The following is a 72,089-nucleotide window of genomic DNA, read 5'->3' as shown; positions in this document are numbered from 1 at the left end:
CCGAACGGGCGGAAAAGGGGGGGGGGGGGGGGGTTCTACACGTTTGTTTTGCTTGACTTATCCCTAAAGCGGGGTTTCCTTTTCTCCTTCTTGCTTTCTTTTTTTAAGTTGTATGCATGGTCCCGGTTCCGCGCTCAGCCCCTCCATCGCCCGCAAGGCCCCGATATTTCCGTCTAAGGCGCAGCTTTTTGCCGCAAGAATGAGAGGCGGCCCGGCCCAACGGGCCCGGCCCCGGGTCCTCATTGATAGCATGGGTGAATGCTTGGAATTTATGTATAAAGTAGGCTTCCCTCTGCTCGCTTTCGAGGGAAGAACGGAAGCCGGACTGCAGGAGAGTAATTCTGATATGCTCAATGGAATGGTCCGGCCGGCGCATATGTTTGGAAAATGGTAGATCCGACTGTGAGGTGACGTGGGATTTGTGGTTGTTGAATCTGAGCCAGAATGGATTGATTGATTGATTGATTGATTGATTGATTGATTGATTGATTGATTGATTGATTGATTGATTGATTATGGGGTTTAACGCGCCGAAACTGCACAGGGTATGAGGTGCGCCGTAGTGGAAGGCTCCGGATTAATTTTGATCACCTGGGGATCTATCACGTGCGCCGAAATCTCGTACACACGAGCGTTTTTGCTTTCACCTCCATCACAAAAGCGGCCGCCCTGGCCGAGAATCGAACCCGCGACCTGGTGCACAGCAGCGCAACGCCTTAGTCACTGAGCCACCGCGGCGGGTTAGTCAGATTTTTGTACCCTATTTGACCATGCATATACTCTTCCCAGAACACCGCGAATAGACGCACTTTTTTACAGGTATACTGAAATTATGCCATGCAGATCAGTCCTGATATTATATTAGAGCAATTAACGCTCTTGTTCGGGCTTTGAATGAACATAAAGATTCTGTCTAGCGTACTTAATTATAGTTGGGAGCGCCGATACAACGAATGATTGGGAAGACCGCTTCGGCGGGATTACAAGTCGAAAAAACTAGATGGCTTTGGCACTGGACCGAGCATACCAACGTTTTGATCAGTGTTCCAAGGAACGGCGTTCGTGGAACTAGTTCCTTTTTGGAGGAACGGAGGAACGCCACCGTTCCGTTAAGGGTCGGTGTAACTGTAACCGCAGGAAGGGCGTTCCTCCTGCAAACGTTACATTGCCAGGATTTGGCCGTTTTTGATGCCGAGGCTCGAGTACAAAAAGTCGCTACTGTGTTTTTAACTTCCTACAATCTGTCCAATTTGCCCGCCCCCTTCAGCAGAAAGTGCTTCCTAGAAAGTCAAAGGCATCCACGCAGCAGGCCGCAGCTTGTGCTTGCTTTCATGCCAGTTGAGCTTACGCGGCGTTCGACGGGTGAATAGCGCAGCCGCGCGAACGCTTTGCGCCTTTCATCGTTTGTCTGGAGAGGCCAGGAAAGGTTGTCTAAGACCGAGCGGCGCTGCAGGTCCCTTGTGAAACCACCGTATCTGTATATTGTCAGGGATAACTACCGCATTAGTGCGCGCGAGGTGCGGGTGCGTTGCTTTCGGGGGAGTTGCGCTCGCTGTGAGGTCGTTCGAAGGGTCACCGGCTATCAATAGAGAGTTTTAGCAGTCCGTATGCTCCGGCCGTTCCGTTCGTTACGTTGCTACCGGGTTTACCGGGACCCGACTGCGCATGCGCCATTTGTTGTGGTGTTACCGTATCCGTAACTTGGTGGCCAGCCGTGCATCCTAAGCGGCTGTTGCGGAGGCGTACACAGCCGATCCACAGCCACGCGCAAGTGGGATCCTCAACTACATCCGCTATAGACGTCAGCGCCTCCTAATTTGAAGATTTCATATAAGTGATGATCGGGCCTAGTACCTATTGTGTTTATTTCGAACTGAATCGGGCAAGGCCTAGGCCATTCCTCCACGTGAACGGCGCGCGACCATGTCGTCACCTGCGCTCGCTCTGGTGCCGTCGCCGCCGCCGCAGCCCCTGCCTCACAATGCGTCCGGACGAGCGCGATTTATTTTAGATTTGCAATGCTTTAGGGGAAACTGCGTTGTTTATTTACGTATTTTTAGCGTGTGGATTTTTGCAACAACTCGGCTAATCAGCCGTCACACGGAACGAACGGTACGACGCTACGGAGTGCTAAAACACGTTTTCCGTCTCACTCCACGGAAAGAACCCGGTACGTGCGCGCGCATGCGCAGTCGGGTCCCGGTAAGCCCGGTAGCAACGTAACGAACGGAACGGCCGGAGCATACGGACTGCTAAAACTCTCTAATATGGCTAGGCGCGCCGCAGTGTCTCGGGATGCCGTACTGCTCAAAGTTAGAGTACTCACGCAGTTCCTCACGACGTGGTCTGTCACCGATCTGGCGGGAATGGGTCGACCGGAGTGCCAGGTCCTGTTGACAAGGGACAGGAATTTCGTCATTGTTGGGCATAATTTCATCGCGTGCGGTATGGACAATACCTGAGAGAGGCCGCCTGAACGTGGACGGCCGGCGTCTAGAGTTGCTTTAGTTGGCCGGTTTCAACCTGTGCTTACGCACGTGATTTGGCTCCCCGTTATTTCCTTTGATTTTCCCTTATGTGTATTTCTAACCACAGCAACTGATTTGTGCGTCGCGCCCACATATTTGGCTATCCTTGCTTGTTTCCTTTATCTACTACCCTGATTGTGTTCGGTATACTTTGTAATTCTTGCGCGTAGATTTCATGTGTGAGTGCGCTGTTGACTTTATTTTTTTATTGTTATCGTCTTCTGACTTGTATTGCGAGCCTCGCTGCCATTACTTGTTCTGCTGTATTTTGTTATTCGCAAATTTGTGCTGTATGATCCGCAAATGCTCACTTTTGTAACCCCCTTACTCAATTCCCTGCAAATGGCCTGTAACGTATTTTAAATAGACTGCAACATTGGATAACCATTCATTAAACGCCTATGAATTGTTCCTTTCGACATAGTCTCTTATGAAACAAATTTAATTATGTTCCTACGTGTGAGTAATTTTCTATTTGTACATCTGAAGCGCAGTAACCTTACTGCGCATTTGTAAGGCAGAAGTGGAAAGTGCCATATGTGTTCCACCCACAATAAACGAGCACCAAAACCGCAGTTAGACATGTATGTCTGGAATTTATCCGGTGCTCCCTGAAAAAAATTCGGCTAGGAGCGTTTCTGTGCATTCTTTTGATCTATAGATAATCTGATCCGGCGGTGTTCCTATTCGTATACAATATAGGTAGGTCGGTATTAGTTTTAAATTTCTCACTTTATTTCAACTCAGAATTATCCGACACCATATGTTAATTTAAAAAAAAAATGAAATGTAATGTTAATGTAACGACGCGTTCCACTGTTCGAAATGGAACTGGAACGCGTTCCTTTTGCAATAAAGGAACTTGTAACGGGAACTCGTTTCAAAATTGGGAAGGAACGTGGAACGAGCTTTCGTTCCTGTTTTAGAGGAACGTGTACAACACTGGTTTTGATCAACAACAGCCGGATTCTGTGATACAGAAGAGCCGCCGCGTCAGCAGAACAAGCGGCAGCTGGTCAACATATTTGTTCATGGCAATTTAATGCTATGCCGCTTGGAAACAAGTGCGATCTATCATGACCCATGCGAGTGATGTCGGGCGTCACACCGGGCACACCACGGGCGATTCTGACCTCTTTACCATCGGTAACGTGCGCGCAGTCACGCTGTACGTCGAGTGCGTGCAGTCACTCGAAGGGCAGCTCGCGTACAGCGCAGCTTTGTTCCGCTTGATCTTCAAGCTTCATCTCCCGGAACTCTAATTTAGGGCCTTGACACCTGCGTAGCCGGCGCGGCATCCCGGCGCGTAAAGTGGCGAAGGAGGCATGCCGAGGGCGTTGAAACTAAACACTGAAGACTCATCACATCACAACACTCAATACGGAGAGATAAACAGCAGCAGCGGTCACACACAGTTTTAAAACAAATGACTGAATGCGACTGCGGGACGTACGATGTGTGACCACCCTATTCCGGCGCTTGCAGTTGTCACCGGCACAACCCAATGATGATGATGATCAAAGACACCCCCTTTAAATCGGGGTGACGGCATGCGCCACCTAGCCTATCTTAGTAATTTAAATTTAGTTAACCCTCAACTCGTACTTCTTTTTAATTCTTCCCTGCCGCTACCCCTGGCTGAAATGAAACTTTATCGACTTCTTCCTTGCTTTATTTCCACCAATACTCTAGCCGCTGCTTAGTAATACCTACTGCTGACCAGTTAATGCTTCCATCAACTGCGAAGCCCAGTGCCTAGGACTTTCCCCCCAATTCTAGCTTGCTGAATTTTTTGGCATTCTATTACTACGTGGTCGATTGTTTCTTTATCCCTGCCACATGCCACACATGTCTCATCCTGGGACGAATATTTGCTCATGAGTTCTAGTTTTCAAGAAGCCAGCCCGGGCCTCATAGAGCAACGTACTACCTTTATTGTTCTCATAAAAGATCTCTTTCGATCCGGATCTCTTGTTTACTTGCTTTATAGATTTCCAGTGATACCTTCTTTTCCATCCCCTTCGACCACATGAGTGTCTCTGTTTCCTTCACGTGCTTTTTAACTGCTCCGCATTGTTCATTTGCCGCGGTCGAGTTATATTTACTCGCCAGCTTCCGCGTCCTCTTCCGCCATTGGGTGTCCACACTTTTAAGGTACACGTACCTGTGCACTCTGGCTGCCCAGTTCTTCTCATCTAAATGTCTAAGCCGCTCCTCAAAACGTACTTTACTTTGCGCTTCCCTCGCCTCAAATGAAGCCCAACCCATATCGCCTTGTACCGCCTCAATGAGCTCCCAGTGCTGATCTGCCGACTGCCTTTTGGTTAAACTCCAGTCCTGACAGGATATTTGACTTTAAGCGTAATACGGCATTAGAGAACGCGAGCGCCGGCACCCTTTTCCAGATGCCTCGTACTACCTCGTACTCATTGTATCCCCAAAGTGCTCTATGTTTCATTACTGCTGCGTTTCGTCTCCCTTTCAGTTTGAGGTATTCTTCATGGGCATTCAGGTAGCCTTTTCCTTCATTAAGCCAGATCCCCAAGTATTTGTACTTATTTACTAATGGTATGGCTTCCTGTTGAATTCTTATTGGTGCTGTATGAGCTTCCTCGTTGAACACCATGACTCCAGATTTCTGTGGGTTAGAATGTAGGCCTAGGTACGTTGCCTCATCACCACAAATGTCGGCCAGTTTTTGTAGGTCTTTCGCATTATCTGCCAGCAACACTAAATCGTCCGCGTACATAAATCCCGGGATCCGTTGCTCCACCAACTCTCCATTGCTTGGGTACGACAAGTCAAAGCCTAATCCACTCTCCTCCAATCGTCTTTCCATTCCTCTAATGTAAAGTGTGAACAGCAATGGCGAAAGGGGGCACCCCTGCTTTAAACCTCGTCGAATGTACACGGGCTCTGTGCCCGTGCGTCCTTCCCATGTAATATGCGCCCTGTTATCCTCATATATTGCCCTGAGCAGCCCTACAAATTCTGACCCAGTCCCCTCTTCTAGTATATGCCACAAAAATCCCCTATCTACATTGTCATAGGCCCCCTTTATGTCCAGAAACATTAGCCATGTTGGTCTGCCCTGTGCTGCCTAAATTTCGGTGGTCTAGGTTAATGCGAAAATATTGTCTTCTAAGCGCCAACCCGGCCGAAATCTATTTTGCAGTTCCCCTAAAATACGGTTACTTTCCACCTACTTCAACAACTTAGATTTGATGGCTTGTATAGCTAATCTATAGAGCACTGACGTGACTGTAATCGGCCTGTATGAACTCGCCTTGTCCTTCTCTCCCTTGCCTTTATAAATCAAACTCATTCTGCTTTCGCGCCATTGCGTTGGAATCCTCTCAGATTTTATAGCGCGCTGTATGGCTGTAAACAAGTGCGCCTTTCCCGCTGGTCCCAACTTGTTCATAATCTCTATTGGTATTCCATCCGGTCCTGTTGCCGTATTTTTGGGAACATTGTGTTCTGCCTTCTTCCAGACAAAAAATTTGATATTAAATTTTTCATCTGTCGCACTCCTATTGGCCACCTGTGTCCGGTTAGCAGATGTCTCGCTTGCTTGGCCGATAGTATTTGCAATGACTCCGTGTAGGTACCTTAATGCGCTGTCCCCCAGGAGAACCTTACCATCACCGTCCTGTATCTGAGTCTGCACCTCTTTAGTCGTCTTTCCCAATGCTTTTAAATGATTCCAGAATTTTTGGGGGACGCCCTTATCCTTCTTACGTATACCTGATACCCATCTTTCACTTGCACTTTTAATCTTCGCTTGTACTAGTATTTTCTGCTACCGCAGCGCCGCCACGCCAACTTTCCACAAACTGCGCTTCGCGACGAAGCAGGCGCGGAGCCGGCGGCTCGTCTCTCCCCCAGCCCTCCCCCCGAGGCAGACTGTAAACGACTTCGGAAGTTCTCCTTGTCCAGACAGTTATCGGGCTCCATCTCCCCTTCCCCCCATCCCCAACAATCCTTCTCCTTCTCCTCCTCTCCCCCTAGCTCCTTCCACTCTTGTGCGGGATTATCCAGCCCTTGCACCCCTTGTGTATGTCCCCCAAGAGCCCTGTTTTGTACGCATCAATCTCCTTTTATTTGGTCCGTCAATTCTTCCAGTATTGCAGCATATCTGCAGAATTAAATGCTTTTTTCTAATGTATATTATTGTAACGTAAAGGGGTTTATGATGCTCCGCAGGCTTGTGTATAAAATATTTTTACTTGTCAGGTTGGTTCAATGGAAGAAGCAAGAGCAATAGACAGACGCAGTGCCTTTTATTTGGTCCGTCAATTCTTCCAGTATTGCAGCATATCTGCAGAATTAAATGCTTTTTTGTAACGTATATTATTGTAACGTAAAGGGGTTTATGATGCTCCGCAGGCTTGTCTATAAAATATTTTTACTTGTCAGGTTGGTTCAATGGAAGAAGCAAGAGCAATAGACAGACGCAGTGCCTCACGCAGCGAGACAAAAGACTGACCTTGCTTGCACAATGGATTCGGGTGCTGTAAGGGAAAATCTGAGGTCAACTTCTAGCGCTGATGAGGGGAAATGCGGGAGATCAAGAAGCGAAGGCTGCAGCTGCCGCCAAGTGACTTCGCTGGAAGGCCTTCCAGTGGTCTGCATTCAATTACGCCAAGCTGGCGTTTCGCCGTGGTCGGGTCCACATTAAGCACCGCCGTCGTTTCTCATTGTTTCTCCGTTTGTATTTCTCCTGCCCTCTGTACCATTCGCTCAATCCCTGCCTATACTACAAAACTCCTCTATAGGCACTCGTTCCACTTTTGGCTATTGTTTCTTGATAGTGCGAACAAGATGACTTGGTCTGCAGGTAAGAGTTTTTCCTTTGTATGCGCTCACTGATGCTGAGAGGGAGGCGCACCTTTTACTTTCGGTGTGTGGACTTGAGCTCCCCTCTGATTGCTTGGCAACTACACTGCTTGTTCCTTCGGCTATGTCAGAAAAACGGACAAGGAAACACGGTTGGCTTAGGAGAGTTTGCTGGAGGATAATTCTGCCACCCGGAGTCTGCTAGAGAACCGCATTTCAGGCTGATGTGTGAGATTTGACCTTAGGCGCATTTGATGAATGTAATGTTTGCCATTCTTGTTTTTCTGGGAAACGGAAACAGACTTGGCCTTCGAGAAACTTTGTGTTGCTCGGTTCGGCAGACAATCTAATTTTAGCCTACGCGTGCGTCACGGCACGGAACCTGGATTGCCTGCGGTAGTTGAGTGTGCTGAGCTGTTCGTTTTTAAAAAGGGGAGTTAATTCATTTCGCGAAAGAATCGGTAGAAGTATGGATTTGACACGCACTGGGTTGACACGCTGTCGACGAGGGGAAGCCGCCATCTCGGGGGTGGAGCCGATTCCGCTGCAGAGAGGGCGTGCTCAGAAGTCCGCCCTCGGCTCTCTCGCGAGGCACGGGGGCGTACAGCAGGCACATCACGAACAGTGCGCTTTGCGGGGCGAGCTTGGACGCGAGAGCTGCCTCGTCCAGCCGCCCGGCATGTGGCCGAGGCGCAACGAAGGTGAGCGACAGCAGAAGCGGAGAGCCCGGGTGGATCGAGTGCGGCGAGACGCAACGCCACCGGCTCCAACTCAGGCGAGAAGCTCTCCAGCTGAGGCTCACGAGGATGCGTGAAATTAAGACCTCGACGTGGCCCCACGGCGCTCGCTTGGCTAAACACCGCGTGCAAGATGAATTTCCGAGTACCGTGCAGTGTCATGGGTTGTGCTGTTTCTCACGTAGGATCAAGGCCGACACCTCGAGACAATGGCAAGTGCAGAAGACGTTAAGAACTTTCCAACTAAGTGTAACGCATAGTTCGAGCACAACAAAAGTTGTCCAACCCCCTCGTAGTAACGGCTTCATGTACCCCGTAATGCTAGCACATTTCCCACAACGACGTCACCGAGCGTCTGCTAATATCCCTTCCGTGCGCATCAGCTGACACCTTTCGTACGAGGTGCAGCAACGCTCGAGCGAAACCACTTCCACCCGGTGCAGGTCAGTGCAATATAAAAGTGGCAGAGTGCTGCGTGCCGGTCCGCCATTTACGGCTACCCGCTTGTCTACATTTCTCTCACCAGGACTGTGCTCGCCTCGAGGGCCCCTCATCCATGCAGGCGACGACTTCAGCTGTGCACGTATACGTGCAATTTTATCAGTGGCTCCCTTGGTTGATAAAGTTCAGATGGAACCACTCAGCACGCTGGAAAAGTGCGAACTGTTTACAATTAGGCATACCATTCATCATTCAATCGTGTATTTATACTGTCATCCAGGAGTGGAGAACGAAAATAAGAATAAGAGAAAAAAATTTACCATATGTCCATAGAAAAAGTTTAGAGAAGCGCGATAGATAAAAGTGCGCCCAACCTTCGCTGAAATTTCGTCCGATCGATCGCCAAACCTTCAAAGACCAAAATCGCAAACCAAGAACGAACCCATGCGACGATTTTCGCGCACAAAGTAAACGGATCTACGAATGGTCTAAATGTGTACCGATACGCGCTCTACGGTGGCTCAATGGCAGTGGCGGTCACAAGGCCCCTCCCCATAAGAGGTCCTCAGCTTCTAATTTCTTGTTTTTAAGTGCGAATGCACTTTATAAGCGACCCCAAACCTTCCACCGCCGGCGGCGGCGGTGGCGGCGTCCGCAGTCCCCCTCTCCCTAGCAACGGCGTGGAGCGGAGAGGAGCGTCGGTAGCAACGGCGCGGTGACGTCACTTCACCACGTGACCGCGCTCGCTCCGCCTCCTCGCCGTGGCTGCGCGGGTGCGCGCCGCTCCCCGCACCGCTCCTCGCGCCGTGACGTCATGGTATGACGTCACAGCGCGCCTCCTCTCCCTAGCAGCTGCCGCGCGCCTCTCTCTCCACCGTGACGTCACACTCTCTCCTCTCCCCCTCGCTCGGCTGCAGCTGCCGTGCGCCGCTGTCCCTCTCCCCTTGCGCTCGCTTCCTCTCTCAGCAACCTGGCTCGGCGCGATCGGCGCGGCGTACCCCCCTATATATGCAGCGATAAACTGCCAGACCTCCGTGGGTCGGCTCGCGCGCGCTCACGGGCGAATGCCAACGGATTTTAACTTTACTCCCCCTCATAGCATCACCCCGTGCATTCGCACTTAACCATGTTCACCATCGGGGAAATGCTTGGGAGTTTTTTTAAGCATCCCACTTGTGCGATGTCGCAAACGTGTTGCGAGCGTCAGAAATGTGCAGAAGAGTTGCAAGCTGGGCGAGTTGGAAATGCATCTTGAATGAAACCAGGCGCAAACGTAACAGGACGCAGAAAGGAGTACACAGGACAAGCGCTGGTCTAACAACTGAAAAATTTATTAGGCAGAAAAGAAATATATAGGCAGAAGATACCACGCCCCCAAACACCAAAAAACAAACAAAAAAACAAACAAAAAAAACCGCAGAACACTGCGCAAACAAGATGAAACATTGCATGCCAAAATGGAAAAACAAACATGCGCCAAAATAAACTCACGAGCCCCTGAGATACATGATCTCTTTTGCATGAAGCATTACACTTGCTTGGCTAACGCACTTATCTTTCCTATCATCAATGTGGTACGCCTCAACGATTTCCCGTGTTATCTGGCGATTATGCTTGAACAAAATGACAGTCTCAGAAAAATTCGGAGTGCAGCCACATTTCTTGCAGTGAGAAGACAAATGCGACGAGGCTGCCCCTTTCAATGATAACTGATGCTCACGTAAACGCACATTCAGGCACCGTCCAGTTTGTCCCACGTACGTGCGCCGACACGGGGATAGGGGAATACTGTAAACGACACCCATAGCGCATGACACATAGCGGTTTTCATGTTTAACCTTACATCCTACACTTTGTCTGCCAGGACCGCCGCTTGCCCTACGAGCAACTCTGGCACAAATAGAGCGTAGTTTGTTGCGGGCGGTTATAGCAACCTGAACACCGTATCTCGAACCAACTCTCTTCAGCCTGTGCGTAATGCCATGAACATACGGAATGACAGCAATGTTTCTTTTTGTTTCAGCCACATCTTCACAACCTCTTTCTTTGTTCCAGACTTAACCAGTTTCACAAGTTTTTCGCAAGCCCATGACAACACTGCTTCAGGAAATCCAGCCTGCCGCAACTTTCGCACTTGCTCTTTAAAACTGTTTTCCATCAAATGCACACAAGACTTAGTGACGGCAGACCGCAAGCATGATAAGGCAATTCCGTTCTTTACTAGCTTGGTGTGACCAGACGAAAACGGCAACAATGGCTTCACAGATCGTGGGGCGTACATCCAACAAATTTTCCCGCTCCCAAACCGCACAGACAAATCTAAATACTGAATACACCCTTCTTTCAATGCTTCAAAGGTGAATGATAGACCAAGCCCCCTTTGTTTGAAAACCTTTAAGATGTCAACCGTTGACCGGAGGCAGGAGGCTTTGTCAAAAATGACCAAGTAGTCATCCACATAGCGGAAAACTTTGTGCACCATACCTTTTAAATCCTTATCAAGAAGTCGGTCAATTTTTGCAAGGAAAATGTCGCTCAAAATGGGGGCTACCCGAGAACCTATACACACCCCCGACTTCTGCGCCAGCACCTTATCATCGCGACATATTACCAAAGAGTTTAAATAAAATGTGAGTAGCTCCATAAATGCCGAGACTGTAATGCCACTAGCATTCCTGAAAGCCATTCCGTCGTTTTCTATGTTAATGCACTCTTTAACAGCAGGTAAGAGGTGTACATGTGGGAGTGAATAAAACAAATCCTCTACGTCGATGCTAATGGCAGAGAAATCTGAAAGGACCTGCGTATTAAGGTACTCCGCCACTGCAAATGAGTTGGGAACCAGAAAAGGATCATCAACACGCAAAACAGATAGACACTTTTGAAGATACCTAGAAACACAGTACTGCCACGTGTCTCTCTCCGTGACAATGACACGAAAAGGAATGCCAGGCTTGTGTGTCTTGACAGTAAAGAACACATCAAGATGAAGCTTACTCGCCCTCTTAACCTCTTGAGCTAACCCAGTTAAATTAATATCTGTCAACAAAGAGCAAGCTTCCTTTCTTCTTGCTAGCAGGGCAACACTAGTCTTGCGAAAGTTTTTCTCAACTGCGGCTAATGCCTTCTCTCCAAAAAGATCTTCCGGCATCACTACGAAAGAGCCCTCCTTATCCGACTCAAGCACACGGAGCTCATTAGATACAAGGTAATTTACCAATGAAGACAGGTGCAGGTGGCAAGGGTTTGGTGCCCGGCCTACAAACAGCATCCATGCAATCATTATTACATCTGTACCTTTCAAGCTCCGGAACTCGCGAACTGACCTCCCTGCCCAGCGCCACCCTCTCCGCAGGAAGTAGATGCGGCTGGAAGCAAAACTTAGGTCCGAGCTGCAGAACTTTTTGGTGAACCTCCGGTAGTTGAACACCACCAAGTGTCACCACACCGGCCTGGGGAGGAGGAGCCTTCTTCCGTTTCGGAAGACATGGCACCATGTAAGACCAAAGGGCTTCCGTCTGCTGGTTCGCGCACCGAATCCAATCCAGGTAAGCGCGGTGACGGGACTGGGAGGGATGACCGAGGCCACATTGAGTCCAGAGGCAGTCACGAAAAAACCTTCCTTGTCTCCCCCACTGAGCCTGTAGAATCTTGCAGAACCTCTTTGAATGACCAGGGGAGGGGCGAAGCCATCCGCAGAGTACTTGGATATCCTCAGGACACGTTCCACGCTTGATGTGCCACGACGCCATTCTCGCCCTTACCGCGGAAATGGCAATGAGTGAATGAGAGTGAGTGAATGAGTGAATGAGTGAATGGCAATGAGATAACACGGGAAATCGTTGAGGCGTACCACATTGATGATAGGAAAGATAAGTGCGTTAGCCAAGCAAGTGTAATGCTTCATGCAAAAGAGATCATGTATCTCAGGGGCTCGTGAGTTGATTTTGGCGCATGTTTGTTTTTCCATTTTTGCATGCAATGTTTCATCTTGTTTGCGCAGTGTTCTGCGGTTTTTTTGTTTTTTTTTTGTTTATTTTTTGGTGTTTGGGGGTGTGGTATCTTCTGCCTATATATTTCTTTTCTGCCTAATAAATTTTTCAGTTGTTAGACCAGCGCTTGTCCTGTGTACTCCTTTCTGCGTCCTGTTACGTTTGCGCCTGGTTTCATTCAGAAATGTGGGCTCGAGCCAACCGTCGTACCGCCTAAACGGGGCCAAAAACCACTGTGTGACTAAGTGATTTGTGTGCAAGGGGGTCACACCGCATACGTGCACACGCCGGCATGGTTATAACCTTCTCCGCAGAACTGGTGCAAGGAGGGGAGTGGTTTTTTATTCGCATTCCCCCAAACCCCTACCCCCCCCCCCCCCAGACCAATCTCTGGGACCGCTACTGTTTCAGTGGATTCTGCTTCCGGCTGCGCTTGCGTGCGGACGCGGAATGTAGACCTCCGTCCAAGGAGGAGCGGTTTCGGCGGGCCTTTCGGCTCGCTGCAACAGGATCACTGCTCAGGATTCCGAAGATTATCAAGTTGTTCTGCCCCAGTTGCCAACAGGCCAATCGGTGTTCAGCATGATTTTCTTTCATGCGGACATGCGTGCACGCCTGTACCGGGTAGAAGATTTCCAAGATACCCTGACTCGTCTGGCACTGCTCCCCGATGCTTTGGCCTTGTGGGCGTATCCGATGAATCACGTCTGGGCCGTGTCTTTCAAGTCGGCGGACGGCATCAAGAAAATCTTGGCCATAAACGATGGAAAGGTGAAGGACCGGCGCTGTATCGTCATCGAACCTACTATATACCAGGAAGTGCGGTTAAGGGCCCTATTCTCGAGTGCACAAATTCACAGTGAACTGTGAATTTGCCGGAAGTCTTTCCTGATTGGCTTTCAATTTTGGTCACGTGCTTCCAGTTGACAAAGCGGTTGTGGGTGCTTTCGTCATTTTGACGTTTCATGACGTTTACGGGCACCAGTTTTAAAATTTGCCTTATTTCTCTTTACTGCAAGCGCATAATTATTAGCCCGCAATGAAAAACTAGACTAAATGCAGCGGACATGACTACGTAGGTATGTCTTTGCTATTCCACAACAATACGGTTTGTATGTCACGCCCTTCCTATGGTTGGCTGAGAAGGCGTGGCGTAATTTAAACAGTTGGCGGGAACGTTTACGTCACACATAGGAAACTTCGGCCTGCGTAAAAAAGACGTAATGTTACGTAACAGCTTGAAAATGGCGGCTGCTGTCGCCATAGAGATAACATACTGACTGCTGTGTGAAATAAGGCAAAAAATTTCACTCGACCTTCGGCGCCGTGAAAACACAGTGAATTTGCAGCAGAAGCAGTTTCCCATGACGCGTGGGTTAAAGCATGTTTTCTATCAAAAGAAATAATACTTTTGTCTGTTTCCAAGTCGGCGATCCCGGAGCATACAAATAACGAGCCGTAGTTTGCTTTTATGTTTGGTAATAAAATAAAAATTATTAGTTTCGCGTAACAGCAACTTTATACAACCTCTCCATGGCAAAGAGAACCCAATGCATGACATTTGTCAACACTCCTCCTAGCAAGCTGCTGGGACACATATCGAATTCAAAATAAAAATAACAAAGAAAAGTGACTGTTTCAATCATTACTGCGCTGATTGAAGTCCAGCTTGACGAGTGATTGAATCGGCGACATCGGTACGCTCTGCGGTCATCAGGCAGCGCTTCGCTGCCTTTATGCGTCATACAAGCGATGGTCGCGGCCGTCTTTTTCTCTGATCACGCCATAACTTGTAGTGCAGCGGCAGGCGATAGCGTCGCGGCGGTGGCGGCAGGGAAGGTGATAACGCAACAAAGCTTGCATTGAAGCAGAGAGCCCAGCTATGTTACTAAAAGCGATTGAAAGAAATAAATAGATACGGTAAAAAAAATTGTGTGATGTTCTTTAGCTCGACATCCGCCTTTCGCTCGCATTTGTAATCAACTTTACTCGATCGCCTTGTGGTGTTGCAAATCAACAGCCGCAGGGAAACGGACCACTCTTACACCCTTCCTCCCTTCATGTCGCTTAATGAAAGGCTTTACACTCAAAGGCAAGCGAGAAAGACCATGCCCTCACCGCATCACATGTTAGATGCCGAAGACGCACAAAACATAACAAAACTACAAACCAACGTTTTCCCCACAAATCCAGACTGTCTCTCATGTTCCCAGAGAGATATAACGAAGAATGCCACAAATGCAAATTACGAGCAGACTTATTCCACACATTCTGGAACTGCCCTATAATTTGGCAACAGAACACCTACCAAACCTCTAGAGAGACCTGGGATTTAGCACTGTCCAGCTCGGACCTTTCGACACAGCGTGAGCTGCTAGAGAGAGCCAAGCTGGGAGCCTTTGCTACTGGAGTCCTGGAAATAGGACTTCACCCATAACTCTTTCCACATTCCCGTCTTCCTATTTTCAAATAAAGTTTACTCTCTCTCTCTCTCTCTCAAGTGTTGACGCCAAATTTGACCTCCAGAATTGTGTTTTTCTTGTCAGCCTCAGCTACCGTCTTAATTTTTATAGTACATGCCAAGTGTTTTTATATCTTCCTTGTACAATATTTGATACCTTGGTAGCGATGTTTATGAGTGACTCGTCAAATTACACTGCATGTCGGCATAGCTATAGGTGCAGCACGTCACTGATTGCTTACGTCGTGCTTACGCAATAAAACATGGGCGAGTTGCCGGCAATTTGTGCAGTCGAGAATAGGGCCCCGGGGGTTACTGTGTGTCAGGAGCGCCACTCTTTGCCACAAAATGTCTTTTGACGTGGGGAAAGGGGTTTAGTTTAAAGGAGATCTAGCGTTGCCGTTTAGGTTTAAAGGCATGATGGGTGTGTTGGAGCCCCTCCGAACCCGACCGAAGCCGGGCTGGAAGAGCCCCGTGTGTCACAGGTATAATACGCATTTCATATTTTGTCAGCAACATTATATATTATCCTAAAAATAGTTTTGTGCAGTTCTGTTTACGATATGTATAATGAATGTTTTTGCTTATGTTGAATGCTTTTGTTGTATATGGTTACTTCAATTGTGTTTTACCCATGACGAGTGTCGCACCGCCGACACTGACGCCATTGCATACGGGGCTGGAGCCTCTGTCAAGCTGGATTCACAGCTTTTAGCTCCAGCCCCCTCCTCCCAAAGGAAAGAAAGAATTGATTACCAGAGCTGCACCAAATAAAGTCTTTTTGAACCAAGGCAAATACATTTCTTCGGCCGCGTATGGCAGCAGATTCCTAAGAAGTGGCATAATAAATTTCGGCACCGTTGTAAAGTCTCACTACAAGGTGGCTTCCAGCACACAGACATAAAAACAAAACGGCAAGCGAACATCGAAGGAGGGCAAGAGACGAGGGAAGTTGGCGCCCTGCGGTAAATGATAGAGCGATGTAAGCTACACAAACAACGCGGGCCCTCCGGAGCGGACTACCGCAATCACTGGTCGCTGAAGCATGCGCAGCCACGCTGCCCGCGAAACCGAAAGGCGGGCAATTTCTGTTTGCGCCGCTGTCACACATAAGAAGCGGAGATAGCCCTTCTTCGCTCGCCGGTTCTTCCCTGCTGTCCTGCGTGCCATCCTGCTCGCCACCTCCTCACCTTCACCCCTCGGCCTGCCTTGAATTCGCGCCTTGGCGGTGGCTTGATCCTTCTTTCTCAGCTCTTCGACCAGAGTCCACGCCGATTCCCTCTTTACCCGCTGCGGCCGTCCGCCATCTCCATACAAAGTGAATCCCCTGCCCGGGAGATGCCGGACTCGTCCGAACAAGCGTTCCTGGCCAACGAGCATCGAAACCAGTGGGGGACTCGAACATCGATCGGCTTGAAGGCACCTTCTCCTCAATATGTTCGAATGCGGCACGACTACACTTTAAACTGCTGCGTCCTACTCCTTCAGGAATAACTCAGAATCGGCTGGGCAACACTATCTGCGTGCCCCGATATACTCGGGTACAAAGTTGCCGCTGCGCCTCATCACTGCACCCGGCTGTTCCTCCGCGCGGCGCAAAACGCCCCTTACTGCGAGTAGTTTTGGGGATTTTTCAGACTAAATTTGCTGCTAAATTACTTCAGATACGACAAACTCGTGAGAAAATATCCCGGGCCATCTGCTCTAACGCGAAGCATGGGGAGGGGCGAAGCATGCAGTGTATAAGTGTATTCTTGGCGCCTTGGCGCTTTTGCTTACGGAGATGAAACCGCTGGGGGGTAGAGCTATACAGCTTTGCTGTAAAAGTCTCTTGTCTTTGAAGAACGAAGCGTTTTCGCGCGAGGCGTTGGAAAACGAGTGTCCCCCGTGTTCGCGTGTTCAGCAGATGACGCGACGGACAGCGAAGCCGAAAAGAGCGTAAGTTAGTGGCGTCGCTAGGGGGGGTGCCTGGGCTCCGGGTAGCGTATTCCCAAACGGGAAACCATATCCCGTAGGGGCCCAGGCCGACCACACCCCCTAAGCAGGGGCGCAGCCAAAGAGATTAAAAAAAATTGCAATTTTTTAACCTCCTTGGACGCAGCACCGTGACGTCTCTACCTATATGTGCGCGACTTCATGCGAGGTGGATTTTTTCTTTTTTTCCCCTCCCTCGTTTCGACTGCTTGGCAGGCGGCCGATGGTTTCGCTCCGTGGGCGGGGCTGGCCTGTGGCGATGGGGAAGCTGACGCACATGTGGTAGAAGCTAACCTTTTGTACCTGAGCCCCTGATCTCTCCGCGCTCTTCTTGCGCACCTGCAAGTTGACGCTGACCTCCAATCGTGTTCCTAAATAAGCGCTCGACTCGGTGCTCGAAGTGCGCGCGCGCGGATGGACGCTTTCACGCGCATGAGGCAATTATACATGGTCCGGAAAGCAAACACCCTCATTGAAAGCTCATTCTACAGCACACAGAAGGGTATACAATTGAGTTGGGTGCTCTTTCACTATATACACAGCTCAAAACATGATTCGGTGCTGCAGGTAAGGATTACAAGAAAGGCAGCCAATTACCCATGACTACATTTACAAACTGTCCTACTCTTGCGAGATATTACAGCTGCATGAGCTGCTACATTTTGGCACTTTCATAAGCACTATTACATTGAATTTCGTTAACATTAACTTCATTGCATTATTCTTTATCAGGAACAGTGCCACTAAGGAAAACATTGACATTTTGTTAACACCAATGGAAGGTGTGAATCGTTCTTGCAAGGGTGATACATTGATAAGAAAGACACCAGCTCAAACGTACACGTTTTACACTCGGTCATGAATTCTGCATAATTTACACTGCTGGTCATAACAATTTAGGGAAACAATATCGAAAATATATACCAACCAAGGGCTAAGTAATAGTTGGATCGTACAGAAACTGAAGTACTCGAGGAGTTTGATATATGTCTTCTGTCTCTTCACTAATGCCACCAGGCCGAGTTTGATATCAGTAATCATGCGTGCTACCACTCACGCTGTTGCCAATGTCGATTAGTTATTTTTAACAATTTGTGCTTCATGCACACAGAGATTTTGCTGCATAAGATACGTTATTTATAAATAGGCAGCTCCAGCAGGATCCGAATGGCGCTGATGCCCCCCCTGTAATCGGGAAGGCACACCAAATCGTTACCACTTAATTTGGCTCTGTCCATTATTCGACCGTAATCGCCACCAGCTTTTAACTCTAGGTCCCGCCCCTGCGACTGAACAGGAACATTTTAGTCGGGTCCGTGACGATCCCACCGCACTAGAAGCAATTACCGAGTACGCCCTTGAAAACAGACTCTACAAATTGGTGTAGCAGCCTGGCCGACTTTCCCGTTCGGTATACAATGTGATCTGTCTGCAGCGTGCACTGTTTTCAGTATGAACCGCATTGTCCACAGTGTGAACTGTACATTTAAGTGTGAACGGTGCGTTTTGCTGCCACTGACTGACTTTAATGTGTTCATTTTGCGATTAGGACCCCAAGACTGCAACTGTGTTCATTGTGCGAGTTGTGACCTTCCCCTTTTCTCCTCATCCTTGCTCCCCCAGGGCCCCATGGCCTCTCATTTAATGCAGTGTTACACTCACTCAGATACGTATATTCTTTTCGCTGGGACTAATGAGTAGTTGCCCGTGAGCTTGAAGTCACGGTAGTCGCAGCAGAGATAAAACTAAGTTAAAAAGTTATCTCCTTGGCGCACTATTTTTACGATAGTGATCTCGGAGTCCAAATAGCGGCAAAAAATTGTCACTTTTAGAGATCCACTGATGGGTATAGATGAGCAGTTTGTGTCTGTTTCCTGCGACGCATTTTTAGCTACCACATACATAGATTTCTGTAGTCTCTGGCCTTTTAATTCGCCAGCATTGTGTCACAGCTCGTGCCTCAACTGTAAGCCACACACAAGCAAAAAAGTATACAAATGTATAAACAAGAAATAGCAGGAATAAAAATATAAATAGTACAACACAAGTTGCCCGCGGAGCGAAACCATCGGCCACCCGCAAAGCAGCCGAAACGAGGGGAGGGGGAAAAAAGAAAAAAATCCACCTCGCATGAAGTCGCGCACATATAGGTAGAGATGTCACGGTGCTGCGTCCAAGGAGGTTAAAAAATTGCAATTTTTAACCTCATTGGCTGCACCCCTGCATAGGGGGTGTGTTCGGTCTGGGCCCCTACGGGATATGGTTTGGGAATACGCCTCCGGGTACCAGCCGCCTCGGTAGGGGGGGGTGTTGCCACTCGTGCCTCTCCAGTGTCTTTAGTGGACGTCGAAAACTGGAAGACGACTGCCACTAAACTACCGCTGCTATACGCTCCGTGCGCTGGTGTTTCGAGAGCGACCACAGCGCCGCCGCACAGCGGCGCCATCAGAAATCGGATGTTGGTCAGCCCGAAGGAGCAGCTGTACGCGGCAGAGATGCCGCAGTCGTTGCGAAGAAGATGAATTAGCACTGCGTATTTTTGTGTACTACTGGGCCTACGGCTCCCGCAACATTTTTAAAAAGGTCGCAAGCAGGCTGCCGAAACAATAGTTTATCTCGGTTCTCTTGAAATGATGCGGAAAGGCGACAGCTATGAATCCGCGCAGTGCGACGTTCAATGAAAACAACGCCGATCGACCTCGGTTCATGAACGTTATTTTTTGCTGTTTTATGTGAATGTGGTTTATACTCGGGGATCTTCTTTCTGTACACCCCCGCTATCAGCTTCGGAAAAGGGAGGGGGGGACCTGTGACAGGCGGTGCCTGGCGAAACTTGTATAGGCAAAACGAACTTCGTCGGGAACAAAAACAGTGCGCTAACATACACCCCAGCAACCTTCCCTGAATGCTACGGAATATGACGCAGAGTAACGGTTTACCCGAAACTGCAGTGATCCCACAGGCAACCACCGCAGCTAAACGAATGGGCCATTAATATGCGGGTCAGTCATCTTGAACCCGTGACGGTATCTGTCGTTCTTTTTTTTTTTTTTTGTCGCTGAGCTTGTGCCTACCCCGGAATTTTAGTATTGTGTGTTGCCTATGCATTAACAATCTGTATGGTTTATTCCTCTTCTGTATTGCGGTGCTGATCGCTGCTTACCCCTTACTACGTGTACGCGTTGAGCTTTCCGTGTGGCCTCGGCAGCTGCTTTGACGCCGATAGGGCGGCTAACTCCATGCGTCTAACATTTCGTTGACTCAAACAGAGGGTGCTGAATTGGGCAGAAGCTTCCCGGTGTTCACAGTTATGAGTTGACGAACATAGCAACTGCATCAGCATGTTCACACGAGCCGCGGCCCCGACCTTGCGCCTGCAGCTTGCCCTGCCTACCTCGCTTAGATTCACTGAACTCTTGATAAAGTGCAGTGATGCGTGAGCCGCGTGTTCTCAACAGAACTCACAACCTTTCACTGTACCCACATTTAACTAAAAGTTGTAGCCCGGGGCCACGCCCATCGAACGGCTCCGTTGCGCTCGCTAGCTCCTCCCATCGCTTGCGGCGTGTTGCTGGCGACCAGGTTTTGCGGTCCTCTTATAAAAGAACGTGCCAATATTTCCTATCTCTCTGAAATCGTTAAAACGAGCGCACTGGTTTGAGCAATCACTCATCACAGCGTAGCACGGCCAGTGCGGCGCAGCGCGCAAGCGATGTCAACAACATCCGATAAATGCCTCCACTGGCCGTAGGTGGCGCTGGTTGTTCAGGCGCCGTAGAGTTCCTGTATATGCTCCCTACGGGAGCAACAGTTGCGCCTTTGATTTCCATTCGCCGCTCACGACCCTATTCGCTGATCGCCGTCACGTGCCCAAAAAGCATCCACGCACCGCAGAGAAGCCGGCGATGCGGCTGCAACGCCGCTGCTGCCCTCTGCTGTCGGCGTCTTTCGTACATTTTGCGCCGCTGCCATGTCGCATTCGTAGTTGGTAGCGCGAGAGCGACAAGCCGCAACACGCTAGTACATGAAGAGTATCTTTTTTGCACAACTTCAGTACGCGGTCAAGCCGACAGCCCTGAAGGCCTAGAATTTGTTTTGGTCTTCCATTTTCGCTGTTGTCGGTTATTAGCAGCTGACTGTTCCTTTTGTTCGAATGCTTACATGAGAAGCTGACGCCTAGCTCTATTTTGCACAGCCATATCTTCCCGATTCGGATATGCGTTATAGGAAAGCTGCACTCAAGAGGAGGAGGAGGAGTAAGGGGAGGAGGGGAAAACTTCGTTTAACAATTAAATCGATCTGGTTAGTGGGCCGGGTCCTCAGTCCAGGACAAGAGAGTAAAAGTAATTTTCTTCAAATCATAGAACGCCATCGCGAGTAGAATAGGATTTGTTCTTCGCGCCTGGAAGAGAGAAGAGAATCAAGAGCGCGCACTCTCGACAAACGACACGGGGACCGAGACCGCACGGTTTACACCGACGCCGCCGACTGCGCCAGAAGGGGAGCCATGACCGCCGGGGTTACTTCCACAGAGAACCACCTCACCAGCATCACCTTGCCCTTCACAACCACTGCCCAGGCAGAGGAAGCGGCCATTGCTCTGGCCATCTCCCAGACAAATGCGGATACCGTTATTACGGACTCGCAACAGTCTTGCCGAAACTTCCTTCGTGGTAGAATTTCCAAGACGGCTCTGGACATCCTGCTGCAAAAGCCACCCGAAAGAAAAGTGAAGATTGTTTGGACGCCAGCCCACTCAACCCTCAAGGGCAACACGACCGCCCATGACATCGCCCGAGATCTATCCCGCCAGGCGACACGAGGGTGTAGGTTAGAGACTGCGTGTCCTTTGGTTACGTACCAGACATAACGGGGTACTATAAGTGCCAAAGAATGATCTATCCCCCCGGTCATGAATCCCCAACCAAAGAGCAGGAGCACTGCCTCCGGCTTCTCCAAACAAATACGTTTCCTCATCCGTCAAAACTTCACTTGCTCCATCCCACTCAGTACTTCCAGCTGTGCAAATTTTGCGCTTCCCCGGGCACCCTGAACCATATGGTATGGGAGTGTTCGGCAAACCCCAAAATTCCAAGAATCGCGCACCCTTCCCGTGAGCAGTGGGAGAAGGAGCTGTCCAGCTCCGGTCTCGATTCCCATCTTAGGCTGGTGGAAAGGGCCGTAGCGGCAGGGGTCTCCAATGGAGTCCTGGAATGAGGGCCCCACACCACATTACGATGCTCCCAATAAAGTTTATCCTCCTCCTCGCGCCTGGAAGGGTTGAAACACGCCGTGTGGCAAGAGAGAGACCTGCAATTTTTGAATGCCCTTATACACTGCATGCTTCGCCCCTCCCCAGGCTAACCAGATCGATTTAATTATTAAACAAAGTTTTCCCCTCCTCCCCTTACTCCTCCTCCTCCTCTTGAGTGCAGTTTTCCTATAACACATATCCGAATATCGGGAAGATATGGCTGTGCAAAATGTTCTGAAATATCCCTCCAGGTCTTAACAAACATATATGTGTTACTATAAATTTAACGAAGACGTGACTCGTTTTGCTCAATAAACCTCCATACTGGTTAGATGCCTGGTTACATCACTTTATGTTGTCAAGGCATGAAAGTTTGCCGACATGCACTATAGACTGCAAAAACTGTAGGTTGAGTTCCAAATAACCCAGTGTGTATATACGCGCGTGCTGATTCTATACCAGGCATCTAACCAGTATGGAGGTTTATTGAGAAAAACGAGTCACGTCTTCGTTAAATTTATAGTAACACATATATGTTTGTTAAGACCTGGAGGGATATTTCGGAACATTTTGCACAGCCATATCTTCCCGATATTCGGATATGCGTTATAGGAAAACACCTCTAATAATAAAGGAAAGCGCGCGTTACAAAAAAAAAAAAAATCACGCCATATCCACGGAATGAATGATGATAAGTGGGGCGAAACTCGAGAGGGGGAGATCATCGGTAACCGTAACTCTCCCGTGAAAGTTCGCCCATTACATCATTAAGAAAGACGTAAGACTGTGTGCGTACATTGTACAAATCAACTTTTATTTTCGGAGTCAATGCTCCCAGGCCCAGACCTGGTGAAAGACCCCGCGCCATCGAGGACTACCCCGCACCTCCACCACAATTTGTCACGTAGGATGGGACACAACGGTAAAGAAAGAACTTTTATTTAGGGCGAACTTGTGCCCGAACAAGACGAGAGGAAACGAGCAAAGGTCCTTGCGTCTCGTTCGATCTCCGAGAACGACTGCTTGCGTTCGTGGCGTGATCTCTTGCGTGATCTCCCCCTCGCAGTGCACGTGCGCTCGCGCCTCCGTTGGCGAACACAGACAAGAGAGAGAGAGAGAGAGAAAAGGACTTTATTTACAGTAGCCCTGCTCCAGGGGGATCACCGCACAGGGTTCCGCCCTGGTCGTGAAGGCAAGAGCTGGAGCTCTATCTAGCCCCCGGAGCGTGACCGGGCGGGGCACGAGGGACGACCCGGCCATCACTAGGACGTTCGGCGCCCGTCTCGGCCCGCCGCTGTCTGCTCAGGGCTGTCACCAGCAGCTGGACCACCGTTCGTTGTTCGAGAAGGTTCGTGGACACCAACCCAGAGTTTATCCTGTCGGGTAGAGTCTGTGGGTACCCTCGACGTTCGTGTTCATTACACCCCCACAACACATGTGGCAGATCTGCCAGCACTGCACAACACACACTGCACGTTGCCGACGCGTAATGTCCGGGCCGCACATGTCTCGCCAGCGCGGGAGTAAGCACTGTGCCTGTCTGAAGCCTACGAAGATGGACTTCTTCTTCTCTGGAGAGACGGTGATGCGGCCGAGCCATGCTTCGACGCTGCTCTCTGTACCATACGAGCAAGTCACTATAATTAGTGATTGGGCAGGGATCTGTCGCCGGAAGTTGTCGAGACGGCGGAGTGCCGGCTGCACGGTGCGTGAGCTCGCGTGCAGTCGAGTCTGCCTCTTCGTTCCGGTTAGGCCTGCCGCCTACTGTGGCGCCCATGTGTGCTGGAAACCATCTGATGTAGATTTTCGGGCCAGCGACAGCGGTGGCTGATGACCTACTTCCTCCAGGTAGTAGGGCTCGCGACAAGCTCGCGCTCCCGGTGCCGAGTTTGCGCTGCCGGTTGCAGCCGGTTCTTGCGCGTGCAACGCGGCCCACTTTGCGACATCTCCGAAAGCATGCGGCGGTCACGTACCACGAGACACAAGGGATGGACAGACCCATGACTTAAGGAGCTTCGCCCCTAAAAAACGCAGCGACGTCGGGGCAGGTCGGGGCGCGCTCACGCTCCCCTCGCGCGGTGCGCACGACTCCTTCAAGCCCGACGGTTGGCTTTCCCACGCTGCTTTGGATGCTCGGCGGTCAAGATGGCGGACCTATGCGCAACTCTTGCTCCCGTAGGGAGTGTCGCCACCATACCAGCGCACAGAGCCTCTCCCCCCTTTTTCAGTTTAATGGGGGAAGGCAAGGAGAATTATGATGATGATGATGATAGTTGGGTTTTATTGGCGCAAGGCCGACTATGGGCAAAGAGCGCCAAAGAAGAAGTTACTGAATTATGATGAGACCGTACATACTAAAACATGTGACTAAAAGTAAAGGTGATGCAAAACAAAAGACAATGGAGATGGCTGGTGTATAGGGCCAGGGTGATTACACATGATATGACAAGAGCTGCAGAAAGTTTACCTCAGCTAAAAACTTAAAAACACGTTGACTAGAAAACATTGGTTCGTCGGCTAAAAAGTATGATGGGTGCAAAGGAATGTGTCGTCTGTATAATTCAGGGAAATGTTTGTGTCGTGTTGTGTCAAGTGCCTTGCATGTGATTAGTATGTGGACTACGGATAGGCCCATTCCACACCTGCTACACGTGGGTCCCGAAGTTCCAGTGAGCAGGTGGGAGTGCGTAACATGTGTGTGGCCTATCCGCAGCCTAGCCAGGGCGACTTCAGTGTATCTGTTGTGTGAGTCAGTTATGTAGCGTCCCAGTTGTGGTTTTATTACGTGTAGTTTGTTGTCTGTCTGTTGACTCCAATGTAGTTGCCATGTGTTACGAAGCTGTCGTCTGATGTGTGTCTTTAGGTCGGTGTAAGGTACTGTTGTTATGTCAACTGTGGTCATGAGAGCAGCAGCACTAGCCATTTGATCAGCGGTCTCATTGCCAGGGATCCCACAGTGACCTGGTACCCAGCATATGGTTATTTCTAAATCTGAAGCATATGCAGTCATTATGACCTTTAAAAGAACATTGATTACATAGTTTTTTGACGACCTTCCTGATGACAATGCCTGCACAACGCTTAGAGAATCTGTGTAGACGATGGACTTTGGAATCTTATGTTCGAGGATGTGATTTGACACGAGTAAAATGCCATACGCTTCTGCCGTGTAAATACTGCTGTGAAAATTCATTGTTTTGATAACTCTAAAATTTGGTCCATGCGCTGCACAAGAGACTGTAGAATTAGTTTTGGACGCGTCGCTATAGAATTCTGCGCACCTGTACTTGTCCTGTAGGAACAGGAAGTGCTGCAGAATTGCATTCCTGGGTACCCTATTTTTTTCTACACGAATGAATGAGAGGTCGCATGTTACAGGACGAAGATGCCATGGTGCGATGAAATTATGAATGGGTGTCTTGTGCGTGTCTGAAAGGGGGACATGGAGTGCAGAAGCCTCTTCCCTAACTCTGAGAGAGAACGGTAAGGGAATAGATGGCCTGTTTAAAAAGAGTTGTAAATTTGATGTATCGTTCATGACGGGATTAAAAGGATGGTTGGTCAGAGACACGATCTTGGATGCATACAACAGGTCAACGTACTCCCGCTGATGCCCTAGGCACCATTTGTCGCACTCGACATAAAGACTTTCAACAGGGCTAGTGCGGAATGCGCCACATGAGAGGCGAAGGCCAAGATGCAGCACTGGGTCGAGCATTTTCAGTGCTGTTTTTGTAGCCGACCCATACACGACACTGCCGTAGTCGAGCCGAGACCCCACCAACGCTGTGTACAGGCGCAGCAGGAGTTGTTTGTCGGCCCCATAAGATTGATGTGAGAGGACCTTAAGAATATTCATTGTTTTTAAGCATTTGCATTTGAGCTGTCTGATATGTGGGATGAATGTAAGTTTTTCGTCGAATAAAATACCTAAAAACTTGTGTTCCTTGTTCACAGGAATTGGCACATTCGCAAGAGTGATGTCTGGGTCCGGGTGGACGCCACGCCTCCTGGAGAATAGAACACAAGAGCTCTTAGCGGGATTAAGATTAAAGCCATTCTTGTCAGCCCAGCCGGCAAGTTTCTTGACGCCGAGCTGGACTTGACGTTCGCAGATGGACAGGTTACACGATTTAAAGGATATCTGCACGTCATCTACATACATGGAATAAGAGATTGTAGGTGGCAGTGCCTTTCCAAGAGAGTTCATTTTTGCTATGAAGAGAGTGCAGCTCAACACTCCACCTTGCGGCACGCCATTTTCTTGCACATGTACCTTTGACAGTGCAGAACCAACTCTGACGCGAAAGGTTCTCTCCGACATATAACTACAAAGGATGTTCAACATGTTGCCCGCAACACCGATTGACTTTAGGTCACTGAGGATACCGTACCGCCAAGCGGTGTCATAGGCTTTCTCTATGTCGAAAAACACCGTCAGACAAAATTGTTTATGCACAAAGGCATCCTTTATATATGTTTCAAGAGCTACGAGTTGATCGTTCGTTGATCGCCCCGCCCTGAAGCCTGCCTGGCAGCTCTCGAGAAGACCGTTGTACTCAAGGAAGTACACGAGCCTGCGATTTATCATCTTCTCGAGAAGCTTGCACAGGCAGCTGGTCAGGGCAATGGGTCGATAGCTAGCAGGAGAGGAAGGGTCCTTCCCTTCTTTCAAGAATGCTACAACTATGGCCTCCCTCCAAGACTTTGGAATGTGCCCCGAAAGAAATATCTTGTTGTAAAGGTGAAGGAGTGTTACAAGAGTGTCTGCGTGTAAGTGCTGTATCATTGTATATGTAATGTTGTCTGGGCCTGGAGCTGAGGGTTTACACGTGCTTAGAGCAGCCCTCAGCTCATGTAGTGAAAACAGGGAGTTGTAAGAAGTCTGTGATTTGTTGTTGTCGCGTAGGGACTTCTTTTCACAACAGGCTTTATGTTTCAGGAAAGTGTTTGTGTAGTGTGCTGAACTGGACACGTGTTGGAAGTGTTGTGCGAGTGTGTCAGCCTGGTCTTCCAGAGTGTCCCCTGTTGTACTGACCAGGGGCAGGCTGTGTGTCTGTTGTCCTTTGAGTTTGCGTATACGTGTCCATACTTTCCGTGTGTCTGTGTAGGAGTTTATTGATGTTATGAATGTACGCCAACTCTCTCGTTTCGCCTCACGGCGCACACGTTTTCCTAACGCCTTGGCCCGTTTGAACAAGAGGAGGTTTCCCGACGTGGGGTACCGACGAAGGATACCCCACGCCTTGTTCTGGGCCTCTCGCGCCCGCCTACAGTCCTCATTCCACCACGGCCTCCGCTGGTTGCGCGGGGCACCAGAGGCGTGGGGAATGGACCTTTCGGCGGCGTCGAGGATGTGCGCCGTGAGGAGTTGGGTAGATTCTTCAACGTGTAGGTGTCCTATGGATGTGTGGTGTAGTTTGGATGTCTCTGTAAATGTATTCCAGTTAGCTCGTGTTTCATTGAACCGATTATGGGAAGATGGACTGCATGGGCCTTTACCTATGTATGTAAGTGAGGTGGGGAAGTGGTCACTGCCATATGGGTCAGTTCCCACACCCCACTCAAGAAGAGGAAAGAGAACTGCGGAGCCAATAGCCAAGTCAAGACATGAGTATGTGTTGTGTCCTATGTTATGATATGTAGGCTGTTTATTGTTGAAAAGGCATGCTCCAGAGGATGTAAGAAACCTCTCTATCAGGCGACCCCGGGCATCCATACGAGAAGAGCCCCAAAGAGAATTGTGAGCATTAAGGTCGCCTGTTAGAATGTACGGTTCGGGCAGCTGGTCAACCAGCGCCTCGATGTCAGAGCTCGAAACTGTAACATCAGGAGGAATGTATATGGAGCATACCGTTATCAACCTATTAAATATTATTAAGCGTATTGCTACAGCCTCAAGGATAGTGTTTAAAGTGACAGGGTGGCATGCTAAGGATTTCCGGACGATTATGGCCACACCGCCAGAAGAGTGTGTGCAGCCATCCCTGTCCTTTCTGAAGACCATGTAACTATTCAAGAAATTTGTGTGCTTGGAATTCAAATGTGTTTCCTGAACACACATTACACTTGGCTGATTAGCATGCAGTATTTCGTATACATCGTCAAGATTTTTAAGAAGGCCTCTACAGTTCCATTGAATTATGTTTTCTCTTCCCATTATTTAGTGTGAGAGCTACTGGAGTATGTGTGTTTGTTTATGTGTCGTCTTTCGGGGCTGTGACTCTCGCCTTTTTTGGCTTGTCGGGAGGCTTTGGCGTCGGGACGCGGTCCTTGCGCTGCGTTGCAGGCAGGAACGGCCCGACATCCATGTCGTCGTCGGATGTCCGAGGGGTGCCCGACGGACCGGGCCCCCCGGACTTGGCCCCCCCTCGGGAGCCCTTCGTTTGAGACGCCACCGCCGAGGGCGTCCGGGGCGCCAGAGGTGGCACGGGCGGTGCGGTCGGAGCCGGTGCGGGGCCCGTGGTGTCCATGGCAGTCTCCAACGGACTGGAGGACGGGGCGGCAGGGACGGGAGCGGCACCGGTCCCGATGGAAGAGGTTGCCACCACAACCGCTGCTGCCTCAGCAAGCGGCGTGGTGGCGGGTTGGGCTGCCAGAGGCAACCCAGGGGGGGGGCGGAGGGACCAGGTCAGACTCGCTGAACTGGGTCCCTGTGGAAACCAAACGCCGCTCCGCCCCCCGGCGAGCTGCGTCGGCGTACCTCCCCAGAGGGAAAGAGGCGAACCTCTTCCGCGCCTCTGGGAAGGTGATGTTTTCTGTGACCTTGAGATTGATTATTTTCTTTTCTATTTGGAACTTTTCGCATTTCCTGGAGTAGGCCGCATGTGGGCCCCTGCAGTTTGCACAAGTGAGGATGTCAGAATTACAGTTGTCGGTGGGGTGGTCCTGCGCGGCGCATTTCGCACACGTTGTTTTGCCGCGGCAAGAGGTTGTACTGTGCCCGAACCGCTGGCACTTGAAGCAACGGCGCGGGTTCGGAATGTAAGGACGAATGGAGCATCGAATGAAGCCTGCATTTATATATTGTGGAAGTGCCGAGCGGTCAAAGGTCAGGATAATGTGTTTGGTGGGGATTATCTTGTCATCCCTGCGCATCGTGATGCGCCGCACAGCTGTGACGCCCTGATCCTTTAGACCTTCGAGAAGGTCGGCATCTGTTTCCGTCAGGAGATCTGTCTCAGAAATCACACCCTGGGAGCTGTTTAGGCTCCTGTGGGGCGTGACCCTGATGTCCAGATCATGGATGCGGGTTTGTGCAAGAAGAGTGCGGGCTTGTTGTTCAGCATTGAGTTCTACAAGGATTTCTCCGGTCCTGAGCTTTTTAGCTTGGTATTTGCCACCTATGGTGCCTTGCAGAAATTTAGAAATCAAGAATACGGACATGGAAGCGACCGGTCTTGCTGAGTCAGCTGACTCAATCACAAGAAAACGAGCATAGTTATTCACGGTTGTTGACAAGACAGTTGTTGAAAGAGGTGGGCACGAAACTTCGGTGCGGCCCCTTTTCGGGGGCCGATCACGTTTGGGGGGGGGGTTTGGAAAATGCCATATGATACATTGGAAAGCAGGGAGACTGGGGTACTTTCTTCTTTGACCTTACCCTGGTAGCCAAAGAGGTCCCGGAGCTCCCTGCCTGGTAGACAGACAGGGAGCCCATCCGCCGGAGCTTGACCTGGGCTCCGACGGCCACCGTTCATGGTTTCTAACCCTTCACCTATAAACACATTGCCACGGTTGGATCCAGCGTATGTTTGGGGGCTCGGGGTCCGCGGTATCGCCAGTACCGTCACCAAGATTGCTCAAGGTGCCCCGTGCGGGGAAGGAGAATTATGGCATTCAAAAATTAGTGGGGGATTATCCGATAATGTGCGCGGCGTGGAGAGTTACCGCGATGCCACTGGAGGGCGTGGTGAGCAAGCTTGTTCCTTCCGGAGGGGGAGGGGGGGGGGGTGACAATACAGATGCGTGACTGACGTTTAGCTTATGGCCTTCATCTGAAAAGCACCCACCCCAGCAGGGCTTTCATTGTCACCAGAATTCACTTGCAGCACAGAGCTTCACGGCAGGCACGGTCGCACGACGAAGGAGTGCGCCTCCTCTCGAATCAAAGAAAGGGAGGCACACACGTTTCCAATAATTTCTGGGTTGCTGTCCTCTGCCCTCCTTGAGACCTGACAAAGATGTATACTGGGAAACTTGTGGACTGTAGCGTCGGTGTTTTACCTGCACGCGGAGACACCCCTCTCCCCGTTTTCTCAGGAAAGCGTTCTCGAGGAGAGAGAGGGAGAGTAAACCCTATTTCGACCTCCGGTTGAGGGGAAGTGGAAAATTTCGTTTCTCAATTGCAATGGACCTTTTTCCAGTACCGGTCCTTATAGTAGCCGCCACGACGAACCTAAACTGGCAGTAAGGCAGGCCCCAAGAAATGTTTGGATTTCGGGGAACACGCGTGCACAAAATATGCTGGTCCTGCAATCCCTCCCGCACCCAACGTCACCCGTGCCTTTCACATGAATGTCACAGTATCAGGCGCAGGATCGCGTGCGCCTGCTACTGTGACACTGATGAAGAACCTGCTACTGATGAAGAATCTGCAGTTCACTTTTTTTTTTTCATTTTCGTTTCAACCTCACTGGTAGCAAAGTGCTCACAGCGCGGTCAGCCTAAAACATTTTTGCCCCTTTCCTTTGAAAGCCTTTTTGTGTGCACGTACTAACTCTGCGAACTGTACGAAAAGAGGAAATAAAAACGTGCAGCCCTAGGAAGCATAACCGCGCTCCCTAAGCAGCAAGCTGAGGGGGCGCCCTTTTGTTTATTTCGCCCGAGGCTACTGCCAAGAATGGCGGACCGGGGGCCCGTGCGTGTGAAGATCGCTACTGGAAAGAGGTCTGGCATCTGGAACCAGAAACAAAAAAAAACAACAAACATACGTCCCGAGTTCCACAGTCATAAGAATTTCAACACTGTATTAGTTAGATGTGTAGAAGTACAGATGGCCGAGCGGTAGGAAGTGACTACCGCGAACAGAGTCATCAGGCCCGCGAAAAACATGAGAACATGCCGAGCCGTTTGCCCAGAACGAACTGTCAGGGTTGCCACTGAGTTTGGAGTCAATTTCGCCCGACGATGAGCAAGAAGTCGCCGAACTAGCCATTTTTTCTTAAGATTTCGCCAAAAATGTCGCCAACTTCATATCTGCGGTAGCACCTAAAAATAAAAGCTTGTAATTTTTTATAATCCCTTAAAAATCGGCACTGTTCAATACACTTACATTATATTGACGTTTTTCAATGCCAGTCCCATCGTGGGCTTCAAAATTCCTGGTTTTTTCAACTAGCCGTTAGATGGCGGCGCAAGGCTAGCCAAGTTATCATCATCAACTAAAGTTCCTTCATCGCTTTTAGCCAAAGGCCAAAGCCTCTCCTAACTTTTTTTTCCTTTGTGACTGGGAAGGCTCGTACCGCGGGGTGTGGGGTGACGTAGCAATTAACAGTTGCAGGAAAGGCTTAATTAATAATAATAATAAATATTAAATTAACCACGCCGAGGGGCCACCTTTGCCTTCAGCCATAGCTATAGCTTAGCCGATGGAGGGACTTTTCCAATGACGTAGCATGTGGTCGTTATCTTGCAAACACAGAAAGTAGTAATAATAGAGTCTTTTATTGGGAAGGGACGGCCGGTTGGCCAGAGGGGAGAAATGGGAATAGCAGGGAGGGAGGATTAACACTTCTTTAATCTTCAAGGGCCGTACAGGATCTAATTGTCCATTGAGGATCTAAATGTCCTGTTGGAGGAACCGAGTGGGTTGTAGGCCCCGGCTCACACTACTCGAACCAGACCGCTCTCAAGGGAAAAAGTTCCTAGCGCGACAGGGAATTGGGGGTCATGGTATGGGGGATTAGCTGGTAAAGAACCATTTGGGAGTGCATTTTCGAGAATATATCGATGGTCTGAGAATGCAGCGCAGTGCCAATTAAATGGTTCAGGTCCGCGATAGAAGTCGCTGAACAGTGCGGACAACGGGGGGGGGGGGGGGGGGGGGGGGGGTTAGTGACTTCCCAGGATGAATCCATTTGTATATTATGTCAGAAGTGAGAGCAGCGTTCGCAAGAGTCTTATTAATGAAAATTTTGGCTGGGCGTGGTAGAGAAGGGACGTCGTGTAGGTAGCCAAGCGGAGTGCTTGATGCTAGGCGGCATCGGCGCTCGCGGCGAGCGTGGTCCAGTTGCAGGCGACAGGAGGCGGCGAGACAGCAGCAGGGGATTAGTCATCCATCGGACGGGTTACGAGGAGGCTCTCCCTAGCCGCAGAGTGCGCGGTCTGGCTGCCATGTCCCTGCATCATATGTCCCGATATCCATGCCAGGCGAGTTTTAGTGTGCTCTTGGCGAGTATGTTGACCATAGCCTGAATCTGGTGGAGAGTAGAATGGTCAGATAAAGCCTTGTTGAACTCGTCAATAGCATTTTTGGAGTCAGTGATAATACCAAAGGGGGAAGGAGATAACAAGTTACACGTTATAAAACCACGCTTGGGACCATACACCACTGACACACGCAACAGACACACGGAAGTCGCCTTGGCTAGGATACGGATAGGGCACACCCATGCAACGCACTCGTATTTGCTCACAGGATCTTCAACACCTCAGTGCAGCAGATGCGGAGAGGCCCTATCCGTACTTTACATACTCATTCAATGCACAGCACTTCACACAACGCGCCGCAAACACTTCACACAACTATACAGACTACACGTCCCACTACACCCAGCGTTTTTCTTGTCTGACGATCCCATGTTTTCTATAAAGTGTGTTTTTAAATATTTAGAAGTTAAATTTTTAGACCTCATTTCATACCACGCATGATCACTCCCTGGCCCTATACAAAAGCCATGCTCATTGTCGTTTTCTGATTTTACTTGTGTTTTTTTCTGACTTATCTTAGTGTTTACGGTTTCACCTCTCATATATAACCATTGTTTTGGCGCTCTTTGCCCCAGTTGGCCTCGCGCCATTAACACTCAACCATCATCGAAGTGCAAAGGAGGCGCGTCAGCAGCAAACATTGTCTTAACCGGCATAGAGTACGACGGAGAACGACTTCGGAAAAGTGCTACGGACACGCAAAATGGGAGGCAACGTGGACAGGCATGAGTCATGTAAAACGACAGGGGAAAGCTACAATACGAAATACCTTTCTAGTGAAACATTTTTGAAGAAATCTCGCACGGGAACCTACAACATGCTTATACGTTTTGCTTTGTCGTATATAACTTTCAGCTCGTCGAGTGGGGCCACAAAGCAAGCAAAGTGTGCTTTCGTAGCGATATACATATGGAGGGTGTCACCCATGTGCTTGTTTAATGTGATACATCTGTAATCACGAGGCTCTCCGTTCCGCTGCATTGTTGACCATCCCACGGCAACGATCGTACGCGCATGAGACCCGGACGAGTGATACTGATCCGAAGCACATTCATCGCACTGCACGGCAGCGGGAGCCCAGCGATGGCTCGCCGCGCTGCTGCCGAGTGCAAGCTACAATACGAAATACCTTTCTAGTGAAACATTTTTGAAGAAATCTCGCACGGGAACCTACAACATGCTTATACGTTTTGCTTTGTCGTATATAACTTTCAGCTCGTCGAGTGGGGCCACAAAGCAAGCAAAGTGTGCTTTCGTAGCGATATACATATGGAGGGTGTCACCCATGTGCTTGTTTAATGTGATACATCTGTAATCACGAGGCTCTCCGTTCCGCTGCATTGTTGACCATCCCACGGCAACGATCGTACGCGCATGAGACCCGGACGAGTGATACTGATCCGAAGCACATTCATCGCACTGCACGGCAGCGGGAGCCCAGCGATGGCTCGCCGCGCTGCTGCCGAGTGCTTCAAGTGTCGAACGCACCTGGTCATCTGTCGACCGCGTCTGGTGCACGCACGGACCCAGAGACAGAAGCGGCGACGGCTAAGCCGCCCCTTCGGCCACTGCATGGTGGCACGCTTTCGCTAGTAGAAGAGATCGACAGGCTGTGTATGTCGATCAGTCTGGGTCCTCTCCAGAGACGGGGATATTAGTGGCGGTGACAGCGGCGAAGGAGAAGCTTGCGGCGCGGCTGTGCGACCCCGATCGGCGTGGGACGTGGCCTCGCTCGATGGGAGGCGGCCTGCCGTCCACAGCGCGCGCCGACTCCCAAGGGGAACGGTTCTTTTGTTTTGCAGAAGGCAGACCCACGGGAAAAAAAGAGAAGCACGCTGTTGCGCACACTTGGTGGGCTCTTTTTCTTGCCGGTTGGGGAATTTCGTTTTTCCTGCGCGCAACTTGGGGCCCTCGAGAAGCACTGAGACCCCGAAGGCAACCTGGCATCCTTTACTCGTGCGGCTTACAATATTTCCAGTCGTTGATGCTTCACTGGACTTGCCAGAGGATGGCACCAAAGAAGATAAGACCGTCTGGCGAGAGTATTTGCCGCTGTGGTGCGATTATTCGCTTGCACGCCGTTGTTCCACGGGCGAGAGCGGCGGCCTTGCCCAATGGGGTCCTGGAATAGGGACTGCCCCTGTGCGGAGGGCCCGCGGCCCTCACTCTCTGTTATTATGATTAAAAATAAAGTGGTCCGAGTGCCCTAGACCGGGTGTCCGGGCTGTCGGGGCGCCCTAGAGGCGGTAATTTGCTTGTTGTAGACCCGGAGGCACCCGGAATTCAGAGATATATTTGAAGTAGGCGAAAGCATCACGAGCGTGGTGAGTTGAAAAATCCGGCGTCGTTGTCGACCGTCCACAGCGGATGGTAGCACAAGTGAACAACGGCGCACATTGGCGTCAGATCAGATTCCCCAGGGAAGCTTCTGCAAACAGTGCAAATATCATCGGCTGCTTAACGAACAGTTTCTGTATGTGTGTGACCTGAACTGCATCTTACGGGGTGCGGGGCGCGCGCGCTACCCCGACGCCATGGCCAACGTTACCAGAATGAGCTAGTAGTAACGTTGGCCATAACGGCCTGGCGGTTCCGGCTCACTGAAGCTGTGTCCGGCCGTGTGGAGAACAGGCGAAGCCAGCCCATGGAGACGCTGCTTCTGCAAGGACGTGCACGTGTGAAAGGCCGCCAATTTGCTCGTAGGTGCAAGAGATTCGCGCCGCGTCTCGTGATAGAAAGTGGCCCTGTGTCGGATGTACCGCTAATTTATGCTCCGGCTAAGCACAGTATAGATTGCGCGAATACTCCAAAAAGAGGCGAAGAATGCCCGGAGGACATACAAACAAAAAAATCCAAGAAAGATACACAAACACCATGAAGCAGTTAAATAGTCTTTGATGTATCGAGAGGGGAAGCAATACTGCTTTCGCATTCAAAGCACTTGAACAGGCTTAAGTTCACGTGTAATTTTACTCGTAAGAAGAAAAAAAAAACGAACTTCTTGCAATTTGAAAACCTCCCAGGTTGCTTGCATCATTTCAGAGTGACAGCCAACAGCATAGGCGTGTTAATCCACCCTTAACCCTTGCTCCATGGTCGCGAACAACGAGCTCGTCCGTTCTTAGGAAGTACTTACGTCTTCTTCCTTTTCAATAAACCATCATTCGGTCCGGAGCTGTTAGGCTTGTGGTAAAAAAAAGCATTCGCGGCTCTTTCACGTCAGAAGCCCGTTGTCAAGGATATAGTTCTGTATACACGATACTGAACAATTCTTACTTACGTCGTAGCGTCGACGTCATGTGTCTTGGCGTTCGCAGGAACAAGTTTTCTGGCTTCTACTATAAATACCGAAGTCGCATGGGCTTAGCTCCCTTATAGAAAGCCTGCGAAGTCTGTCTGTCTGTCTGTCTGTCTGTCTGTCTGTCTGTCTGTCTGTCTGTCTGTCTGTCTGTCTGCCTGTCTGCCTGTCTGTCCGTTCGTCCGTGCATCTGCGTGTTTGTAGCGACCGAGTTTCGCTGGTATCTTTTTTTCTTTTTGCGATACGGCCCCACTATACTGCTCGCGCAGTAAGACATCAGTCAGCCTGATGATGCCGACGAAGGCACGGAAGCCCAGAATGCGTTGATTAAGGTTACCTGAAACGACGGGCAGACGTACTCACACGTTTAGTCGACGCGCGGGGAGCTCAAGTACCTCCAACACCGGTTCAACACGTGTCGCTGACGGCAGCAGACAGCAGTCGAGGTCCAGCTCAAGGTCCAGGAACAAGACACCAGCGAGGAGCAACCTAAAACAGGTGGGCTGGTCAGACAGATCCTCCATCATAGATGACAACCAATTTCCTCCATTATTGCAAGAGCCTCAGAAGCAATGTAAAGAGTGCGAACAATTGAAGTCATTAGTAGCCAAATAAAATGAGAAGATTGCTAAACTAACTGCACAAATAGAAAATCTAAGTGAAATGTATCGATCGATATTAAATAAAAGCGAGACTGAGAGCTGTAGCCAAAGGACGGACACCAACGCAAGGAGAAAGGTACCCAATCGGGACATCCAGCCAGAGCAGCCGGAACACCAAAAGTCACCAATGTCAGCCACAAAGGACGAACCAGAGTGGGTGCATCCCATGCAAGAAATGAACAGCACCATTGCGCAGCTCGCAAAAAAGGTATCACAGCTGGTGACGCAAATGATCTCAAAGATATCTAGGATAGACAGGCTTGAAGCCAACGTTAATCAGCTTCTACTGACGCAAAAGACAAGGAAGGGGGTACCGTATGCCAAGACGGGATCTGAGGGGGGGTCACACAACCAGTAGCCTCACCCCAAATCAAGATGCGGCGTCCTACTAAAAAGCCAACTGAGACCACGACAGTGGAATTGCCGTGGCTTTAGAGACAAGGCAGGTGAGCTACAACACAATGTGAACTCACTCGACAGCAAGCCATACATCTTGGTCATGCAGGAAACAAACAAGAAACCCAAACTCCCGGGCTTCGTAACGTACGTCGATCCGACGGAAAGAGCGACAGAAGTGCTGGTGCGAAACACAATAGCGGCAACACAACATCTAACAACACAAAGAGGGTGCGAGCACACCTTGATTGAAATCCACAGCCGAGGTATAGGAATTGTACACAGCGTTTTTGTACTCAATATGTACTGCAGACCTTCCAAGAAGGACCTTGACCTAGCGGGGACAATTCAGGATGCCATGGACAAAGCCGGCTATAGATCTTTGCTCGTACTTGGTGATTTCAATGCGGCGCGTACGACGTGGGGGTACAAATTCTGCTCTAAAAGAGGGAGGCAACTAGCTTGCCTCATGGATCAGCACAATTTGGCCTTGCTCAATGAACCAGGCACTCCAACACGAATGGGTACTAGCGCTGCCAAAGATACCACGCCTGACCTGTCGCTCTTGGCAGGTATCCTGGACGCTACGTGGCAAAACACAGGAGTGAACTTGGGGTCCGACCACGACGTCCTGAAGATCACAGTAAAGGGCCCCGCCTTCAGGGCGAAGTTCGGAATAGCACGAATAACGAACTGGGACAACCTTAGGAAGGAACAGGAGGAGGGGGTAGAAGAGACAACGATGGAGAGCAAGCCCTACAAGCACTGGGAAGAGGAGCAAATCGCCTTGGTGGAAAAACACACCGACAGAATTGCAACCACAAACCAAACCCCACTGGCAAAACTGGCACAGCTCTGGCAAGCTCGGCGCAGTCTCACCAAACGCTAGAAGCGGCAGCGACACAATAGAAAGCTCCGCAAGAAAACCCAAGAAGTCAACAAACAGGCTGCGGAATACGCTGCGGAGCTATCCAGGGAGAGCTGGCTCAGCCTGTGCGACGAACTTCAGGGAACTCTATCGGCTCGCAAGACGTGGCAGCTCCTTAGACACCTTATTGATCCAGTGACAAGCAAGGGTGAGATAAGCAGAAATATGACGAGAACGTTGACCAATTATGATGGTGATGTGAAGAGGCTCTTTGGGGATCTCAGAGACAAATACCTCAAGACGGACAGGAGTGCACAGCGGCCAGGATCTTATCGGGGAGCGCCCAACGAGGCGCTGGACAAACCGTTCACCGACTTTGAGCTTAAGGTGTCAATTGCCGAGAGCCGTCAGAGTAGTGCCCCGGGTCCAGATACCATCACGTATAGGCTGCTTAAAAACTTGAGCGACCGAGCCAGGAAGGATCTCTTGCGGCACATGAACGATGCCTGGGTGAGCGGCAACCTACCGAGGCGATGGAAGGAGGCGGAGATCAGGTTCATACTGAAGCCCGGAAAGTCCCCGCATATTGACAATCTAAGGACCATTTCCCTCGCGTCTTGTGTGGGTAAAGTGATTTAGCGGATGGTGCTAAATAGGCTGCAAAAGCATCTAGAAAACACCAATCAGATGCCGGATACCATGTTTGGATTCAGAAAGCGCCTCGGAACGCAGGACGTGTTGCTACAAATAAAAGAGGAGGTCATGAAGCAGGCCACGATACATTCGCCCAGAGCCATTTTGACGCTTGACCTCAAGGGCGCATTTGATAACGTATCTCACGCCAGCGTCCTATCGAACCTCCAGGGCACCGGATGCGGAGAACGGTTATACAATTATGTACGGGACTTCTTGACTGACCGCCAGGAGAGAATCAAAGTGGGGGAAGAGGTATCCCCTCCTGTGAAACTGGGTAGCCAGGGGACCCCCCAGGGATCCGTCTTGTTACCTCTCTTGTTCAACATGGCGCTCCTGGGCCTGCCAAAGGCGCTCGGAGCGATTGAAGGATTGGGGCATGCGCTATATGCCGACGATATCTCGCTCTCGCCGACGAAAGCAGGCTCTTTAGGATGGATCCAAGACACGCTGCAGGCAGCCACAGATGTTGTGGACGAATTCGCCAAAGGGTGTGGCCTTAGATGCTCCCCAGCTAAATCAGCACTGGTGATCATCCGGCCAAGGGCGCCTAAGAAACAAAAAAAGGACATAAAAGTCAGCCTAGAGGGCGAAGACATCCTGTCGCGCCCCAACACAAAAATTCTCGGATTAGTCATCCAGGCCGACAACAGGGCATCTATACCCGTTGCAAAACTAAAGCGCACGTCGGAACAAATCCTTCATATGCTCCGACGGGTGGCGTCAAGAACCCGAGGCCTCAAGGAGAGGGACACACTTAGGCTCGTTTAAGCCTTTGTGGTAACCAGAATAACATATGTAGCACCTTACCTCCTCCTGAACAAAGCGGACACACAGGTGCTCGACGTCATCATCGACGTCATCCGCAAAGCCGTCAAGCAAGCTATTGGAGTTCCTATGAGCGCGTCTACATGCAAACTCTTGGAAATGGGCTTGCATAACTCGGTCGACGAGCTCATTGAGGCCCATCTCGCCAATCAGAAACAAAGGCTGAGCCAAACAAAGGCGGGCAGACGCATCTTGCAGAAAATCGGCTGGAAGGCGACGCTATGAGATCAGCTGCCAGATGAATGGCTGGAAGCCATCAAAGCCAAGCCCATCCCCAAGAACATGAACCCAGCGTACCATGGCGGCAGGCGGCAGGCAAGAGCTCGTGCTCTCAACAGGCTTCTGGCAAAAGAAGAAGGGGCTATCTTCACGGACGCCTCCATGAATGACGGTACGAACCGGTCAACAGAAACGGTGACAACCACGAAAGAGCTGCTGACGTGTGCATCCGCTGTAGTTCAGAGCATTGAAGAGGCAGAGGAGCTGGCGATTGCTCTGGCCCTTACGCTACCGGACAAGACCAAGGTGGTCACGGATTCCCAGCAAGCCTACAGAAGCTTCCAGTGCGGCTGGGTGTCCCGGTTGGCCCTCCGAGTGCTCAAGGAGAAAAAACCTCCGAAGGAAACCGTAGAATTAGTGTGGGTACCGGCCCATTCTGCGGTGGAAGGTAACGAGTTTGCCCACCAGCAGGCCCGAGCACTGATTTACCGGGCCACGTCCGCAGTAGAGGCAAAAAACCAACCATTGCTTACCTACATGGAACTAACCACTTATTACAGGCACGACAAGAGGACGCTACCAGCACTCACGAAGGAACAGCAAACTACTATATACCGGCAAATCCAGACAGAGTCCTTTCCGCAGCCCCGTCTACTCAACCGCATGTTCCCAAACCAATTCGAAGAAGCTTGCCCAATCTGTAAAAAACTAGGCACTCTCCAGCACATATGATAGGAGAGTGTAGGTTTAGCCCGAAGCACCCGCCCCCCTTACCCGAGTCTCGCCCCACCAACCCTACCCTACCCTTTAACGAGAGATGGAGGATCTTGCTGACCAGCCCCGCCCTGGAGGGTCAGCTACTACTGGTCACCAGGGGCCAGGCGGCGAGAGCAGCATATGGATTCCCGTGAACAGGGAACCACCTCCGTCCAGTGTGGAGTTCGCAACATACGTCTCTTAAATAAAGTTTCTTCTCTTTCTCTCAACTCGAACATTGAGCTTGTGAAATTTTATGCTGCCCCAGCCTTTGTGAGCACGAAGAAACCCGCTTAAATTAACTATGGGAGCGGCGGGAGGCTTGCGGCGCATATACTAACATGAGTGCATTCATATACAATTTTCGTTACCGCGGGAAATTCACTGATTTTTAGGTGTCTGAGAAAACATCTTTTTTGTGTTAAACATTTTGGCTAGGCACATACCGCAGTGACCTAACATGCAAATGATTGAACGTCCTTTCCAAGAACACCAGTTTTAATATTGTTTTCATAAATAATGGTTGCGAAAAAATTGTCAACTTCAAAACGTTTGTCCAGACGTCGAAGAAAATGGAAAAAAGAAGTGTTTAACCAACCAGCAGTAATATGAACCAACAGTTATGAAATATCTTCCACATACAAACAAATATCCATACGAAGGAGGCAAAACTTTAAGATGAAAAACAGAGAGACAGTGATGGTTTTTCATTGCTTTTATAGCATCACTCACAGTGTCAAACCACCCTAGATTTAACGGGAATCTTTTGAATATTTTGAAATTGCGATAGTTGCATCCAATAGTAGAAAAAAATTAGAATATCATTTTGTATGTAAACATGTCAAAAACAGCGTGGTGCCCGTGCCTTATGGTGAAGCTCAACCTCCATTTCAATTCGCGCAATTTTGGGTGGCTCTCTGGAAGAAATCGGGTGGTTTTGCATTATTAGAGGCACCAATTAGTCCCCACGTGATGTAAACATCTTGTCAATGACTGTAAATAGCACAATATTCAGGGCAAGCAAGCGATGCAAAGAAATATGCTTGGAGTTGAAAACCAAACTGGTGGTGGATGGTTGTTGATTTTATGATCATCACTTATGTGTCGGAGCTTCCACTTGAGGTTTAGTACCATCGTCTGGCTCGCTGTATGGTGGCTCCATGTGGTGGGAATAAGCTGCCATGCGCTAGAATCAAGCTTTCACCGAGCAGCTGTTCCACGACAAAAGGAGTTCAGCACTGCAAGACTCCCACCCTGCAGCGCCGCGTAATATTTTCGAAAAGAAAAAATAACAAGCATGTTGGAGACTTAGTCAGAATAGACAGTTCTACTAAGAAGGGACACTAAATGTTATGAGCGCCTCAGGGGAAACCCCGGAAGTAAGGACGTTACGAAGGTGCCCAGACAGGGCGGCAGCGCTGAGCACCGCGAAGAAGGAGCAGACGCAATGCTGGCGTAGAGACGACTGGCTTCCCCCGCTAGAAATCGGGGGAGCGTTTATTGTTTAGGACAAACATTTTGTTGAGCCTTTAAAGGCCCCTTAGGGGGGCGTGGTGACCGGCGTACCGGTGACCGCAGCAGCCCTCGCCGTGACCACCCGTTGGGTAGACAGGTCGGAGCTGCCCGAGAAGCGGAGCAGTGACGGGCACAGGCGGCCCCTCGCTTGCAGCCTCTCGCTTCGTAGTACAGTGGAATACACGAATATAACACTAAACCTCTGGAAATACCCTCGTACGGAAACGAAAGTGGTTAGTGAACACCCGGCGGTATTCAAGGCTGATTGGAAGCGCTATCCTTATCTGAAATGATATCCGACGACTTGGTGCTATATTTCCCCTTTCAGCTGGAGCTGTTATATCAGAACTAAGGCTTGAGTGAAGTAAAATCGCGAGCGGTGAGCCTTTTTCGAGGAACAGTAGCATGCGACGGAGGCGCCATGAATAATCGGCTTGAAGTTGGGTAACTGCGTAGTATATAGCGTCAAATGCGAATTTCACACTGCAAAAACGAAACAGAAAGTGGTAGAAAATGGCTGAAAATGCCAGGTCCACTTGTTAGACATGGCGGGGAACTTCAGAAATAAAGCTTTGGCAAAATAAAGCTACCCTTTCACGGAATCAAAGCTCACTAGTGAATAGCTGGTGTCATATTCAAGTAATGATCACCTCTCAACGCTGTCGGATTACAAAGCCGAGCATAGTTTGATATTTTACCTGCTGGGAGCCTTTTGATCAAGAAAATGTGATGGTAATGCAGCAGGACCACGAGCGGCATGCCTTCTTGTCAAGCGCAGCAGCCACGCCCCCTCTAAAAAAAAACACGCACCTCAGCTCGCAAAAAACGCTGTCAAAAACCTTAATTTTAGCCGAAGTGGGAAAATTTAAACTGATTCTAAAAGTGCAGTGCCTGTTAGGTGCACGAGAAACGACTGCAACATGTCGAAATGGACAATAGGAAACATCGATCACCGGTGATCGATTTGAATAGACGTGGTAACGAGGGAGTTTACTTACGTCCGGACCTATAACAAAGTGTATTGTTGGGCGAGTTGATAGTTGCGGTTCATAATGCATATCACTGGCTTCGTGGGCGATTTTATGCAGGTTAGAAACGGATGTCGATTAGTTCCATTTTCACCTTCCTGCTATTGCGTGTGGTCGCGTGGATGCACAGATGGTGAGACCAACCTGGGCGTTCGGCTGTTGAGCTATGCGCTTCTGCAGGCTTTCGAACGCCATCGGGATGAGATACGGTTTCTCCGCCTCTCCACGTGTCACGGGGCGCCGTGAAGCCCAAATCCGGGCTTCCCTGCAGTGTCGAAGGCGCCACTTCGGCGCCTGTCAGACAATTTTCGCCTGCGTCGGAAACCCCTTCTTAGCTGGTGGTTTTTGATACCTCTCCGTGTTATCATTCATCATGACAGACCTGTTAATCATCCCCCGAAGCTGCACCTTGTCGCGGTTGTTCCTTTCAGCGCAGGTTCTGCATGCTTCGGGTGTTAAAAGAGTTCCAAACACGGCGAGGAATTTTTGCGAGCAGGAGGACGCAGCTCCAATGCACACGAAAAAGAAATTTAAAAATGAAGCTTTCCATCCAGTTCTCTTCAATTTCCAAAGTTGTAGATTGACAGTGGGAAAACGTCTGCAGAAGGGTGTCATTTCTTTCTCAAAGTTCTAAGCCTTACGACGCGACGCGATGCGCTACACTCCGAAGCATCTTATCGTATCAGCAAATGATAAGTATTGCTAAGAAGGAAAAAACGAACTTCTCTTGCGCGTAATTTTTCACAGATTGTAAGCAAAGCCACTGGCGCTCCGACGAACAGAATCAAAGGGGAAAAGCTGACGCGAAAGCCGCGCGGGTGCTTCATGCGGAGATGGAAAAAAAAATCTTCATCCCCTTCAATGCGCTGGCCGAGAATGCCATCGGCTGCTCGGGGCCAAGGTGCAGTGGAGGATAAGCCGAACGTTGATTGATGTTTAGATTTTGCTAGATTTTAGAGCACTGTTTGCGCTCAGATTCAGTTTTTACATCATGGAGGCCGCATAAGCTGGCTGTACTCGGAGTGGTTCTGCGCATGGCTGATTCCAAAGCTCGAGCTTGGGAAAAAGAAGGCGTAAAATTGCGCACCGATCCAAGCACTTGGCTTGTTCCATGGTTGAGTGGGATTCCTTCATTTCTTCGGGTCACCTTTTCTACAATGAAAATTATTTTGTAATTACTATTTGGGCTTGTTAAAGCGAAGCTTTCTACGCCTCACTGATGCCGGCCATCCGGTCACCAAAACACACTTTGGGAAACTCAACTTTGCACAATGGTTTTCGCAAGACGATGATAATGATAAGCGAAGGCCCATAAAGGCCTCAAGAAAAAGACGCTTCCAGTGGTCGGAATTGAACCTGAATCCCTGGCGTTATGAATCCGGCGTCTATTCGAATGCGCCATTTCGAAACTGTTCTTTTTCTTTATTGTGCGCCGATGCGACACGGTCGAAGCAGCTTCGCGTTTTAACCATCTTTGTCTTAGGAAAGGGGATTTGATTTTATGTTCCGAAGCTTATGCCCGTGGGCAATGGGGCGCGCCGTAGGGGGAAATGCGGATTAATTTGTACCAACTTGTACTTGCATGTCGATGTCCAAATCAAGAAATCTAAACAGCTGCTCCGAAATTTCGCCTTGGGAGTATTTTAAATGTCGGTAATGCTTCATTTATTTTCGTAAATATCTGTTCTGTGTGTACATTGAATTAAAGAATATGGTAATTTTCACCTATGCGCTTGCGTTTTTGCCTAACTTTGGCCCGCGATTTACCTGCGCCCTAAGCAGTGTTGGCAGGCATGAACCGTGTCGCTAGTGGGAGTAGTTTGGGAGGGTTTTTCCTGTATTTACTTCGCCTTCATGTCCGCTATTACGGAAGGGTGGTACGAAAAGTGGGAATGAAAGTTTGGTTGAACGCCTCCAATAAACCCAGGGTACTTGCCAAGGAGGGTTCGGATTGAAATATTTAGATGTCCAAAAGACGAGTCGAGTGACGGCAAAACTTTCTAGTTTAGGCGGTGTTGTCTAGAGTGGCGGGAGAACGATTGTGCTACATTAGTAAACGGCGTCAGAATTCCTAACTAAACTAAATGTAATCGACTGAACAGGGATGGCGTCAGTGCTGCTAGCCACATATCTGAAGCTTTTACCCATTATGACGCCATTCTCGTTAACGCCAAGATGCTACTAGCACATTAGTTGCGAAATTTCAGAGGAAGGTTTCCTCGTTGTTTTCTTTTCTTATTTAACACTTGGTAGCACACCGAGGAACAAAAATTCCTCGTTTTCTTCAAGTTCAGTGTTATTTTGTCCACAGAAGTTATTTAAACAGTTTTGGTCTTTCTGGTTATGTCTGTGAGAAAGGGAGGTAAAGCTCTAGGAGGCATGTCCGGTGCGGGTTTCCCCCCAAAGCTCAGTAATAGGATGCGGGGATTGGTTTTAAGAGGAGTTATTTCAGCATTTGTTTTGCTCATTGTTTGCTCTTTGCATTTCTGCTCTTTGCTCGTCGGTTTGGCACCGTGTGGAAGACCAAAGAGGCAAGGGAGGAGGCCGTCGTCGGAGAATAGCAGATATATATTTACGATATGTACAGAACCATACTCTAAGCAGCCATCTTGAAGCTTTGCCTAGCCGCCTACTTCTTCCAGTATGTTCAACTGAGCTCGGTGTCTGCTTTATTCTTGTCTTCACTGAAAGTTTCAACATTCTTCCCCCGACAAGAATTTTCCTAAGCGGGAATAACTAAATCGATGCACGTACTACGAGCCAACGTTAAGGAATATTGTATGTCCAACTCCCGGGGCGATGATTTGTGGTCAGTCTGGCGTTCATGTCCAGCCGGTGTCTTAAGTCATCCTTTCTTCTCACCTTAGGCCGTCCCTTTCTTCTAGTCTCACTTTTTTCGCTACATTTTCCTTGGATGACTACGTCAGGCGAGAGGTCGCATCTTCCTGTGTGGTTCAGAGTGGGCACTGACTGAAGATGTAGTTTCCCTGACGTCTGACATCTAACGCGCCGGCTGGAACCTTGAATGTTTACATCCTGTGCAAAGTGAACACACCCTCCGGGTTTCTTCGAGTTCCGAAAACGTCTAGTGTCCTGGTTAGTCGTAGATGTCATCATGCTGACGGCAGCATTGCCACCTGGCCTGTTTCCTGGAGAAGAGGATGCGTAGTCTGCAGCAGTGTTGAAGCCGACGTAAAGGTGCACGGTCGCCGCGGGGTCCGAGCCTTTACGATCAGCGCGTCGAAACAGTTCGTACCCTGTAGCACTGCCATCGTGTAGTTGTTGTGGCTGCACTAATATCTTGGTCGTATACGTCTCACGCCGTATACGCACTCCTGTCGTAGCCACACATCCAGAACATGGTCACGCTTCCCTCTCAGTGATGACTCGTTATTATCCGGTGTAGTTCTTCTGTACCCCACCAGCATCTCGATTCACTTCTACCCTCTCGTGAATATCCGGATAGAGTCAGGCGCGTAGCCAGGATTTTTGTTCGGGGGGGGGGGGGGGGGGAGCTAAAGTTGTTCTTCTCACCCCCACCCCCCCCCCCCCCCGAAAGAAAAAAAAAGCGCGGCAGTTTGCAAGCGCCCATAAAGGCTATGAAGATAAAATACATGTTGGGTTCATTAAAAAGACTGTCGTTCATTTAAAAGACTGTCTTGTCCCAATAACAACGATGCCAGTTCTATCTCAAACTAAGCAGTGGAATAATCGACATAATCAATTAAACATTGGGCGTTTTGCTGCTGAGCATAAGGACGCGGGTTCGATTCCCGGCCGTGGCGGCCGCTTTTCTGATGGAGGCGAAACGCAAAAACGCCCGTATGTAGAAGATTTTGGCGCACGTTAAAATCCCGAGGTGGTCACAATTAATCATGAGCCCCTCCACTACGGCGCGTTAAACCCTACAATCCATCAATCAGTCAATTAAACATTTGAAGCAGTGGCGAATCCCCGCCCACTTCTCGGCGGCGATTTCACTATGACATCACAGGATCTTGTATGTACGATTGGCCCAACGAGTTAAGTCACCGCCAAGGAACATGATTGCGCGATTGTGGAGGGGCCTCCATTAATCTTATCATTTGAATTCTAACGTGCAGTTAACATACTCATAACTACGTTTTAGTGCTCTCCTACTCCTGCCCATATTACTTCACTGCAGCGCACAATTTGAAAATTTATGACATTTGTTGCATTGCTTCGGTTGAAAAAAAAAACGTCTGTGATTGGAATGGAGCTGTGCGAGTTACCAAAGGCTAGTGCTATTAATTTGAACTAGGTTGTATTTTGTCTTCAAATAGGCCCTTTAATGTTCTCTCATGATATTGGTGTTGATTGTGATTGTATTTGTGCCAGGTGAAGTTGTAAACTGGGCGAAAATCCGCAGACCGCGTGGTGCAAATCTGCGCCCGTGATACGGGACGTACATTGCACGCACGGGCACATTGTGCAGGCATTGCACTAAATGGTCACAGTTTCACGTGATTCCTTGCTTTATTTCAACATGTGCAGTATGGTGTCTGTGACATCCGCAATGAAATTACGTAGGCCGTAAAAATGAGATCTTTCTATTTAGTCGATGTTTAAATGCAGAAATTGTTTTGCTTATAAGCCTTCTGCGCCCGTACAGAATCTTCCAGTGTAAGGCCAGAATACACCGAGTCCATGCACTTACGTTATATGTAGCGCAGGTTTTATCTGAAGAAAAAAACGACAGGCTATGAATTATGCATACAAGAAGCGTTACACAGACATCACGCGCGAGAACTGCGCTGTTAAGGGCAAAAATTACACGAACATGGTAGGATTAGCCCTCACGCAAAGCGGAATAATTCAGCCACAAGTACTGTCAAGCCATGTCAGTTGAAATTTCGGCTTCTGTTTTGATTCTGTGACGCAGTCCACCTCATAGCTTCTAAGGACGCCAGGCAGATATGAGAAGCTGGTGCTTTGTAACATCGCCAATCTGGTTAACGTTTCGGTACGCCCAAATGTCGACTCTGCTGTAAAAATCTCGGCCTTGGTGTTCTGAAATAATTGCATTATTCTCTGTCAAGTTGTCAAGGCTTCGTGCGTAAATGCCCTACAGTCTGCCTGGAGGAGTGTACTATTCAGTAACTTTTGTGGGGCGGCAATCCCCTTTAGGTGTAAGTACCACTCCTGGATGAGGTAGAGCAAATCACTGCAAAGTTCACTATTCAATGCAATAACGAACTTTAAATTTATCAAGAACAAATAATAACGCAAAGACGGCGTCGTTTATCCATACTCTTGCGGTTAGGCATGCAAGTTGAGCAAAACCTTCCTGCATTTGGAATTTTGTTGTGAGATCTCAGGAAAGAATTATAATGAGGTCCTACCATTCAGGTTTCAAACATTATTGAAAGGACATACTGTTTAGTGGACGCGTGCGCTGCCATTGTTGAGCCGAGCACACACTGGCGGTTTTAAGGTAAACGATAAAACAGCATTGGAGGACGCACAGGAATTTTGCGGTTTTCGTTAGCGACTCGGGAAATGGAAATATATTATCATGTTGGGACGCTCCTTGGTCCACCAGAAAACAGGGTGCAGTGGGAAGCTGTACATGACCTTCCGGCTTGAGTCGATGCTCGACACGAGTCAGCATTTTGTTGCCCGCAGCATCAAGAAAACATGCGTAATGACATGGCCCCGCGTACATAAATGGCACATACTACAGTATTTCAGCATGAAACGGACAGTAATGGTACAGTTAAGGTGGTACAACGACCGTGATGTTCGAATTGAAGCATGGTTTCAGGCTACGACACAATACATTGGCAAAAAATTGCAAAGTTGTTTACAGTGATAATTCCTCGGTCATTTCGGTTACTTAATTAAGCAATGCTCGAAATTCACTTCATGCGATATTTTAGGACGTATAACAGTAGTGGATCCAGGCAAAATCACTTCAGCGCGCACCCGTATGGGGGGCGGGGGGCGGAAGTGTACTGGTGTTCTTGAGAGGGCCTGCGGTCTGTAATCTGTTTTTTTTTAATTACGACATTCGTTCATCATGCCAAATCGATTGAGCATTGAAAGAACGATACTGTTGAGCCCACAAAACTTCAAAAAAAAAAAGGCCAGAAAGAGCTGAAGGAAAATTCTACTAGAAAGGCACGTTAGTTTCTTCGCCACCAGTACGAAGGTCCTTCACTTGCGCACAGTGCTATGATGATTTTAAAATTGGGTGTAGCAGTGAACGCGCGCGTCGGTATGAAACGCGGCAACAAAAGTTCCGATAAATAACGGACACACCATGCGACAGCGGCTACCTCACATTGAGTTGCGTGAATGTAGATGAAGCAAACTACTAAAGCTCCAGCGAACACAAATATATTTTTAACTCTTCATGTACGTCATGGACAGCGGTAACTCTTAATGAACTTAACGCTGTCCCGATACGCTTTGAGTAACCCCCGTCAACTTTGTGCATCATAGGATAGTTAAGCATTTATATGAGTAGAATTTACGTTTTCCCTCTTTCAAAGGTACCTACCCGTTTCATAGCTGGCGCTTCTTCAACAACCAATTCAAACGCAAAAATTGCATTAGAAATAAAAGGAGATATAATTTTTTTTTGGCTCGCAGACATAAAGGTACTGTGACGTCGTGTAAATACTAGGAAGCAGTTATTTAAATATTAAAAGATACAGTGATCACGCAAGCATAAATCAGGGGTCGAGGGAAGAAAATGACTTACAATTGCGACCTCTTTTGTGTGTTGCATGGCACTTCGAGTGTGAGCTTCCCAAAGCCAGGGCGCTTCTGCCCTTGCCCCGCCGCCCAGGCAAAAAGCGGCCGTGGACGCAATGGAGGGGCTTTAGTTGTGACCGAGGTCGAAGATGGCCATCGGGTATTGGTTACTGTCGCGACCACCGTCTGCCCGTGGTAGGGCTGGTGACTGTCGCGCCTTCGCGCTTACAATAAAGCCGCGCCGGATTCGCCGAAGCAATGCGATACGCTGCTGTCGCATTCATGTAAACCCGCTTTGGGGGCAGCGCGCCCTTTTTGTCAAGTGGGTGTTCCCCAGTTTCCTAGGTTAGCGAAAAATACCGCCGAACGAATCAGCGTAATCGCGGAGGAGAAAATGTCTGTCTGGAACACCGCTTTCAGGAGAGGACATGCAGTGCGCGCAAGCTGAGACCAAGCCAACACCGTACCGGGCTCCACAGAAACGTGAAAAAGAATGAAGGGGTGACGTGCAGAAGAGGGGCATACTTTGCTGTGCGCCTCACCCACAATGGTCCTCTGCCCCCCCCCCCCTCCCCCAGTGACCCCCACTCCCCCCGACAGTCATCCAGCTAAAGCAGACGTTTCGCCCAATACGCAGAACCATCGTTTTCTTCAGAACCACCACCGCTTACACGTGGTTCTGCTTACGCATACAAAGATCGTCTTTTCCCTTTCGGGCCTTCATCGTGCCAGTCTTCACCCATCAATGACCGGCGGTCCCTCTTTTTTTCCGCACTCCATGCTTCCCCGGCCATACCGTGACGAGTCAATCTACGCTGCTGAGAACGACTCAGCCGGGCAATTATTCTCTGTGTGGCGACAGGCCACACACAAAGGGACACAACGCACGCCTTTGGCGTCCCGTGGGCTGAGCTTACCCGAAGGCGCCATCGCTTTTGGAGCTGCACCCCTCCGCAATAATCCTGACCTGGGCGCTTCGTTTTGTGTAAGCACTAATGCGTCAGGACAGGCATTCAGTCGTGAATGTTTTTAATAGTAGCACATCCGAAGGTTACGCCCCTTTGTTCACAGGCGACGTACCAGGCATAACAGGCAGCACGGCGCCGGCAGGAAAAATTTCGGGGGGGGGGGGGGGGGGGGGGCGGCTTGAGCCCGGTTAGCCCCCCCCCCCCTCCCCCCCCCCCCCTGGCTACGCCACTGGATAGAGTGTGCACGCATACATCATGTGTCCGCAAGGTGGCTCGCAAGCACTTCAGATGTGTAGGCTTCGCTGGTAATGCTTTCTGCAGCCGGTTTCACGGCGTTTTCATTTATGAGAGAGGGATGCGTAGTTGTCTGGCGTGCCGTCTCAGCCGAGTGGTCATTATTATAGGCACATGTCAAGGTTGGGGCTGGTAATGTATCCATGCTTCATGATACTCGGGGTCAATGATCGATTACCGAAATACCCGTCGATGTCGTCGAGGTAGTTTGTTTCATGTGGGTTCCGGTCTGCTCCCCAGATTCATTACTGCCGCTGGTACTGTTCGATCCACCTTCTGGTCGGTATTGCTCTTCTCCCACGATATCTTGATTCGGTGGTGCGTTCTCATTTCTTTTGTAAAGTCTCATTTCAAGTAGGGCGATGATCCTATGCGCTTCTTTACCCGCCTGGTAGTTGCCATGGTTACGCCTTGTGTTTATCCTAATTTTTTTCCTCTCATTTTCTCCTTTAATATGTACCGCTGTCCTTTATTTCTCTTTCATTTCCCGTATCCCCTCCCCCCTGAGTAGGGTAGCCAACCGGACAGTATCCTGGTTAACCTCCCTGCCTCTCCTGTACTGTTCCTTCCTTCCTTCTAGAGCGTCGTCGTCTTGGACGCGAAGTTTGGCTCCACGAGCTAGAGCTTCCAGCATCTCATTGATTCTGTCGAGTCGGTAGGCGCTGTGCTGCAGTCTGGCTACTGAAACAGCCGTCTCAAGTCTTTGGTTTCTTCTAGAGTGGGCGTTATTTTGGCTGTACGCTTTTGATTGATTTCGAGAAAGCTATTATTAGAAATCTTCAGCCGATTTTGCTTCGACGCCTTTTCCTCACTTCGGGGTGAGCAATGCGGTCGCAGAATTGAATTCCGTTCCACGGCTCATCTCGTCGTGTCGCTTGACGTCCCTGGTTTCGGAACCATGTGGAAGAACGTCCAGGGAGGCAAGGCAGGAGGCCGTCGTCGGAGAAAAGCAGATATATTTACAATATGTACGGAACCGCACTCTGTGCATCATCTTGGAGCCTCACCTATACTCACCGTCTTCTTCCAGGTCTGTTCCATTGAGCTCGGTACCAGCTTCGTCGTTGTCTTCACCGAAAGTTCCAACACTTTTGTTTCCTGTGTATAAGAATCATCTGCTTCGCTAACTACACAAATTTATAAACGCACCTGGTGGTAAAATAAAAAAAAATTGAAAAATAAAATTTGGGCTACCTTCTCGGCTTCGTGAAGACATCGTTTTGTCCCCGTGTAGAAGCCCGCTGCCGCAGCCTTGGCTCGCTTATAGAACAGAATTTACGTTGACTGGCAGTGGAGCGAACAGCCCGCCTCGTGAATTCAATTGAGACCTGCTCGACCGTCTACTCTGTGGAAACGGGTATGGACCAGCGTTCTATTCATTTTTCTAGGCCCTGTCGCGTAAACGAAGCGCTCAGGAAGGTTTTTCGTGGAGCCCTGTTGCTTATTGTCGCGCTTACCTAAACATATAGATTTGCTTTCGGGTTAATGTTCGACGGACTTCTTTTCTTCTTTTAAAGCTTCCTACGGTTCCTTCGGTGCCTCATTACCAATGAAAAAAAAAAAATCTTCGCTGTCGTAAGTGAAACATTTTTTCGTAACATTTTATTTCAGCTTGTAATCGTTGCTTATTTTTCTTCATCAGCGGATAAAGGTGTTCTTTTTACAACAGTAAAGAAGTACGCCGGATCGCTATTATCTGTGATCAGAGTGACCAACATGAATAATTTAGTTTTCTGAGTTGCGTTTTGTTGTTACATCTATAAAAATAACGTTAATGCACGGCGGGAAGCACAGGGATTCGTAAATATCAAGACTTGCGCCACCACATTTCCAAGTAATCGTGGGCTGCAGATTATAACCAGTTTCTACAAAAACAACTAAGAAGATACACTGAAAAAGAACTCGCACAATTGAAATAAATGAAGGTCACACAAAACAAAACCCAACCAACCAACATTGGAGACGGTGACCTGTTTTGATGAAATGTTTTCATATTCCGTATTAACTGATTTTAATGACTTCAGTCACGCAAGGTTCTGCGGGTGTAGCGGGAAGATAGCAGGTCAGCGCCAGGAAAATAGCGAGGGGTTATTCATAAAATTAGTTAGTGGGGCCGTAACGGTGCAGTAAGGAAATTTCCGGGAACCCTCCGCCATTTCTTTGATTACTTACGCGCAACCCCAGCGCAAGTCACTGTTACATAGGAGTACCGTGTGACCGATGAAACCTGTCGTTTTTTTTTTTTCCCTACTGAAGCAAATGTCAGAATCTCTGCAATAATTACGTGCAGTCTGAAAAAAAGCAGCATGGCAAACGCGCGAGCCACGTGTACTCATCTCTTCTCGGGGCCGAATATTTTGTCCTTCCTCACGCTGTTTGTTTTGAGGCGGGAACGCGCGTGCGCAACGACCGTCTGCTCGGCTCTTCGGTGTTGGTGCCGCGCTCAAGGGGGCTGCCCAGCAGTGCCATCGCGAACCCACTTTCAATGACCCTTTGCTTTGAAGGGAGCCTGGGGGGCTTTTTCTACCGAGCGTACAATACTCCCGATCGCCAACATTTTCGTGTGCAGTAAAAAAAGAAGAGATGGAAAGAAAAAAACAATGGGAAAAGCTGTCCGAAAATGTCGTCTAAACTCTAAGTATAAGCAGCGTTCAAGCGTATACTTGTCTAACCGGGGCGCGGCAGAGTTTCCGTGAAGTCCGCCTGAAACAATTCCCTGTCACTGTGGGCCAAAAAGGAGGCGGCGGTTGAGAGCGGCGCCCAAAGCGGCCTCCTTGTTTTTCCGCCGAAAAGAAGCAGCAGCAGCAGCAGTAGAAGAAAGAAAGCGGGCTCTTTCCGCACACGTCGTGGCACAGACGCTGTCCGCGTTTCCCATTTCATCTCTCAGGTTTTCGCCCCTGCCGGCCGTGATGGTGCCGAGAGGACCGTGGAGCACACGACGCATCCCGAAGAGGACGCCACGTGCAGTAGCTCTCGCTATTTTCTTTCTCAGGGGCGTGGATTTAATCGGCGCGAGATATCTGCGTCTATTGTGTCGGTTTTCCTACATTCGGTGGCCCCATTTTGCGCTTACTGCGCACGACCTCTTCCAACAAGTTTTCAGGGAGGTGCCAGCTCGTGGATTCCACAGGAAAGCTGCGCGAGCAGGCTTTTCCCTGCACCTTGTCATTTCCGCCGGGCGTCCCGCAAAAGTGGGCCGGCGCTTCTCTTTCGCGCCCGGCTCGCTCTGTGCATTCTGGGTTTCGCGCCCTGCCGTGAATAACATATACGTCCACGTTCCCAACCATACTAGCCTGTTATTTCGACACGCATAGCGACTGACCAGCACCAGACAGCGGGGTAAGAAGGGCCCACGGCGTAAAAAAAGATATACTTTCTTCCCACGATACCGGCTACCCGAAAATGACTTAGATTCGGACATTATAGCAGCCACATAAGCTTTTTTTTTTAATCAAAGGCGTAGGTGTAAAAACGTAACTCAGTGGTTGCATGTCCATCACGTCCGAAAGGCATGTACACGGAGGACCTATATATGGCACTTTTGATTCGTACACTTCACGTCCCTCCGTTTGCGGTTGAGGTGGTACGGGAAGAAAATAAATATCGGCATTGTACACTTGGATTTCCCTTGTGAAAAAAACACACGATAGCAGCAGAAGAGATACACGACTGAATACGCAGCTTCGAACATTGTGTCGTGTACTCTGCTGTCGTCGTGTCTTCTTGCCCAAGTGAATGCTCAGCACGGAATGCAACCAACTGGCCCAAACCTTATTCGGCCAGAACCTCATTCGGTGTTGTACGCAAGAAGTTTGATCCCATAGCTCTCCTGTTGCACGAATATTGCGCGGAGCTTGGAGAGCCCCCTCAGTGTGAGATACGCGTGGTAGAGATAGGGAGAGAAAACACTTATTGGTAGCACTTAGGGTGTTCTTGTAGGAGTGGTTCCCTCTTCACAAGAATCCGTGGTCCGCCTCAGCAGCGGCCACTCTTTCGGTGAGCAGGAGCCGGTCCGAGATGCAGGGGCTGAACAGCAGTGTACCGTGCACTGCTTTCGAAAGCTGGGGGTGCGGGAAGGGTGGCAGGTGCTTGTTTTATCTACACTCTGATAATATGTCTGCGTGCACCTGGCCGTCAGCAGCATTTGAATTTGCTGGACAATGGCGGTGGGGATATCCGGTGTAGAAGTCTGAGTGCCGTTTGTTAGGACTCCGTGAGATTTGGGTGAGGGAGCGGGAAAGTCCGTTATTAAGCTTGTAATTTTGTGTTATTTCTTGGCACGTTACAACAGGTGTAGGTTTCTCCAAGCCCTCCGAGGCCTGGTCGCCAAGTTCTCGGGCCCTATGGCGGGCAAATTCATTGCCCTCCATGGAGGCATGTGCCGGCGTACACACAATCCTTACTTTTCTATCAAGGAGTTTGGTTCAAAGCCTGAGGTGCGTTGTAGGTGCCACCCAATCCTGCACGTTTCCTGTGAGTCAGTTACGATCGACGTGGCTTTCGTCTGCGTGAGGTCCAACTCCGCAGCTAGCTCCTCCTCTTTTTTTGTCGAGGTGGTTCTTAGGGAGGCACTGGCAAGGAGCTATGTATTTGCTCTTCTACCAAGAATTTCGGCTGAATCCGTGTGGACCGTTTCCGGGAGGGTGCAGTTATGTCCTGTTTAAGGCTTTGGCTCTAGATTCACGCTTACCGGAGTGGTGGATTGGGTGCATGTTCTTTGGCAGTGGGTGGGATATGATATTGCTCCGCCCCCTTTACAGGAAGCTTCTTGGTCGGCTTGACGTCCGGGGAGCTCCACTTGATTCAGTTCAACAGTTTGTGACCTGTTTCTGTCATTTCAGGCTGTGCTCTCTGGCTTGAGAGGCGGCCGTCTATGATCTCGTCCACCGTGCTGGGCAGACCCATGAAGCCTGTCGGATGACGCACTCATGGGGATACCGAGGGTTTGCTTCGTGACTTTACGGTTAAGGGAGTCGAGTTGTGCTGTCTTGGTTAGTGTCGTGTAGGTCAGTGCGTATGCCGGCCTTGAGAGAACAATTAAATGTCTGCATAAGACGGGTGGTATGGTCTTCTGTCATACCCCGGTGTCTATTTGTGATTCTGCGAACCATATGGGCGACTTGTTAGGTCGTTCTTGTGAGGTTCTGGAGCATTACGTGGCATTTCGCATCAGCTTGTACGAAAATTCCAAGTACTCTGACGGAGCAGCAGAGCTTTGTTGTGTACTCCTATAAATTGATGCCGAAGCTGTCCTTGCCATTTTTAGTGCGGACCACCAAGAGTTCCGACTTCTGTGGCGAACACTCCAGTCCGCTTTATTGTATTGCTTTAAAACGCTTGATGCTTGTTGAAGTCTCCCGAGTGAGTCAGTGCCAGTCCCATTTGTTATATCATCAGCGTAGGGCGCATGGTTTAAATATGGAATACTCTCTAGCCTTGCCGGGAGACCCAGGAGCGCGATGTTAAATAGGAGCGTGGAGAAAACGGAGCCTTGAGGTGTACCTCTACTTCTGAGGGTGATGGGATCTAAGGTGATATCTCCGATTTCGAGTGCGGCTGGGCGGTCTGAAAGAAAGTCTACAATGTAGTTGTGTGTTCTCCCCCTCATCCTGCGTTGTTAAGGTTTCGTAGGATTGCTTCTTGCGACGCATACTATTAGCATTATTGGCGAGTTTTAGTACAGCGTTTGTTGCGTTTGCGTACGTGCAACGCAAAACTTCTGCGTACTGTTACGCCGGAACCGCGAGGGAATTTCGTCAGTTTTGCCAGTCAGTTTAGCGTTTCGTCAGTTTCGCGTCGAGATACGCTAACGTTTCCTGTGCCACTTGTTGAATGTATTGCGAAGGACTCGCCCATCAGCTCATTTGCCATACATTTGCCAGGAGTTTTTACTACTCAAACCAGTGCTAACAAACGCCTTGCCGTTAGTACGCTATGCGAAACACGTATAACAAGATATAAATATCATTTTATATAAGTACGCACCCTAGTGGACGCATCGAAGCCCGTGGAACCGGTTTTGCGCCTTTGCACACAACGCCTTGAACCAAAAGAGCCGATTTGACGCATACATTTTATTCAATTTCAAAACAGTCAAGAAATAAGTATCGAAAAACCGCATCGTCACGGCGTTCGCTTTGAGGCCGAAGCGTGAAGTTATAAGGCGATCGATTGCCTCCTGCGTGTCGTAACGGTAGCGCCCGCTTCTTGCGATCTACAAGGCCGAACAACAAGTCACTTCACTCCGGCGTAAGCCGAGAAGGAGTTTATCGCGTACGCTGTACATACCCCGTGGCGTATTTCCAAAGGCGTCGCTGCAGAATGCTCCACGTGACCTCTTCGAGCAACGCAGTACGTTAATTAAACGTGCTCATAAGCTGCGCCCCGAACTTGAAGCGACCTGAATCATACCGAAACACCGTTATTAACAGAAACAACGCGTAGAAGTGAGTTTAGAAAATAAAAATGCAATGAAAAAAGTTCAAGTGACATCTACGTTTTGGTCTTAAAGGGACTCAGAAAAGCCTTTTGCAAAAGTTACAAAAGGCCTGTATTGTCGCGTAGCAGCAATACAGCGATGCAATGTCGTTGGAATTATTGATCTACATTCAGTATTAGCTGTGCCAGAAGCAATTAAATGCACGTCTCCCCTCTTGCCGATCGTTTCCTCCTCCCTCTCTGCTTCTTTCAAAGCAGCTGGAAACACTGGGAATAGCCATGTGACATTGCAACGCTCGACTTCCGTTCTGCGCTAGCTACATTTCTGCGCCTAGGCACGCGTCAATCGGTGCGGACCCGCCTTTGCCCCGGGATCGCGCAGGAAGGAGGAAGAGCAGCCGGAAGCCAATGGCAGTGACATTGCTGGCGCCGACCTTGCCGGCGATTGGGTGAATCAGGGGGCGGCTCGCCGTTGCGTCAGCCGCTATCGCCGTTGCGTCAGCAGCGATCGGCTCGCCGCGGCGTCGCGCTCATCGGCTGAGAAAGGCTATCTTCAAAAATTGTTTACAAATTATCCGTACAACGTATGGGGCTCACGCTTGGCTCAAAAAATTCCCCGTTATGTGTTCTACCACCTGAATGCATTTGATCGCCACATTCACAAAGCTTTTCTGGGTCCCTTTAAGAAGTATTACGCGATAGCGTTGCTTCGACTCCCAGGGAGCGTTTTCGAACGCAGTTTCTGTATTTGCGATCTATGATTCACGACCACTGAGGGTCAGCAAAAAGAGAACGACTAGCAGCCAGGGTTTTTAATCCCCGTGCCCGGGATAAACAAAGGCTGGAGATGTGAGCGTAAAAGGTTAGGGCTGCGGGGTGTTGGTCAGTTTAAGTGAGAAGGTGTCAATGCCAGCGTCTCAAGTGTTTATGATCTGATGTGTATGCTGGACTGAACCTTTTCGCTTTTTACGGAGAGAGAGAGAGAGAGAGAGAGAGAGAGAGAGAGAGAGAGAGAGAGAGAGAGAGAGAGAGAGAGAGAGAGAGAGAGAGAGAGAGAGAGAGAGAGAGAGAGAGAGAGAGAGAAGATCTCTGCTATAGAAGAAATAGTTGGAGTTTAAGAAAAAAAGTAAAGCGATGGTAGGGAGCTCAAGGGTGAAAACTTACGTCTAGGGTGCCGTATGCAGCAGCTGCTTCCCTTGCCCTCTTATCAGTTCGCGCTGATTTCAAGATAACGAGCTGGTAAAAGCGGTCTCCCACGTCTCGATAGAAGTAGGATATGTAATGTTTTAGTTGTTCTTCCTTGAACATACCCTTGCACATGGCAAGGTTGCGTGGAAGAGGGCGGATGTTTCCCCGATTTTAGTGGAGTTTTAAGTTATGCATATACGCATTACAGTGCGTAATGTTCCCACCTAACATTTCCGCCAAAATAGATTTGTAGATGCTTGTGTTGGTTTATCCTCCACAGAGTTTGCGATTCTTCGGCATTGAGACCCCCTGGAAGCAAGGGGAAAAATGGTGTTCCTTGGCGTAGGATGAGGAGACGTTCTTGGCGCTTTTTTTTTTTTTTTGAGGGTAGTGCCGTACTTGTGGTCGCAAGCAGCACGGTATGTGGCTTCGCGTGACCTTCGGTTGGTGCATAGTTCTCCTCCAGGCCCTTGTGTCCAGGTGTCCAGGAGACGTTCACTTCCTGAATTGCGGAAGGGAGTATCTTAACGAAGAGTTCTGGTGTATTCTGCATGCAGAAAACACTCAAATGCCCTTTGAGAGTCTGGGACGATGTTCAAGCTTTGTCGGATTGCCAAGAAGATGTCTCCAACTTCCTGTACGTAGAAGGGCTATGTACAGTGCGCAACACCCTTGTCTATGACACTGAGTTCAACTTCAACTGGTTACCTCTCAAAACTGCGAACTCAAACTTTTCACAAAAAACGTTGAGGTCAAAATATATGTTCAGGACTACAAAATGACACAGTAGTTTTCTTCAAATGCTTTTCGGCCGAGGCAAGATAAGCCTATAAGTACGAAAACTGTGTTTAGACAAGGGTGTTGCCCTCTGTACGTAGAAGGCCTAAGTAGTCAAGTACAACAATTGCTGCCTCGTAGTACTTTCGGAGATGCGGAAGGTGGTGTAAATTGTGGTCTCATAATTTTGGAACTTTCCTCACGTGAACTTGATCCTGCTATATCGTCCGTTCTTGGGTAGGTTTGGACCCGTGTTTTTGATAAAGGAGAGTTATTATGCGGAGTCGCTGGGTCGGTGACATGTCTGCCATGGTGCGCAGTCGTTTCTTTTCAGAGCGGTATGCCGTCCCAATTTTCTTTTCCCAGCCCCTGTGTTGGTGCTAGGAGAGTGGTTTCTCTTATTTCTTCAAATGCGTTCTGAAGACAAGATTTGAGGGCCTATTCATCGTCATCGTCATCAACATCCTATTCAGGTCGACTGCAGGACGTCTCCCATTGACCTTCGCCGCTCTTGTCCTGCGTTGCCCGAGTGCATTCTTTGTCTCCGAATGTCGTTATTTCATCCCTCCATTGAGTTAACGGGCTTCCCCTTCTTCTTCTAGATCCGTCTCTGAGAGAAAGAGAGAGCTCTTCATTAAAGAGGAAAATACAGAGAAGTTTGCCGACATGAGTTCGCCAACGTGCTACTCTGCAGGGAAATGAGGAGAGGGAAAAAAGGTAGTAGGTGTAGTTAAGAAGAGTACCAGAAGAAAAAAAATAAAAAAATACAGTCGTGCTTCAGGGCATTGAGTTAAATATTTGTTGAAATAACGTACAGACTAAAACGTCGCAGACACACCAATTCCCCGGAAGAAGTCGAATAGTGCAGACAGGACTTTGCGTTGAGCAGAGGGAGGCGGCTGTGGTCCAAGCAATAGTCTCAATGTCGTTGGTCCAGGGTGGAGACAATCAATTCTGTTCTGGAAACGGCACCATGAATCGGCACAAGCAGAGCACTCCAGTAATATATGTCCGACTGTATCAGTTGAGCCACCCTCATCGCAGTACGGGCTTGATGTCTGGCCCAGACGATGCAGGTAGAAGTTTGTTAATGCTGCGTTGAGACGGATCCTGTGGAGTAGCGTCTCCAGTCGGCGTTCTGGCAGCCTCGTTCTAATACATGGATCTATGTCATGTAGAAAACCGTGACGGCGCTCCGGCAGGCACCATAAACGGTTCCTCTCCGTCGAAGCTGGTGTCTTGGTAATTGTTAAGGCAAAATGTTTCGTGAATACGATCTTTCTGTTCCTCATTTGAAGGCCCCTGCGGGCAGCTTCATCCGCTTTCTCGTTTCCCATGATGCCATTGTGCCCTGGAATTCACTGGATGGTTACCGGGTGCCCAGCGACGTATGCGAGATTATGCAAATACTTCACTTCGCGCCGGGCTTGTTCGTGTAAGCTGAAACAGCTGGCACGTTGCAGGTTTTGAAGAGCCTCTTTAATCGCAGAAGACGGTGCAGTATGTCGTCGGCTGGCGGCAGTGTGTGGAATTTTGTTGCCATCTCCATTTGTTTTTGGCCTCAGGTTCCATATACAATGACGTGCAGGTAGACGCTAAGAACACAGTAAGCTTCAGAAGTCACACTCCTAGTTGTATGAACAGTGGAATGTAGCTGGGTATAGCAAGAAAGTATTAAGGGGTAAAAGATTGTCAAAGTAAAAGGAATGTGGCGTCTCCTTATTATCTATATTTAACTTTTCTTGTTTTAGTCCTTGACCGCACATTGTATTGTAATTTAATTCACTGCGATGAAACGCCCAGTCCGCAGATTTATCCCGCACGTAAGCTGTTCAAATCATGCGGCCTCCCACTTGAGTCGTAATTAAAGTTGCCTCCGAGCTCTATGCAGCAGTCGCGTGCGCGGTGCCACACATTGGCGTCGCTTGATTGACTCGAACGCCATGCACAGTACACCTGGTTCCCGGCCGACAGACGTAAGGTCCCGCATTCATTCAGCCTCGCTCAGGAGAGAGGACTGCTGCCACGCGAGAGCCAGGGCACAAGTCGATTCGCCAGGAGAGCACCCGCGGAAGGGCGTCATTATGTGGGATTCCCTCCACTCGGCGTCTTACGGAGAAAGCGCCCCGTGCGCCGCGGCTCGAGCTCGCTGAAGAGTCCCGCGTTGTTTGCGCGTTCCCTGCAGCCGCGGAAACTAATTCGGCCGCCATCGCGCTAATGAGGCCGCTGGAACAAGGGAATCACCTGATCCCTTCGCGAAACTTTTGGGATGCGAACGCTGACTCGGCAGCTGCCGCGTTCACTTGCAGGGCTAGACTTCACGCGAAAGAGTGGACTGCAGCAGGGCGACCGCGTGACTTTCCTTTATATCGGCCTTTTCCAGTCCTTCGCGAGCATATTAAAGACGATAACCTTTCTTGAGATAAAACGTAGATATTTTTGTCTGTCTGTCAAGAGGTTCATTTGTCCATCGAAGCAGACACATGACATGCCTCGATGGAACTATGCGTCAAGTAACAAGTACACATTACAAAAGGGAAACACGCACAAAAATAACAATCCAGAAATGGCTGCCGCTGGCCTACATGCAAGTTGTAACATTTTGTAACACGCAGGGTACAAAATAGGGAGTGGAAAGTTGTCGATAAACGCGAACAGTAACTTCACGGTAGAAACACAATGGTGTTTCTGTCGGTAGCAGTGCTGCAGTCTTAGATCGTTACAGATACACGCATGGTAAAGTGAACACTGCAGATAACTATGTATGGTATTCAGTCTGGTTACAAGGCTAATATTCTATCTTGTTTTAGTATGGTTACGAGGCTAATATTGAACAATTGGAATTTCGGAACGTGCGCTATTTACCATGACGAAGCGGCGCGACAAACGCAGGAGGAACGCCTCTTCCGCCCGCTCCCAGGTGTTCGAACAGACGCGTGCGCATGCGCAGCCGCATCGGTAACACAGCCTTGTGAGGCCGGGGCCGGATTTCCGCGATACCACGGCGCCTCCGCACAACCAGGGCCCCCACACATAACGGAAACGTCACTGGGGCATCGCGTGATTTTGTGCGCTCCCCTAGGCGTACTATAAACATCCTAGACATCAGCGTCCAAAACGTCCTTGCTACAGAACACTGAAAGATTGCGTGCCGAAAAGTTTCATTTTGTCCGCATGAGGACACCGCGCTGACGCTGTTACGCCCTACGCTATCGAGCGGTCTCTAGTAGGCAGAACACCCCAACCACGTTCCCACCCGATATCTTTAACGTCCGCTGGGAGGACCGAAGAAGTAAGCTGTCTCTAGCGCGCTTTTCCAGAGCGTGCTTTCTGCTCCACAGTGAGTTTCGCCACAGCAAGTTGTTCGCAAAGTTTGCTTGGGGCAATGTCCGAAATTTCCAAGTCAGGAATCTATGCTCATAGTTCCCAAAAGATTTTCGTGACATTGGCGTACAACGGCGGCGGTTTCTCTGCCAAGGGGCCTATGTAGGGTTCGCTGTAAAACACTCGTCGCGATGTGCCCAGGAAGTAGATTAGAAGGCTGCTTTCTATGTACTTCGGGTTTCGCGCCAGATTTACAAACCTGCGCAACGCCAGGAAGCTGCACATTGTTTATATGCATGGGAGGCGATTTGACTCTACGTCGTTCGAAGCCATTGACCGAGAGCTTTCTGTTTGATTAGGGGGCGGTAAATTTAATTTCTACTCGAAAAAAAAGAAAAGGGCAGGTTACCACGGTAAAGACTTACCACGGCACCGTTATTGGGAGAAATATGTGTATCCTCCGTATAGCTTTATTATTCCTTCAATAGCCCCTCCATTTCATATCTGCATTACACAGCTATGTGCCCCGTCCAATAGCCTGCCACTTGTTACTTCTGCCCTGTTGCTGGCACCCTACACCATGTGGTGTGGGAGGGCCACGGTTCCCTTCGGAGCCCCGCTGCGAGCTCTCGGATCACGTGGGGCGGGCCCAGACGGCCAGCTAGCTGCAAGGCATCCTTACCTAAGAACGCTTCTCCCGGGCTGGAGTCCCTAAGGCCATCCAGCTGCTCACGCGCATATGAAACGCTTCCCTATTTCTCTTTTTAGGCTGTTAAGCAACCTCTCTCTTTCCCTGGCGCACGCACATGCATGCAGAGACAGACCGAGGGGCGCATTGTCTTTGCCAACAAACCACGCTAGGACGCATACGTTTTGTGCAGCAGACGAGAAGACCACCCTTTCGAGCACATGATTTGATGCCCGCATGATGATGACGTGATGCATGTGAGCACACAGGAATCATGCTGCAAGATCAATATTGAAGATCTAAGCAAGCACCTATTCTGAACTAAGATGTCCTTCCATTGCACAGCGTTGGTAAACTAGACATTATGGTAAATAAACGCAGCCGAGAAGGTGTTCTCGTTGTTTTCATATGTGTGTGTTTATATGCAGAAAAATCCGTGCCTTGACCTCAGTCATCGCCGGAAGCGAAGAAGGGGTAGAAAGGGGGGATATTGAGTTTAATGTGGTCTCGTATACGTCGGCTTTTCGAACTAGTAGAGGAGGAAGTGAACGATCATCATCGAATGCTCTGTAGATGCTTTGGAGTATAAGTCCACCTCCGCGCTTCCGGTTGTGACCCGAAGTAGCCACCTGGCATTTGAGCGTGGCGGGCGGGAGGAACGCACTTCCCACCCGCCGCGGTGGCTCAGTGGCTAAGGTGTTCTGCTGCTGAGCATGAGGTCGCGGGTTCAATTCCCGTCCGCGGCGGCCGCTTTTCTGATGGAGGCGAAAAGCAAAAATGCCCGTTGTACGAGCTTTCGGCGCACGTTAAAGATCCCCAGGTGGTCAAAATTAATCCGGAGCCCTCCACTACGGCGCGCCTCATCGCCTGCGTTGCGTCGGCGCGTTAAACCCTACTATCAATCAATCAACGCACTTCCCACTAGAGTTCATGTTTCGCTTGAGGGCAGCTATCCCACACAACACGTGTTTTTAGTTTTCTATAGTTCTTGAATTATTGTAACTTTTCAAATTAATTTCAAAAGTTAATTAATTGCGTGCCATGAAAAGTAACGCCCTGCCAGCTCTCCCAAACCCATCACTTACGTGTGCATTCTTGGAGAAATCGAGTGAAAACACTGCACCTATCACTATACGGCCCTTATGGAAGTTCCCCCAATTACAAGACATACGACCTCATCCGCCTTCATCCACGAACGGTTGGTGCTCCGATTCCGCTTTCTATGGACACTGCCAGCCCTTCCTCTACGCTGATGTTTGTCGACGCCAGCGCATCAGACACTCCGCTCCATACCGGTGTAGTTTGCCCGACCATGGCTCCCGATCCCATGACGGGCACCTACACTGCGATGGAAAAGCGGCCATCTACCCAAACAGAGCAGTGCGGGACAGAACAGTTCTTCGTAAGCCGGCTTCAGCACAGCGTGCCATCTACCATGATTCATCGGCAGCTGTTCGAGAGCTTCGTTAGATTCTCACGTACAACAAACTTGCGCTAGCAAATCAGGACACAGTGCCTGACAAGTATACCCCAGCTGTCATGTTCAAGGGCGTCCGCAGAACTTTTTGCAAGGAGGGGGGCATTGATTAGCGGGGGGGGGGGGGGGAAGGGGGGGGGGTAGGTGTGGTACAGTTGGATAGCTCCAAAAAGCAAAAAGGCACTATTTGTGGTTACAAAAATGACAAACAGCCAATTAGAACTAGACTTGGAGAATATACATTGATTTTATTAGCGAACAAAAAATAAAGTTAATAAAGAAAATAAAATAAAAAGATGCGAAAAGTTACTGTCACTTTGTAAAGAAGAGTGGTCAGTCTCGCTGCGTGAGGGTTCTCGACTGACGCCAACTGATCACCAGCACGCACCACAATACGTCCACATGCATACAACTGCACTCCGTCAATCTTCCTTGAGAGAGAGAGGGAACCACTTTATTTTACAACTGGGATTTAGGGGGGAGGGATGGCAGAAGCCCATACGGCTTCGGCGACCGCAAGGGCCCGTGCGGTTAGAAACCGCCACTTCCGAGCTCCCCAAGGCCTGTTACCAGTGGTGGGGCGTGGGGTAGGAGGGAAATGGGTCGTGTGGACACTCACAGAGCTAATCAAAGTGGGTGTCACGCTGGTGGCAGTGAGGGCAGTGTGGTGTTGGAAACGTGTGTGTGTGTGTGTGTGTGTGTGTGTGTGTGTGTGTGTGTGTGTGTGTGTGTGCGCGTGCGTGCGTGCGTGCGTGCGTGTGTGCGTGTATGCGTGCGTGCGTGCGTGCGTGCGCGTGCGTGCGTGTGTGTGTGTGTGTGCGTGTGTGCTTGTGTGCGTGTGTGCGTGTGTGTGTGTGTGTGCGTGTGTGCGTGTGTGCGTGTGTGTGTGTGCGTGTGTGCGTGTGTGTGTGTGTGTGTGTGTGTGTGTGTGTGTGTGTGTGTGAGAGAGAGAGCGCGGTTCTATGGGGGAAGCCGTGAGTTTGTAGGATGCGCCACATGTTGGCGGCAGCGTGCCTTATACCCCTGTCACACGGGCACTTTCAATCGCGATTGAGTCGATCCGGATCGAGCTCAATCCGGATCGGCCACCTGCTACACGGCAGTTTCAATCGCGATCGAGCTCGATCCCGCTCGAACTCAATCCTGGTTTCTCAAGCGCGATCGAGGCTTCCAAGCGCGATCGAACGAAAGCGGCGATACTCTCGTCCCCGCTCAGTAATGGCACCGAATGTGACAACTTCAACTAACGCCACAAATTGTGTCAAATAACTTGACCCAAATAAGCGTGAGGTAATATTTACATAGTTACGTATACCTACGACCGCGCGAAGTTACCAGACGCCGGCCGCAAGTACATGGTTAGCGCCATCTGGCGAACACGAGCGCAACCCGTGCAACTTCTCAATCGCGATTGAAACGTGCCGTGTAGCAGCGGCAGTACGCCGAGCGCGCTCGAAAACTCGATCGCGATTCACTTCAATCGCGATTGAAAGTGCCTGTGTGACAGGGGTATTAACGGGTGCGGTGGGGGATAGTGCTTGCGGAGGAGTCGGTAGTGCTGGGCGACTTCTCGATACGTTAGAAGTGCAACGTTAGAAGTGCATACCGAGAAGCCGTCGGGACACCGTTGTTAAGCGGAAAAGAGAGGCCTGCTCGGGTGGTCAGTGCTCGAGCTTGCTGGTGGGCCGCCTCATTATCGCCTACGCCAGTGTGGGCCGGGGTCCACAGCAGCGACACGGGTTGGGTGGGGGGCTTCTTCCGCAAGATTTGCAGTGCTACTTTAGATATGGTGCCCTTGGCAAAGTTGCGAAGTGCTTGTTGTATAGGAGAGAATTTTCATGGGGGTGCGAGGGCGAGGGCCACAGCCGATTCTTGCGCTGTCACCGGGGAGTTAGTGAAGATGGTTATGCAGTTGGTTGGTGCATCCGCGAGTGAGGTAAGCACTACTGCAGCGAAGGCTTCACTGGAGTCATACTGTGCTGCGTCCACGTACAGCGTGTGCTCCGAGCGTGGGTGGTGGGTGTTGTGGTGTCTTGCTCTAGCTGGTCGTCTGGCCGAATGGAAGGTTGGGTGCATGTTTCGAGGAATTGGCCTGATCTGGATAAGTTGGCGTAGGTCGTTTGGGATGACCTGAGGTGGGTATAGGGGTACTGGTGGGTTGGGGTTAATACTCTGGAGGATCCTTCGTCCCGGGAAGGATTGAGACAATCTGTTTATTTGAGCTGTTCTGTGGGACTCGACAAGTTCGTCAATGGTGTTATGGACACCCAGGGCGACGAGTAGTCTTGCAGTCTGGGCGTGGGGGGGGGGGGGGCAGTAGCAGCGCGACTCTGCAGGCTTTGCGGAGTAGCGCGTCCAAGTCGTTTTTGTTGGCTTCCTGTAGATTCGCGTACGGTAGGTGGTAGCAGAAACGGCTTATTATGAAGCTTTGCACAAGTCTGAGGCGTTCCATTTCGGATATTCCGTGGTGTCTGTATGTTATTCGTTTTATGAGTCCGATGTTCTGTAGAGTGTGATTTCGAAGGGCGCGTTGTGTGAGGGTTGTGCTTCTATTTGCTTGAATCGTAAGGCCTAGGATGCGTAAGTTACTTACATGCGGAATGGGGTGATTATTAATTGCTATATGGATGTTGTGTTTGGTGGGGGATTTTGTTCGCGGACGGTGTAGTTCGGATTTGTGCACCGAGCATGTGAGACCGGCTTGCTGTGTTGTGTGTGCGACTGCCGTGGTTCCCAGTTGGAGGACTTCCTCGATATGTGCGTCGCTACCGCGGGGTACCCATAGTGTAATGTCGTCTGCGTATATTGTAGATCTGAGTTCCGGTATGCTTTCCAGGCTGCGTGCAGTGGGTATCATTGCCAGATTGAAAAGCACGGGTGAGAGGACAGCGCCTTGAGGAGTGCCTCTCGCTGGCATTGGGAAGGTTGGAGAAATGCGGGGCCTAATCTGGATGTGGCAGTCCTGTCAATAGCATCTGCAGACGCCTCGGGTTTTTCTGGGCAAATTGTGAGATGACATGTGTGATGAAGTCTGTTGAAATGACTCACACAATATACTCCTGGCCTCTCTGACTTTCACTGCAGTACAGACGTACAAGCGTTTTGAGGGGCTGATTTATAGGTTTTGTTTCGGGGCTTGGGTGGTGCCGACATTTCGCTATTTCGAAGGAAAGGGTGTACAAGGTCATAAAACAGCACGGGAGGATGTTACACTCTCCCTACTAAGTGTAGCGGTGAAGATATTTTGCTAGATATAGCTGCAAATTTGTCCGAAAACTGAAGTTCTTGCGGTAAGACTGCATAAATCTAGAGTTAAAAAAAAAACAAAAAAAGTCAAACCTTTCAGAATTGTTCGCTATCTTCAATACCCAGCACAGGCAGTCTGTTTCACTGCCGTCACATGAGCGGCAATGGTAGTCAGTGTCTAAAGTGCAATATTCACGGCAATCCTGAATGGCGTTTTATACGGATACACAGGACCTGAGTGTGTAGCGTGGATTGTTGAGTAGCGTGGATTGTTGGGCTAGTTGGTTCACGTACATAATTAAAAAAAAAAAACTTTGCGCTAAAGGACGGGACAAAGGAGAGAACGTCGGTGTCGTTCTCTCCTTTCTTCCGTCCTTCAGGGCAAGCTGCGCAGCTTTTTTGCAGTGCATAAAAATATCCGAATCTCCAGGGGGGGGAGCAGTTGCCCCCCCTTGCCCCCCCTTCCGGACGCCCATGGCCGTGTTCGCGTGTCATGCATGCGTCAACGCAACAGCCGCCCTGGATTGCAGGCTGCAGGTGTGGGCACGCACCCCGCGCGGGTGCAATATCCCGCTTCTCTGGCACCTTCCTCGGCATTGGGAAAGCGCGGGTTCGGTGCACCGTGAGCCAACAAGCATACCCCCTGGCGGGTTGTCCCGCCAAGATGAGGTCCTGATCTGACGTCTTCCCTTGGGGGTGGCCTTCACGGACGAGGACATCATGCCCCGTTTGACTCGACGTGCCCCTTCTTCCCCGTTCTAGTTGTTGAGCAGTCTACAGTGGAGCACTTGGTGTGGAGCTGCCCTGTCCTGCGAAGCGTACGCCTTGCGCACATCGCGTCCTGCGGCCCGCGCCCCGGACGCCCGCCAGATTTCATGGCGTGGATACAAGGTACACATCATGGCCCCCCGCTCCGATTGCTTAGGGTATCCGGAGTGTATCTGTACATATAGTTCCCGTTATGCTGGATAGCAAACTTCCGCAATAAAAAATACCACCGCAACTGTGTATTTATATCTAACCATTTTTGTTACAGGCCCGTTGTTTTAAAGGCACTCCGTCTTCACTGCCTTTTTTTATCCCGCGAAAAAACGTAAACGCACTATCGAGTATTGTGCGTGCGTGTGCGCGCGGCTGCGCGAGCGCGCCGGGCGTGCTCCGGACGTGCGCATTTACTAGAGAGTTTTAGTTTTACGTACATATCGGCTCCACGTACGTAGAACTTTCATGGGTGACCAGTGCGCATGCTCAGAACGTGAAGGTCCTACGTGAGTCTTACGGACGTACGTGAGATTCGAATTTTTACGTTGCGGTGCTCACGTTGTTTACGTACAAAGAGTCGACAAACATGGCAACGCCCAGCCCTCCCACTTTGCAGCGAAAACAGCTTCGTCGCTAATCGCTCGGTGCGATGACATGTTCTAAGCTGTTGATTTCGTCTTAAATTTGCCCATTCTAACCCTCACCTAAAGTTTAAATCGATAAACACTTTTTGTTTTTTTTGTTTTTCCGATAGCAGGGCGATTTTGCAGCTGTTAAGCTTGAAGAAGTAGCGTTCGTCGTCGTCATAACAACGGTCCCGCGAGATCACGCGTATCTCTGCTGCGGGATAGCGCTGCACATGGAGGAAAGAAAAGGTTAGGAGAGGCCCTGACGTCGCATTTGTGAAGCCGAGTGCCGCCATGACTGGAGCCCACGGAGCCCAGCACTCTATCCCATCATCATTTGCTGTCTCCGGTTTGATTTGACTAACATGGCGTCGCCCTGCCCTCCCGCTTCGAAGCGAAAACAGCTTCGTCGCTAATTCCTCTGTGCGATGTCATGTTCTAAGCTGTTGATTTCGCCTTCAATTTGCCCATTCTAACCCTCACCCAAAGTTTCAATCGAAAAACGGCCTTAGTTTTTGAGATAGGACGATTTTTCAGGTCTTAAACCTGGCAAAGTAGCGTTTGTCGTCGTCATAGCAACAGGCTCGCGGGATGGCCAACGCAGACGACGGGAGCATTGTTTGGGGTCGTACAGCACTGCGGTCTTTGCGCGCTACGTCCCAGCAGCGATAAATTTCACTTCACTTCAAAACGAAGAAACACAAAGTGAGCAAAGCACGAACTGTTGCTCTCGCCAACGCTGAGCGAAGGGGATTTTCCCGGCAGGTCGCCGGCGGCGGCAGCGGCTCGCTCCGCCGATGTCGACGCGACGTAAGTAAGCGCCGCTGCGGCCGGGGTACGAATTAAGGCCGCCTCCGATGGCGGAGTTTTCAAACTGACCTAATCTAAAAACGTTTGTCGTAGCGACTGCGCTGGTTTGCGAGCGTAGCGAGGCAGCCACTAACCAAGCGCCTTAAAAGCTTGTCCGTTCTATTCGCCCAAATTTGGCCACCGCAGTTGTAAACAAGTAAGCAACATTGTCTATGGACTCAAGAAAAATGACGTCACTTCCCCCACACTTTTTGCAATGCATTGGGATGCTAGGGGCCTGCCTCTCCTGAGTATTCTTTCCTCCATGGCGCGAGATCTGCCAGAACGGGAAAACGGCAGCAGACAAACACCGCAAACAACCTGAGCTGTTCGCTGACCAGTTTGCCAAGGCCGCTCAAACCCCGCCTCCAGTTCCTGCGGCCTCACCCGACGCGGCGCCAGCCACCCCACACGACCAGAAAGTGGTGTCCCTCTGCTCCGTGAGCTGCAGGCCGCCCTGAATCGATGCCCCAAGCTGCGGAGCGCTCCTGGTATGGACGGGGTTACGTATCAGATGCTGCGGAACCTGGACGTGACTCAGTTAGAGCCGCTTCTGCGACTGTTCAATCGGGTCTGGCGGACTGGTGTCCTCCCGCCACCCTGGCTCGTGGGGCTCATCTCGCCAATTCTCAAGGTCGGCAAGCCCCCGACGGAGCCAGAGTCCTACCGTCCCGTGTCCCTGACGTCGGCTGCTGGGAAGGTCATGGAAAGTGCAGCCCTGGCCCGTCTCGAGTGGATTGCGGACCACAGCGGCGTCTTCCGGGAGCAGCAAAGCAGCTTCAGGCGGCACCGCTGCACGGCTGACTCCCTGGGGGACGTCATCTTCATGCTGGAACAGGCCCGCCATGACAAGGAGGTGGCCTTCCTGCTCCTGCTGGACATGCGGTCGGCATTCGACACGGTTGCCCACGGGGCCATCCTGGAGGCCCTGGACGGCATGGGCGTTGTGGGGCGCCTAGGAGGCTACATCCGGACGTTCCTGCGTGACCGGACCCTGCGGGTGAAGGTAGGCCGTGCGACCAGCAGTCCTCGAGACGTCCGCTCCGGGGTGCCCCAGGGAAGCGTGCTGAGCCCGTTTCTTTTCAACTTGGTGCTGGCTCCTCTCCCCGACTGCATCCCTCCAGGCTTGCGACACCCAGTAGAGGTGGCGGTGTATGCTGACGACGTGGCACTCTGGACCCATGGCCCCACCAAAGATTGCCACATAGTCAAGGCGGGCCTCCAGGAGGCTCTGGGCGCAGTTGCAGTCTTCCTCGAGAGCCGTGGCCTGCAGCTCTCGGAGGCCAAAGCGCAGGCCCTTATGCTGCACCCGGGAGGATACAGGGCTCGACGGGCAACACCGCCCATCACACTCAACGGGCGACCTCTTCCCTGGCGGCTGACCGTGAAGTACCTGGGGCTGCTCATTGACTGCCGGCTCACATGGCTGCCAGCTGTCAAGGCCCTCCGGGCACGCAGCGCACAGGTGCTCCAAGGGGTGCGGCAGATTCTGCAACGAGGCAATGGCTGCTCACACCAAGTGGCGCTGCGGGTGTTCCACGGCATGGCCTCCGCAGCTGTGCTGTACGCGCTTCCACTCGCCTACCTGGGACCACGACGCTGGCAGGAGATGGAGATCGACCAACGCCGCGCTATCCGCCTCTGCCTGGGCCTCCCCTCCACGTCGCCGGTTGCGGGAACTTACACCGAGGCGGGCACCTGGCCCATCGAGATGCGGGCCTTGCAGACGGGGCTGCGGCACATCCAGCGTCTGCTGGCCGTACTTGACGGGGCTCCGCTCCTGCAGAGGTTCCGTAGCCGGCCCAACTCGCA

Source organism: Haemaphysalis longicornis, unplaced genomic scaffold (genome assembly GCF_048455015.1).
Source record: "Haemaphysalis longicornis isolate Haplotype H1 unplaced genomic scaffold, Haemaphysalis longicornis Haplotype H1 scaffold_4, whole genome shotgun sequence".
Taxonomy (NCBI): Eukaryota; Metazoa; Arthropoda; class Arachnida; order Ixodida; family Ixodidae; genus Haemaphysalis; species Haemaphysalis longicornis.
Note: the sequence above shows the minus strand (reverse complement) of the source record.